This window comes from Haemaphysalis longicornis, unplaced genomic scaffold (genome assembly GCF_048455015.1).
Source record: "Haemaphysalis longicornis isolate Haplotype H1 unplaced genomic scaffold, Haemaphysalis longicornis Haplotype H1 scaffold_9, whole genome shotgun sequence".
In the NCBI taxonomy this organism is placed as follows: domain Eukaryota; kingdom Metazoa; phylum Arthropoda; class Arachnida; order Ixodida; family Ixodidae; genus Haemaphysalis; species Haemaphysalis longicornis.
In genome coordinates, this window is record NW_027526460.1 from 108,425,383 (window position 1) to 108,497,471 (window position 72,089).

Below are 72,089 nucleotides of genomic sequence, written 5' to 3' on the forward strand. Positions count from 1 at the left end.
CCGTTTTACCTCCGTTGGGGTCCAGGAGGCTTCTTAACGTATTCCACGTGCTGATTTTCCCCATTTGGCAATCCATGCGGTCGCATACAGTATGCCATTGCTGATTCGTGAGATAGTTAGCGTGTGCTTCAATTTCCCGATTCAGTCTTGCTAATCTCCTGCGAAGGGGGCGATTCAGTTTCTGCTTGTGGAGCCGCGCCTGGATGCTGGCTTTAGCCTCCCACATGTGTAGAAGTCTGGAGTCAGCCTGCCATAAGTCTGCCTCTTCGGGTATAATGTGTGTGGCCAGGTCAACATGGCTTTGTAGCTCCGAAATCCACTCATCCAAGTCTTCGATCGCTGCCCCATCTGGTTCTACATTTGCTTCTCGTAATTTCCGGAATGTGTCCCACTTGGTAATCATATGTCGTCTGCCCATTGATTTAGCTGGTCCGGTCTGGATAATTGTTTCGACTATGTAATGATCACTTCCGAGGTTTCTACGCGTGTTGTTCCAGATGGCCTCCTTGATATTTTTTGTGAAAGTGAGGTCCGGGGTGGTGTCCCTTGTGACGCTGTTACCCACCCTTGTGGGGTATGTAGGGTCAGTGAGCAGGGTCAATCTTAATGACTGCGCATCTTCCCATAATATTCTTCCTTTCTTGACCTCTCTGGGGTATCCCCACGCCGGGTGTGGGGAATTAAAGTCACCAAGGACAACCACAGGTTGACGTCTGGCTATGTCCATAGTTTTTCTGAGAAGCTTGGAGAAGGAGTGCGTCTTACTAGGGCTACTATACACATTTAAAACAAAGAGACTACCTCCGCCTTGTTTCCGCCCAGAAATAATTTCAGTTAACACATTTTCTGGTTCCTCGATCTCCGTTGAATGCTGGATGACTGGGATGTTTCTTCGAATGAGGGTTGTAACTCCCAAACGTTTTTTCCTGTGTGCCAACGAGGGGGAGGAACTGAATGGGCTAAAGCCCGTAAGCTTCGCCTGGCCATTAGTTTCTTGAAGGGCTATAACATCAGGATTGTCAGGTGTGAGCATATTGATGTATTGTTGCAAATTTCCTCGTTTGTTTTTGAAACCTCGGCAGTTCCATTGCCAAATTCGATATGTTTTATTGCGGTTCTGCTCCATGACGGTCGCCAGTAGACTCAGATTTCTTGGGTCCTTCCGCTACAACATTAAGGGGACGCATGTACATTTTTGTTGTCCTTTGTGGGCCGGCGTTGGATGTAGTCTGTTGCATACGTGTGATGGTGTCTTCTATGGCGACAAATTTGGCGCTCCAGGCTTCTTGCTGCTTAGTGAAGGTGTCGGCTAAGGCCGTAACCATGCTGCCAATTTTGTTGATTTGGCCTACAAGATTATTTTCCAGATTCAAGAGGTCTTGCTGTTGGGCGGTGCCCTGAGGAATATCCGCGGCTTTCCTTTTAATCGGAGGAGAGGTGTTTTCGGAGGCGCACACGATGTTGGCAGTTGGTGGAGAGGGAGTGAGGGAAGTTACGTTAGCTGCAGTTGTCTGGTTACGCTTCAGCATAGCAATTTCAGCTTTGAGCTGCCTGTTTTCCTTTAGAACCAATTCGAGGGTTTGTCGAATGCGAGTGATTTCCTCGCCTGCAAGGGGTGGGGTATCATTTTTCTTCGTACTTGTTACTTTGTGTGCGGTGTTACCCTGAGAGGCCGCCGTTGCCCAACTCACCTTAGCGTCGAGGCTTCCTTCCATCTTGTTCTTCTGAGATGCCGAGCGTGAGGCGCTGCGTTGTTGTCGTCCCCTTCTTCTGGACTGGGAGCGTGAGTGTCGTCCAGCTCCCTCCATGTTGTGCGGGGTTGCCAACGGCGGGAAGGCTTCTGAGTGCTCTTTCTCTTTTTGTCCTCTGGTTTCTTCGACTCCACTGCCGCGTCGTTGATGCTGGAGGCCTTGTTGCTGTCGGAGCCATTCGCGCTGCCTCAACACGTAAGGTGTCTTGTAGCGCTGTTTGCACTTTTTGTCCCCTGTAGGATGTCCTTTCCCACACAAGGCACACTTCACCACACACTCGTGTTCCTCCATGGGATTTGCAAGACCACATGCGCCGCAGTAGGATTTGTCTGGGTACGGGCAGACGTCCATGCGATGTCCGACTTTGCCGCACGCTGCGCACACTTCGTGTTTCTTTTTGTGCAGGAAACACCGGTATTCTGCTCCGCGGTAATAGACAAAGTAGGGCACTTTTGTACCCGCAAATGCTATAATCACTGAGTTCGTCTTCCCCATTCTTCTGGCGTGCAACGCTGTGGGGTTCCTCGAGTAGATTAGGCTTCTCGCTATGTCTTCTGCCGAGTCGTAGCTTGGTACGTTATGGATGACTCCTTTCACTGAATCCTCGGGTGACGTGGTATAAGCCACAGCAGCGTACTGTGCTTCTCCTATTTTCAACTCGGAGATCTTTGCATATTTTTCCGCTCGAGCGAGCGCCGGCGTACTCACGATTAGGATGTTTTGTTCAGGATTGGATCGTAAGATGTCTTCAGAGGCTTGGGCCAATGTGAAGCCCGCAGACTGCAGAATGCTGTCTCGCAGCTGAGCGTCGCTCACCTGTGTGACATTCAGGCCCTCTCGAGGACGAATGACGACTTTGATGTCGTCCTTGGGTAGGCGAGGGTACTTGGGGCGGTGCTGCGGAGGTTGTTTCCTCATGCGTTCACGTGACTGGTGTGATGATGAGCCTGGCTCCCGGACCGAGACATCTGCCAGGCGCTTGGCGTCCTGCTTGAGTTGCGCCAGGGCGCGACCGAACTTTCGCCGATGGCTGGGCAGCCATCCGCTGTCGTCTTCGTATTCTTGTGCCGAGATAGTCTCGCCTTCAACCGTGGTAATCATTCGCACTGCTGTTCCCGCAGCGTATGCGGTGCTCCCCTGGACAGGCGCTGGGCTTTTCGCCTCGCCCGAGAGCACACTCCCGCTGGGTGACGTCATCACCGCGAGATGATGCCTCCCCGCAGCCACCACTAGGCTTACCGCCGTGGGCAGCGCGGCCGGGGCTGCGTTCGGCGATTAAACGGCAGCAGATGGATGGATCTTCATGCGGGTGGTCCCCTCAGGTGGATCTCGACCTTAGGAAGCTTGACCGATGATCAGGAACAGGTGAAACAAAGGATTGTCGGCGCTAGCGCAGGAAACGAGCCACAAACTGAGGAGCAGCGTCTGGCTAAAGTGTGAGGGGAAGGATGCTCCTGGGTGGCGACGCGTGGCAAAAGTTTGATGGGGAGGTGGCGAGACTTACTTTAGGTACAGGGCTTTTGCGGCGGCGAAGGCGCCCGCACCGTGCCGCCACGAAACCCCTGTATCAGGCGCCAAAGCGCTGCTCGTTGTAACGGTGTCGTCTGCGTATACCATTTGCGGAATAGGCTGGTTTACCACTTCGTCCAAAGCAATACAAGTTGGCTCTGCCGCACGACATGCAAGCTTTTAAGTGCGAATGCACTTCTTAAGCGACCCTGAACCTGCGTCCACCGGCGATGTCCGCATAGCATACCCACGTGGGGGATTGGCCAGGAATCTCCTCGTCTTCCTTGGCAACGGGGGGAGATGGGCGCGCGCTGCCTGGCCGCTGACATGGCACATACCCACGTGGGGGATTGGCCAGGAATCGGGCGTGAGAAGGGCTAATGCACCCGCTTAAAGGAGTACCGACACGAAATTTCAAAGCTGAGATCCGCTCTAGCAATCAAGTACAACGACAACACAAATAGGTGTCTGTGAATAAATGCATCTTTCTTTCTTTGTAGTTGTGTGTGTGTGTGTGATCTCTCTTTCGCGAACATTACCGAACCGCGCAAATTCAACTCGTGCATTCGCACTTTCACATTCTTCCCCTCGGGGAAATGCGGGGAATTTTTTATGCTTCACCGCACATGCCTCATTTGGGTTGGCTTTGTCGCACGACACGAAAGCTGTGCAGAAAAGCCCGATACGAGTAAGCCATGCGCAAAACAAGTCTTTGCTAACTCTGGTGTATGTAATTGAAAGTGGAACGCTTTCATACGCCGAAAAGAAGGTTCCTCTTAATCAACTGGCATAACATAGAAATGAAGAGTTATTAATTGTTGACAATGCTCGCAGTACGGTACTCCAATTTTTCAATTACTGGAGGGACTGATGTTGGTGACCCTCTCCATGTCACTTTTTTTATAACTAAAAAGGTACAAAATGGTGTGCGAAATATTATTATAAGAGATATAACAAATAGAAGTGCATAAATTTAATCAGGCTCATCTTTCTGCGAGAGGCAGTCAGAGGCCCCTTGAATCGCTAGGTGTATAATTATGGAGCACTGAAAGTCATTATCGCGCCTTCTTTCAACTTTCTTTTTAGATTCGTTACTCGTTTTTTCCTTTGTTTTTCTGCTTTTTATCGACTGCTTTCTCCATTTTTTTATTGACAATAAATTAAAATAAACAAGCTCTAACTCTAGCACAGTCAATGCCCTGGCCAATCCGCCCGTGTGGGTAAATGTCATCTCATCAAGGGGCATCATCACTGTTGAATGCCGTGAATCACATCCCCAACATGCACCCTGGAAATTTCTGGGACGCCGGAGCGTAATCCCATAGTGCATCACGGCAGTTATTGAGCTATAAGCTGAAAGGTTCTAAATGTCCAATCAAAACAGCATGCAGTAAAATGCCTTTTGAAGTCTGTCCAACGGATGTCTTCACCTATGAACAATTAACAACTCCCTCGTGCTACAGTTCTTCATTCAATTAAAAGCAGCCTGGCATAGTGCAGCTACGGTTGTTACCTCTCTATCAATGAATGTGTTACTATTGCCTATTGCTTGTTTTACGGTGAGAGCCTATGTGCCCCATAAGGAAAGAAAGTCCATTGTTGTGAGCAGCGAATGTGCTCAAAATTCTTCAAGCACGCGTAAAACACGGCTCTCAAACAAAAAGGTGCTGGGAAGAGCCATAAATCATATAGAAACACAAAACAAGCTGTGCCCCTTGCGGCTACATGGTGCGCCGCAGTAAGCCACCTGTCTGCCTGGTGTTTGTTGGAGCAGCCACTAACTTGCACCGTGTTTCGGGGTAGAAAGTGTTTTGACGTCGGGTGTACCACCAGTTCTGGTGCCAGCCAAGCGCAGTCGATCACGCCATGATCACTCAAGTACGCCAGCAAGGCCTAACAACAGGGGGTGTACAATGCCAGGGGAAGCCATCATGCATTTGCATTCCAGACACGCAAGCACACCAAGCAAAACTAAACACAACTTTGTACCCTCCTTGCCAAGCAGTGTCACAGATGAGCATTTTGACATCCTTGACACCCACTCTATAGGCGCAGCCATGCAGTAGCATTGTACAACCACATGAACGTCATGATCGTCCAACCCTATTACGTAGAAGTCGAAACCCAACAGACCACAACAGCTCGTGAATACTGATGGCATCTGCGATAGCCAGACCTCCCACTGGCTCTGCTGCATGCGGCAACTGTCGTAGTAGTACTAGTCGTAGTAGTAGCACTAGTAGTTGTAGTTGTAGTAGTCGTCGTAGTAGTAGTTAAGTAGTAGTAGTTGTCGTTGTACTATAAGTAGTAGTAGTACTATTAGTTGTAGTATTAGTAGTTGTCGTTAGTAGCAGTAGTACTAGTACTAGTAGTTGTAGTAGTATTAGTAGTTGTCATTGTAGTAGAAGTAGTAGTAGTAGTAGTACTAGTAGTCGTGGTAGTACTAGTAGTCGTCATAGTAGTTGTAGTAGTAGTAGTAGTAGTCGTAGTAGTAGTAGTTGTTGTAGTAGTAGTACTAGTAGAGAACTTTACCTCACAGAGAAATGGGTGTGATACCTAACTCCTGGAGCAGCAGTGAGAACTTGGTCTCTGCCCTGGACACCAATAGATTGTTGCCGGGCTTCAAGGTCAGTGCTGGTTACCAGGTTCACCCACAGCGCCGTGTTTGTGCCCTCTTCTTTCTGTCTGTGTCGGTAGCGCTGTTAATACAGTCGAACACCGATATATCGAACTCCAAGGGGATCGCGAAATAGTTCGATATATGAAAAATTCGATATAAAAAATATGGGCTCTGAGACTTCACCTATGGCGAACGATCACTTACCGATGGGCGCATTCAAGAATGACAACTAATTCCGCACTCACGACGCAACAGGACGCTTTATTTCCGTGAGAAAAAAAATCGCTGAAAAAAATCGTGAGAAAAAAGTTCTTTCCATGTCGCCGCAACAACGGCGAATCAAGCTGAACGCAGCGGCCACTTCTCCCGCGGAGTACGATCGTGTAGCCGCCTCCTCGTCCGGACGATCTTCACCACTCGAGCTATCGGCCTGGGTTCCTGCGACCGCAGCTACAATATCCTCGTCACCCATGCTCGAAACAGCCTGAACATTGGTGTCAGCGTTCACGAAGTCGTCGGGAGACACTCCGGCTGGAACAGCAGCCGGGAAAAGGGACGACAACTGACGAAACGTGTCGCCCTTGCACTCGTCGTCGTCGTCGTCGCCGTCTTCGCAAGCTTCGGGAAGTTCGGCCGTCACAAAGCCTGCCTTCCGGAAGCAGTTGGCCACGGACTCCTTCTTCACGCCGTTCCAAGCGCTTGTCATCATATGTATGCCTCCCAGCAGGTCGACCTCAAGCTCGGTGCCCACGCGGAGGTTCATCAAAAGCCTATCGAGGAGTCGCCTGCTGTACCCGACCTTCGCCATGCCCGCGCATTCCTCCACATCCTCCTCAACCTCAATCGGGGGTGTAGCGACCGCCGAAGAGCACCTACCAGCTCCCGCGGCGTTCGATATACCCGATGTCGGGAAAAATACAGTTCGATATAAACGTACGAATTCCTATACTTTTACACAGAATTTTCAAGGGGATAATTTATGAGTTCGATATAGACAATAATTCGATATACCCGTGTTCGATATATCCGTGTTCGACTGTATGAACAAGTACCAACTCGCCCAGTCTTCCGTTTTAGCTTCACCCACAGCTTGAAGAAAGGTGAGAGGTCTGGTTTGTAAGCACACCCAATGATGATGTGGGGGAGGGTGCCTGGTTGCAAACAAAATTTACACTCTGCAGGTTACTGGGTTGGGTAGAGGCAGTATAGCCAGGTCAACGCCGCCTGTATAAACATTGCCTAACGCGTGAGCGAAAAATGGCCAAACAGCCACTCTCCTGTTTCTCTCTCCTACCCTTCCCCGCTCCGTAGCCTTCCAGCGTGCTTTCGTGTCCGCCAGCCAGCGCCGCTTCTCGGAAACTATGCAAAATAGTGGAAAGTTTGTTTAGCGTTCCCGAGGCGGCGCTCCTACGCCTTCTTGTTTTTCACCATGCCTGTCTGTCTTGGTCTGTCACTGATAAAACTTCCTTTGTCACGAAGCAAAATCCCTTGCGCTGCCGCAGGCTGATGCCGGCTTTGCGCGCTTATCTACTCGGATCACAGGCCCTGAAATTTTCTGAGTGGGGCATCCCCCCTCTATCCCCTCCGCATTTAGGTATTGTTTTGACCCCCCTGTTCACACTCCGCATCGGTACGCACTTCTAAAATTGAGGACTGTACTGTAGAAGCGCCCGGACAGCGTGGCGGGATCCCAGCTGCTTATCATTTCCTATTAAGTGCGAATGCACTTTATAAGCGACCCCAAACCTTCCACCGCCGGCGGCGGCGGCGGCGTCCGCAGTCCTCCTCTCTATATAAAAAATTCCCCCGCATTTCCCCGAGGGGGAGAATGTGAAAGTGCGAATGCACGGTTGTCGGCCCGCTTGCGGCGCTTGCGCTAGGCCCCCGCAGCCCACCGCCTCGCCGCCTTCTCTTCCATCTCTTCCATCGGGTTTGTAGTATCACGTGTACACCATGGTTATCAAGCCGCTATAACGCCGCTGAGTCGCCAACGCACGCCGCTGACGACGTAGTTTGAATGCGTTAAAGATATAAGGCGCGTTACTGACAATATCAGCGTCGCGTCCGTAGCTTATTCGGTAGAGCGTCGGGCTGCGGCCCGCAAAGTCCTCGGATCGAAACCTGGCGCCGGGCGCTGTTTCTTCTTTAAAGAGCGCTGCGGACGCCGCCGCCGCCGACGCCGGCGGTGGATGGTTTGGGGTCGCTTATAAAGTGCATTTTTTTTACTTTGTTATTGTATTCCTTGCCGATATGAATTTCGCCATGCTGCATTGGCACTTTGTCAGTGCTAGTGTCATTAAATACTGCCCAATATCTGTTGCTTCCAGCAGTTTTTTTTTAAGTGTATTCACACTTAAAAAAAAACAGCATCCGGCGGCAGGTTTCGATCCGAGGACTTTGCGGCCGCAGCGCGACGCTCTACCGACCAAGCCACGGACGCGACGCTGATATCAGTGTTAGTAACGCGCCGTATATCTTTAACGCATTCAAACTACGTCGTCAGCGGCGTGCGTTTGCGACTCAGCGGCGTTATAGCGGCTTGATAACTGCGTGGTGTACACGTGATACTACAAACCCGATGGAAGAGATGGAAGAGAAGGCGGCGAGGCGGTGGGCTGCGGGGGCCGAGCGCAAGCGCCGCAAGCGGGCCGACAACCGTGCATTCGCACTTTCACATTCTCCCCCTCGGGGAAATGCGGGGGAATTTTTTATTTTCTGAAGTTTACAAGCACGTGATATAATTGGAAAGTAATCGTAGAAGTGAGCGCCTGAACAAAAAACGTGCACGCAATTTTTTCTTCTCTAAATACTCGAGAAAAAAAAATATCAGTAAAATAATGGCTGCCCCATCCAAAAATATCGTTTTTCTGTTAGCTATATGTCTACCCGACAATCAGTATGTTCTTACACTATTTAAGTCCGCATCCGTCTTTATCTTTGGAAAAATGCAGCAAGTATGAAGCGAGTGACACGTTGAACGAGATCCCCACTGCGCCACAGAACTAGCGCCCCGTCGCGGCTATGATGTAAGCGAAACGGCCATTGAAGCCCAACAGGCAAGCTGACAGACACACGTCGTAGAAGTGGGTGCAGCGTTCGTGACTCGCGAGCAGTGACGTAAGGCGAGATGTCCGCCGGCACGCGCCACATAGCGGATCAGTGCCTGAACTAAGCGTACCTACCCGTCCCATTGAAAAGCGCGCGACGCGTCAGGCAATGTTAATACAGGGGGCGTTGGCCAGGTGGAGTGAGGGAAAGTGTTTGTGTGAATTTGACGAAGCGTAGTTTCTTCGTGTTTGAGTAGCTGTTGGGTGATCCAGATCAGGACCACAACTCCAACGCTCTGCAACTCCCCTCCAACATCACAATATGCTGCTAGACATCCAGCTCATGGGGCTGGCTGACAACATAGTGGATCACCACAGTTGCCAGCATGACCCCAACCTGTCATAACCTCAGGTTTTGTCAAACTTGAGATCTTCACTGACTCATCAGTTGGCGAACACTTTGCTCGCGTTAGCGCGGGCTGCACCTCCGAATTCAGGTCACTCCCAAAACAGGTCTTCTTTCACGCTCAGTGAGCTGGGCAGGTGTCTGTCGGTATCATCGTACTTCTGGCAATACCGCCCCCCAGGGTCCTGCTTGAACACACGAAACCCGGAGACCTGACCCTTTAGGTGGTACGGGGACCAAGTCAGGCAGCTGGCTACCTTTTCTATGTTGCCATCATTTGGTTCGTACGGAAGCCATCCTACTGGCCTCTCCACTAGAACGATTCCTTTTATAAGGGCTCCTTCCCATTCATTTATCATGAGTGGCCATGCGCACTGAATTTTGGCCAACATCGCAGCTTTCAGAGGTTTTCATTGTGGCCGATGTCAAGTACCCTATTCTTGGTGATGATCTTTCATATTCTACAAAGTGGACGTGCAGCACTCCCAATATCTTGCCCATATGACGGAATGGCTCTCTGTGCATGGTGTCATTTCAAGTACCATGGCTATAAAAGTTAGGAACGACAATAGCTCACTGTTGTATCACTCCGCCGAAGCGACGAACCCGGTTGTCAACGCACGAACACGTTTTGAAAAGAGACTGCACTTACTGCGCTACATTGTCTGCTTCATTTTAAGTGCAGAGTACCTTAGGACTGCACAAAGTCTGCCTGTGTCCATGCGCATAGCATTTACAATCACAAAAAATCACAGGCACTGGCAGGATTCGAGCCTGTGTCTGGTAGACCAGACAGAGTTAGTGTCAGTCATCTTACCCATTGGACTACGATCGTGAGTTAGTAGCCGAGAATCAAACGGCTTACGCCCTCGCCTGTAATGGTGCGAAGTACCTTAGGACCTCCCAATGTCCATCTGCATCCATCCGTGCACACACCACCATCAAGCGATAATCAAGCAAAATTTGATTTGAGCCGCGAGTTGCAGTTTCATTTACTAGGGAATAATCAAGGTGCAACTCACGGCGCAAATCGGATGTCACTCGGGGCGCAACTTGGATGTCATTTCGAGTCCCCGTACTTCGCACCCTCGCCATCATCCACAGAGTAGAGATACTGCCATTTCATTTGTGCAGTTTCTTTGTCAGCGCTGCAGTAGTTTATTAACAGATTAAGTCCTAATAATCCCAAAAACGACTTGAATAACGTTCAAAATACCAGCAGTAACGCACTCTTTAATATCGCGACTCAAAGAAAACCTAGTGCATAATGTTTGCAGTACTGTGGAGAAGCGGGCAGAATTTTTTTCGTTAATGAGACTTAACGAATTAATTGTAATTATCTAACTCGAGAAGTATTGTCTTAATCAATAAAGTGTCAATGAGGCACTTGTAGGTACCCACGAGGGGCATCTAACTGCAGTATTTTGAGCGACGAATTAATTGTGTGCTCATTTATTATGACTGATGAAGAAAACCCGCGAAATATAACAAATACCACGTGACGGTGCCTGTGCTTACTTTAGTAGTTGCTTACTGTGCTGTGCTTACTGTGCCGCATGCATTAGCGTGCATTGTAAAGCAATGCCATCAAACTGGCTGCCTCTGAGTTAGCCAAAATAAAATAAACAAACGAAAGAAAGAAGAAATCGCGACCAAGTTTGTGCCTTATCTGCACACACACACCCCGCAAATCTTGCTGTTGCTGCTCCTTCATTATCAAGGTGATGCGCTGTCTCTTCGGGCAGGTGACAGGCAAAGCAGTTGCTTTCAATCAGCTTATTTGGGGACGCTGCTTTACAATGCGCGCGGAAGCACGGTCACGTGGTATTTTTCATATTTCGTGGCTTTTCTTTATCAGCCACAATAAACGAGTACGCAATTAGTTCGTCGCTGAAAATACTGCAGTTAGATGCCCCTCATAAGTACCTACAAGTGCCTCATTGACACTTCAGTGATTAGGACAACAATGCGCGAGTTGGATTATTAATTAGAATTAATTATGAAAGTATCATTAACGAAAAAATTGCTGTCCATTTCCCCACAGTACTGCAAACATTACGCACTAGGTTTTCTTCGAGTAACGCCATTGCTCTTTTTTTAACTCTTGGGGCATGATAGCTGGGACACCCTAACAATGCGGCGACTGATGTGTTGTTACTACCCCTTCCATTTTCATAACTGACAAGGAATACTCTTCTCTGTGCCACTTGTTGCGGATTTAGCAAGGTTCAATATTTCGTGGTTTTGCTTCTTCAATGCACTTCCCCAGTCCCTATACCACGTGTGCCTCCGATTCCAAATAATCCCTGTAAAAGTTGCTTTTGTGGTTTTTTTCTTGGGTGGGATGAACACATTATGCAAGATGTAGTCAGTATACACTTGTCTGTCTTTTCATTAAACAAATAGTTGCGAGTTAGTGCAGTCTCGTCTGTTCCTTCTATTTTCGTTTCTGTGTTGAGAGCGCGCTTTGAACACCAAGGTGAACAAGTTGGGAACACGAAGAAAGATGGGGCCAACCAAGAGTAGTGCGAGACGGTGTGAGCTTTTGCACGTTTAAGTTTTGCATCAAGCAAGCAGTCTTGGCTCGGTTGTGGTCAGTCACTGATCACGTGCAGCATACCACAGGGTCAACAGGCGAGCTCAGTTTTCTCCATTTTTGTGACAGCACGTACAAGGCTGTCAACTGTGTTTCCTGTAATGGACCTTTGAGCAGTACTGACGATGTTCACACAGGCACAACTAACGCTCTGTTAAGTGCTGTAGAGATTTAGCATCCTCATTTACTTTGGATAACAGCAGCTGTCTTCAATACTTCAACTTGCACGTACTAGAGTTCATTCGCATGTGCACATTACTTTCTTGGTAAGTAACTTACAAGTATTGGCAGCCTCTTCTCCTCTGCGCTGCCATTTCTGGCACATTTTTAGGAACCTGCACTTCAGGGAAAGAAAGCACTAACTGGGCAAGAAAAACATCAGGTTTGTCCATTCAATTTTTTGTTTTGCAGGACGCTATTCGATGCTAGGCCTTTTCAGTATTTTCCCCATTACCAGCACAGCACCAATGCCTTCACACTCGCAGGTATACTCTTGTGGTGCTTTGCCAACGAGCGGAGCTTTGACTAAATCGCATCCCTAAGTGCCACAAGTTTCCCGGTGAAGGTAACCATATTTCACCCTGAAGAACTACTAAAGTAAGCACAGTTCTGAAGTTCTCCACACTCTAGTGGATATGATAGGTCTAGTGGCTTTCTGGTGGAGACAACTTCTCTAAGCACGGGCTAAGCTTGAGCCACACTGCAATGAAATTTCCGTTTGTACCAGGTGAAAGAAACTACACTGCAACTTCCCCGATGATTATTGGATTTATATGCCTTTGCAGAAAAGGACGGGATGCGACTAGTACATAAATACGCACACTTGTACTGCTTGCATGTCCTGCCTGCACGTACAGTCTGTAAAACTTATCTATAATGACAATTTCAACTTCGACTAGTTACATCTGAAAACTGCAGAAGCATACTCTAAAAAACATGTTGGAGACCAAAGGGGTAGGCTTAGAATCCAAAATGCCGCAGTAGTTTTCTTAAAATCCAACTCTGGCAAGGCAGGATTAGGCTGAAAGCTGTGTTATAGACAAGTGTTCTACCGACTATACTGCTGTTCTGTGCTGCCCAGCGGAGCTCGTTCTTTGAAACCCCAAATCTCCTTAATTCATCCCTCCATTGACTGAACACCCTTCCCCTACTTTTAGTCCCAGTTATCCGCAGAATTGCTACAAATAAATGGGCACAAGAGTTTAAGCCACTCAGGTGCGAGTGAATGCCAACTACACAAGAGCATTCTGAAAGTGCGATAGGTGGACAATTACGATACGATTTTCAAAGCCCGTCACTGCTTCTGCAGAAGTGTCGCAGCAGTTGTGCGATTATCTCATCTTGTTTGCAAGAGTTCTGGCTTCACATTTCAGAGCAACAGATAGCATTCTGAAAGTGCGATAGGTGGACAATTACGATACGATTTTCAAAGCCCGTCACCGCTTCTGCAGAAGTGTCGCAGCAGTTGTGCGATTATCTCATCTTGTTTGCAGGAGTTCTGGCTTCACATTTCAGAGCAACAGATGGCAAATAGGAGCAATTGCAGTTTAGGTTGAACTGCCTAATTTCCCAACTTGTCACAACAGCATCGCAAGAGGTTCAATGTAGTTCGGTGGCGGGTTTTTTTTTTTTTCTTTTTTTTTTAACGACAAAATTGCTAAACTTTAGCTGTTAAGTTACCTTGCCGTGTTCCTTCAACGAAGTCCTACCATTCTTAATAGCTGTGAACAGACACCACCTCAACTTTTTTGGGTAGCTCGTCGGCCAACTGCTACGACAAGGCAATTTCGTATCAGCAGCAAAGCTGTTACTAAAAGCACTATACTCCAAAACTTGTTCCAGCTTGTTTGCGTGACAGTGATAATGCATGAACAGCAGCATTGCTAATCTTGCGTAGACAAAAAGCTAAAACAGTATAACCAATTCTCAAATGCCTTGCACTAAACAAACAGGGCTGAGGAGTCCAAAACCGTGGGACTTACTTCCAAACTCCCATTCACCCAGGCTTAAAATTGTGCTGTAGCAGAACTGCCTCGGCGACTATAGTGCTGCATTGGTACTCGTGAAGAGGCTATATTTTCCCGAATTGCTTGAAATCAATACATTGAGAAACCAGCACGCAAGACTGTATGGCAATGTACCACACCAAAAGAACACCAACACTGTTGAAGCTGGGCAACACTTTACTTATATAATATACAATTCAAAAAGTGCAAATGCTGAACAAGTAAAAAATATATATTTCAACCATGTAATGAGAGAACACTACTGAACGCATTTGGTGTAAAATAATTTTGCAGGACAAATTTCATTAGCGCGTGTGCATCAACGGTGGATGTGGCTTCAAACCTTCAGGACCTCTTGGACAGCCTTGACGATGTGCTCTGCGTCGATTCCAAACATGTTCAGCAGTGCAGCACTGGGGCCGCTCCGAGGCACTCCGCGCACCGCCAGGTGCTTCATCACAATGTTGCGCTCCAGGGCTATGGCCGAACTCACTGCATCTCCAATGCCACCTGTACAAGAGAAAAAAAAAATTAGAGCCGTTCCACTCAATGCGACAGCTGCCGGAAGTGCAGAGAAGCGATTTGCCATTATCTGCTCACCGCTAACACCCAATTTGGTTCAAATTTCCCACCTCTGCAGTGCTCACGCGCCCCCTTCCTGAAACTGTGCCCGCAGGAGTTTTTTGTGCTTGCTTTTCCTCCCGCACGTGCCGGCGTTGCACTGACACTTTCGCCTACTATCGTAAAAACCAACCCAACAAGCGTTCCCAACTACATAAACGTGAGTGCTGCCGGTTAATTGCGTAAATTTTGCCTAAAATGTATCTACAGTTTCCTTTGCGCTAAACAACGGGGAGGTGTATGACAAGCGCCAGCGGTTGACGAGTTTTAACACTTATGACTATATAAACTGCTTGGCTTTCAAAGCCTCTGGGTTACGCCTCTACGACGAAACGCCACGTGCTCAACTGGGGTCCAGCAAGCAAGCTACGACGACAAGGCGAGCCCCTGAAGTGCTGTGCACTGAAATTTATCCTCGCTTTCTAAAGAAAGTTGAGCGTGAAAGCTTGCCAACCTGTCAAAACCTTCCCTAAAAGTGCGCACCCATCGATCGTCAAAGACCAAAATCACGAGCAAAGAGCCAACACATGCAACGATTTTTCGCGCACAAAGTAAACGCAGCTCAGATATGAATGATCTAAATGTATACAGATACATGGTTTTATGAAAGAAGTACCACATTTACTCGCGTAATGAACGCACCCGCTTAATGAATGCACCCCGAATTTTAGTCGTCAACATTAAGTTTATTCTAAGTTTATTCTTAGTCCCACTAAGAAAGCTTTTGCTGTAAAAACATTTGAAGTCAACAGTTGAATGAAGACAATAGTGTGCAACACTGCATAATTAATTCCACAAGTGGAATAGAACCGCCTCAGATTTTTAAACAGCAAGACTACGCTACGAAGTGGTGCAGGGAAAAAAAATGGGAAGAGACAATCAGCAGAAGCCAGAAATGCCATTTATTTGAGGCCCTCAGCACTCCTGTGTGCTCGAGGAACTCGGAGTTGCTAGAACTGTCCTACAAGAGGAACAACCTTGAGCTTCACACAATGACGCACCCAAGACCCAGAACCTCTGGATTCTCTTCAAAGGCCTTGGCACTCAAGCTCAACTACTTTGCAAAGCAAATGGACCCCAAAATTAAAGGTAGCCACCCTCCAACCCAAGAACAACCTTGTCGTGTCACCCCAGGGAGTTTCGTGGACTCCACACAACTCAAATGTCTCATTCTGCCAGAATCTAATGCCTTTTCTCAGATGCCTCAAACTTTGGCTGGGCCACTGTACGGACCTCCAGTGCAGCAAACTGCACTCACATTGAATAAACTGCGGTCAAAGAGCGCAAATTAAAGAATTACAGTGAAAAAGGGCAAGACCTCTTCCAGGCTGTCATGCAGGCATGGGCAAATGAAGACAGTGGGAAGTTTGCACTCTTATGGTCACCCAATGAGAATGTGATGAAACAAGCAGGAAGCCACTAAAACAATGGCCATAACTAAGGTACCACTCACCGCATTTGCACGATTCTGTGCAAATGCGGTGAGTGGCGCTGTAATTGTAACACCCAGGAAAGTTCAGTGGTGAAAATAAAAAACAGCGATTTCACTACGCAGATGTAAACGAGATGACATCACGTCCTCCCTTGTGCTTCATGAACTTGCTTATCCATCTCCTGCTGGCATTAAAACTAAAAGCAGTGAACACTGAGAGTCGATTGAGATTGAGCCCCATTGAAATAAATGCGCATGCAAATTTTGAGGCTACTTTTGGCTAAAAAAAAAGTGCGTTGGAGTCGTGCAAATACGGTACTTTGTTGGCCAATACGAGAGAGACTAAAGGGGAGAGCGCTCACCCTCAGGGTAGTGGTCTTCAACGACCACGATGCGGCCCTGGCACTCCTTAGCATTGGCCACGATGGCCGCCTGGTCAATGGGCTTGAGGCAGAAGATGTCCAAGACCCGCACGTCCACACCCTGCTTTTTGAGGGTGTCCGCAGCGCTCAGCGCCTCGTGCAGAGTGATGCCCGCACCAATCACCAGGGCCTTGTCGGCACCGCTCTTGCGGACAACCTGCGAGATGCGCAAAGACGAGTAACATGCAAGGTCACCTGAGAAGCAAGCTCCAACACCAAATGCTGAAGAAGCGTATGTAGTGGAACATCAGCTGTAAACAAAATGCGCCTGAACAATGCTATATCGAAAGGGAAAATTGCAATGGCAAGCTGTAACAGACTGCTCACTTGGAATTAAAATGTACAGTTATGGAGAAATAAAAAGAAAATATGAACCAGCACACACAAAATTGAAAAATAACTGTTCGACTGTATACCGATAGCACACCATTATTGGGCCTCCACGAACCTCTCAATAACGAACCTGCCGGGAAAAGCCAAAAATTCGCTTTTGCGGGAATTTCGTTGCCGCAAGAGCGAAACAAACAGAAAAATCTCCTGCAAACCGAAAATGTATTTCCGAAAGTTGATATTTTACTTTGAGAACTGAGCTGTGATGTTACTGCAAGGCAATGCGCTCTCACACTAAATGAAGTGCTTCAATCCCAAGCGTGCGCGCCTAAGAACCACTGAATCGTGTCAAACACATCCAGAACATTCCGCGGGTTCGCCTTCTCTGCAAGTTTCTCGCTAGACCTCTGCACAGAGTATGTCCGGGCATACCCCTATGCCCACTAGCTTTAACAAACACTCCAACACCTGCCTTGCAGAAAACTGGCCTGAAAAAAAAAAATTCTTTCAAGGCCAGCATGTCGCTCCTCACAAGCACGCAAAGACAACCTCCAACCTCCTCAATGTTTGAAAACAAGTCATTTGCCATTAGCCAAAGTTGAACAAATGGGCACCAATGCATGACACCAAGTTCAAATGGTCACCCTAGTACCTAAACGTAAGCTTGCCAAAGGAGACCAGGTATGTGCGTGTGTGTGGGGGCGATAGGGAAGAGAAAGCCTTGCCTTGGACTTGCCGATCTCGAACTTCTCATCGTTGGCGTAGAGCACGGGGGTGTTGGGTCGCGACGTGCGGAGGAACACGATGCCCTTGTAGTTGGCCGCCAGCTCGGTGGCCCGCTCGCAGGACACGGCATCGCTCGGGTAGAAGACCACGCAGCCGGGGATGGTGCGGAACATCGCCAAGTCTTCCAGAGCCATCTGGGAGGGTCCATCCTCACCTGCAAGGCAGCACAAAGGTGACAAATGCATTACGCACAAGAAGTTCTCCTGCAGACAGGGAAAGATAAACCAAACTTGAAAGAAACTATGAAAGTCCTGCTTGATCAACAGTGTTGCCTACCAGTAAAAAAAGAACAGTGGAGAAATTTAGACACCACTATTCTTGTTGCATTGAACCGCAGCAGTATTTACAGGCAGTCTGAACACCAGTGTCCAAAAACTGAACGGTTCAAGAGTGCAAGGGACAACCTCGACTTCATCAACCAGACCTTTTCGTGAACCCCAAGGTCTCACCTTGTTGCATGTATTTTTAATGTACTTACCTCTAATTGTTTTAAAGGCACACCGACACCTTTTCCCAACATTTATCAACAGGCGATATTTGAACAGATATGCGGGAGTTCAATATGGAACAGCAAGCTTTTACGAGTGGTGAACAGTCGACAAGAGGTTGCTCTTAAAAAGCAATTGAGACAATACCTAAAGAAAGCAAACTGAAATGAATTCAGAAAAGGCAGGCTTTGCCTCTCGGAGTCTAACGCTTGAACAGTCCTTGCCTAGTACCCACACAGCGTTATTCCTTGCATGCACAAACAAAATTGGCAAGGATGAGACCTTTATTCATACAGTCTAGCCTACTTCCCAGTGACAAGGAAACACTATTGTTATAAACGATAATTGTAATAAGCAGGTTGCGAAGAAAAAAAAAAAAAAAAAAAAAGACTGAACAGAGCTCGAAACATTTTATTCGCATGCAAGCAAGGTCGTACTATTTATTTGCGGAAAAGAAGCCATAGCTGTTTGCCGCATGTGAAGCTGTTGCACATCTTTTTCAAGAGCTTCTATAAGAACTTCGCCTGGCTGAGCTAATTGTCCTTGGCAAAAAAGAAGCCCCCAGAGGGACTAAGTCATGCTTTGGGCCTCCTGCGAAAACACTACGCGAGAAGGATGCACAATCTAGCCGTCACTGTCACCGCTGTCTGCAGCACAAATCTGCGCAATGATCGCCTCTTCAGCGAGGCACTCTGGAGTTTTCAAAACAGTGGCCCTCACATCCCTTTCGCGGAAAAATGGAGGCAGCTGAAGAGACAGTCAAATTCAAAGGGGCGTGAACGTGACACAACAAGCGAACACGTGAACGAGCGAGCGAGTGGGCGGGTGTGGGGACGATGCCAAAGCGGCGGCACCGGGAGGGGAGTTTGGAAGGAGAACTGCTCTCCCCTCACTTCCTAGTAAGCAACGCAATTGACTCTTTCTGCGGGGTGGAAGGGATGCAAGACGCACCGTGGCTTGCATCCCTTCAAGGGAAGGATCCCTTGCATCCCTGCCTGCGAGAGCTGGTGGCACCTCACATTTCGGGCACACGCTGGAACTGGATTCAATTGTTATCAGATATTGCAGCACAGGAGCATTGTAATAAGTGGCCTATGTTACCATAGAAAGCATGCAAAAGTGGACGGGACCATAGCTGTTCATTGTTATATCAGATTTATTGTTATAACAGGACCATAAGTGGACTTGACTAATGCAATTATAGACAGAAGAAAAAAACTGGAAAGATGGATGCCTAATTTTCATATTGGTAGATAAATTTGAGACTAGTGGCAGTTCGAAAAAACAAGAAAAGAACATGCAAGGGCCTGAAAAGGAATTTACAATATCGAAGGTTTATGTAATCCGGTGAGCTCATGCGATAGGTGCCTAAAAAGGGAATGAAACAAAGAAGACTACTTTCCCTGGTGGCATTGAGGGAACCTGTCAACCAAAGTCAATTTGTGGAATCTTTTGCCCACAGAGATGACTTACTAGAGCTCCATGCCAGTGACTGGGTGCTTTACTACGTAGAGTTACAAAAAAATGGCAACACCACCCCTAAGTCTGTGACATTCAGAGACCAGTTACAGTTAGAAAATGTTCCCAGCCCAAACACAAAGGTTTGGTAACAAGCGAACAAAGGATGGACTGGCATGACAGCAGACAATAGCGGGGTTACGACGCAAGTGGACCACAGCATAGCCACGATGACGTACCGATGGAGATGCCAGCGTGGGAGCCCGCACACTTGATGTTGGCCTGCGAGATGGCACCCATGCGCAGCTGGTCAAAGGCCCGGGTAAAGAAGGCTGCAAAGGTGCTGGCAAAGGGCACCGTGCGGCCACGGCAGCCACAGCCAATGGCCACGCCAACCTGCGTTGAGAGAAAGAAGATAAACACCGCAGTGGATCACAGAAGTAAGTTGTCGTGGGAGGTACTGCTCAATAGTGTGTATGAAAAATTTAAAATGGACAAATTCGTAACTACTGGCCAGGTTACCCTAATTAACCACTGCGGAAACTGCAAACCGAAGGAATTGAGTTGATGAATTGATGAAACCGGCATGTTCACAATGCGAGGTTGGAATCCTCCAGAAAGGAGAACTACGGAAGAATGCTACAGTTTTATGCAACGAGAAGTTGGGAACCTGCAGAGAAGACAATTATGGAAGAGTATCGCAGTTTTATGGCCGCTTTTCAGAGTAATATTGAGAAATTGTGGCTGTTGAGCACCTATTAATACAGCAAGGGAAAAGGCCCGAGTTGAATTCTATTCATAACTGCACTCTTACCCTACTCTGGTCTACAGGTGTAAATTTTAACAACACATTCAAGAACTGCAATGACTGGTCAACTTTCATGAACGTTAATTATGCCGCATTTAGTCCAAGTGTGGTGTGGTAGGACTTGCTGCTTCGAAGGTCTTTGTTGGAGTACGCATGTTCTCTTATGCTGTGTGAATGACACCGAAAAGACTACCTCCATCGCTTGATTTGCAAAGGAATGCCATTTTGACAACATAAGGAGAGTGATATTCATTGGCCATTGTACGAGAGTTTTTCTAAGGGGGACTCACCTGATTACATTCCTACGGGACGCTATAATTTATGACCCACGGACGTAAAAACCATAGTGCACCGATACAAAAGGTTACAAATTCATAGAAGTGTTCCTAATAGCCTACTTTGTTTTATTTAGAACTACACGACTTGCTTACTCAGATAAAATCTGGCTTGCTAGACAGCTAGTGCCATCCAGTGAAAACTGGATAAACCAAGATGTTTTGTTTATTTGAGGTGCCACTCCTGTATTAAAATAAAGAAACTAGGCCATTGTGAACACTAGTATGTATTTGTAGAACTTTTTTTATTGGTGCTTAATGGTTTTTGTGTCCGTTGGCTATGAAGCAGCAAATCCCATATACATGTCAAGAGGTAAATCGCCCTTAACCCCAACCCCAGGCATATTCAGGCACAATACGACCGAGCAAATGTGATTAGATAACTGCAAATTTAAGCCAGTGACTGTAGAACATGAAAGCAGGACAATCTGCCACTCGCAGTGTAGTGCTCAAGGCGACATCAATGCTAGTGCGAGCGGCTTAGGCCTTGCAATGTAGCACTTGCGGGCATCTGAAGCCACGAAGACAGACAAATCTGCAAGCTACCAGAACGCCCGCCGCCTCTGCATGCAGATGGCGGTTTCAACCAGAGAGCTGCTTATCTGCATTTGTCACCACTACTTCCCCCGAGTCACTATGATCACCTTCATCAGGCTATCTCCAAGTGGAAACCACCCCCGTGTGCGTACCATGAAGTATGAACACCCAATGATGCTCCTCCCACGTAAAGTGCGTGCACTGACCAGGTTCTGCTCGGCAATGAAGCACTCGATGAAGCGATCGGGGTGGGCCTTCTTGAACTTGTCCGAGTAGGTGGAGTTCTTGGTGTCTCCGTCCATGGCCACCACGCGGCTGTTGTTGGTGCCCAGCTTGGCCAGCGCCGTGCCGTACGCAAGGCGGGTGGCCACCTGCGTCGCCAACAGAGCCACTCTTAGCCAACACCAGCCAATGAAAGCCAACACTAAGGAACACTGCTGGGATGGCCACATGATAAGGTCTAAAGTTCCGGTGAGAAACTTTTGGGGAATGTGAAAGTGGGCGCAAAGCATCACAGAGGCTGAAACCGCGTATCCGTGAGAAGTCAGGACAGCAGAGAAGGATTGACACGCGTTTAACAGAACTTTTATGCAGCGTAGATTCGGGAAAATTCTGCGAAGAATTGTAGCCTGCCTACAAGCGTCGAAGGCAAAAGCATAGAGATACTTATAAAAGAATTTAGTACTGTTGTATTGTGCTTTAAATCTCTTCACTATCATTTCTCCCATGTTTCTGAGCAAATTACTGCAACAGGCAGACTGGGCATGTTTCACACCACAGAATTCCCCAGAAGCGGGGGTTCTCTGTGACGCAGTGAATCAATCCACAATCCGCTCCTCTCTGGGGACGAGGGTGCAATCTCCACACGAACTCAAATGAGTCACTCTAACGAGGTGGCAAATTTTCTGTATTGAACAGCTGTGGTTTTAAAAAGGGGCAAGGAAAAAAGGCAGATAAGAAAAAAGACTGTGCTAATGAATATTTATCCCCATTCTGAGTATAGCAAGAAAACAGCCATCTTGGCCAAGATTGACCCAAGGCTGAAATTATTGAATTGGTTGGTTGTCGGGTTTAACATGCCGACGCAACGCAGGGGATGAGGCGCGCTGTAGTGGAGGGCTCCGGATTAATTTTGACCACCTTGGGATCTATAACGTGTGCCGAAATCTCGAAGTTTCTGCTTTTCACCTCCATCAGAAAAGCGGCCGCCGTGGCCGGGAATCGAACCCGTGACCTCGTGCTTAGCAGCGCAACGCCATAGCCACTGAGCCACCGCGGCGGGTCAAATTATTGAATTACGCGAAGTCTCTAGTGGGCAGACAGAGACAGACTGACAATAGCAATACACCCAGTTTTACTAAGCCAATAAACACATTTTGGAGGGCTGGTGTAATGCTAAGATGTAAAGGTTCAGCGGCTATCGTGCAAACATTTGCTCAGGTCCGAGTTTCACACTTTTCAAAAAATGCTCCACCTCAAACCTCAAACGCAGGTTTCCTCTGCAGTTGAAGCATCCAAGTTTCCCTGCCCTGCCCTGCAAGTTTCCCTGCCCTGCCCTGCACTAGGCTAGTGTGAAAGCCGTTAGTGACAAGCGGATTCTCATGCTGTGCATATAGCTAGACACTAATACTACCAACACATCTCGCCCGCACACCGAGAAAGCAGGGAAGTGAAAGCGAAAAAAAAGGGCGTGCACCTTCTCCCCGAGCTTGTAGTTGGGCGGCTCGGAGAGGCGGATGTTGGAGAGGTCGACGGCGGGTGCGTCCTCCACCTCTGGCTTGTGGGGCCTCAGTTTCCAGGGTCCCCGGCTGACCATCTGCTTCTCCAGGGCCTCGATGGCGGCCGCCGCCTTGTCTCCCAGGGGCTTGCCGTGCCAGTTCTCAGCGTCCTCAATGCCTGCACAACAGGCACGCCGAGAAGAGGAAAGAGGAGAGATGAACACTGCCAGCCGAAATGAACTTGCCAAGCACGATGACCCTTTTCATGTGGGTTCAACAGTTTTAAACCACAACTGAAGTGGCCCCAAACAACCTGCAATTGTCCCTGTGAAATTGAAGTAAAAAAAAAAAGGAATCCAATGCAGTCATGTCTTTTTCTGCCTTTGGACAGCGCAAAGGATGGTTTGCAATGGCATCGTTGCAATGGCATCGTTGCAATGAAGGGTCAACAGTGCAACAGTGAAGGGTTAAAGTTGAAGCTGGTGCATTCAAAAGATCAAACTGCGCGAGGGTCAAAGTCCAAACTTAACAACCCCAGAATCTGCCCTCAAGAAAGCTCCTTGTTCAACCGTATCATCGCTCAATGGAGGGTTGCACGATTTTTTTTTTTTAAGTCTACAACTGTCCCAACATTTTCATAATGAGCAAGGCAACCCCCTTGACAATTTCACCTTTGACCTCGCACAAACTAGTGAAAATAACTTAAGGGGGCAGTTGGGTCTTTGGGGCCAAAAAACAGTCAAAGAAAGCGTTTTCTGAAAAATGACACTTTCAGCCTCCACGGCTATTTTTTTTATCAGTCTAAAAACAAAATATGGTGCCTTTTGAAGAGGAAGTTTAAAGTGCACTCTACAGCTCAGCACAGAATTCAATGGTGAAACGGCACTTTTCTTGCAATGCAAAGCTAGCATTTCGTCCTCTATCTTGGCGCCCAGAGCAGGTACAACTAATTCTTTTTGCTTCCGATACTGAAGTGTGGAGAATACAATGTTGGAAACAAAGTTTTCAAATGGAGGCTTTGGAAAATGATTGTGTTCAATTGGCACCACCTGCGAGCCATTTCTGGCAGAGCACAGGAGGAGCGAAGTTCACTGTGTTGTAAAACGACCAAAAATAGCTGAATCAAAAGAGTTCTTCCTACGTTGTATTCTTTAGTCATTTGTCTGCCTAGCCACATGGTAACTGCCATTCTGTATGGAGTGGTTATTTTGTAACTGTGTCGCAAAATAATGGCAATTAATCATTAATTAAAAATATAATCAACTTACAAAAATCTGACGGCAGGTTTTAAATCAGCACAAAAAACTTATTGCAATGCAGTTTCATTAAAATTGGTTGGTAAATAAAAAATAGCTCTAAGACCAGTCTGCCCCCTTAACCCCCAAAAAAATCACCAGAATTACGGCCCTGTTGCCCCATGCTGAGCTTACCGGCAATGCCCTTGCCCTTGTAGGTCTTGCAGATGATGGCCGTGGGCTTGTTGTGCACGTTGGCAGCATCCGAGAAGGCCTTGCACAGGGACTCCACATCGTGGCCGTCAATCACGTACGTGTTGAACCTGCACGTGATGGGGGACGCGGAGGAAGTTGGGTGCTTTTGGAGTTTAAGCTCTGCACTGCAAGTCACACTCATTTCATATACGAAGTTAAACTAACGCCCTAATAGCAGCAGTCATCTATTCCATGTCTCAGACAACACGAAATGAGAGCTCAACCTGCATGTTTGAGAGTATCCGACCAATCCAACATGTCGCTAGCGCTGGCTTCTACAGTAAAACGTCATTACAAGAGACTGTTGAAAGCGGTTTGGCTGGTTCTCATTGTTAGCAACATTGCATGCAAGAGACCTTGGTTACAGGAGACATGTTTCCTGGGCCCCTTGAGTGTCTTGTGAAGAGGTTTTGCTGTACACACAAGGCTACTCACAACCCCAACGATGGGTATAAAGAAAAAAAAACCACGTCTTCCGTATTTCTTAGATGAAGCCAAGGTAAGTGTTACGCATTTGTCGAAAACCCTTCGCACACTGCATTCCCAATAACAAGGCACACGCCGAAGTGACAACAAAAGTGGCAATTGGGCTGTTAAAACAGCCCAATGGTGAACTCCGGGCAGCTGTGCCCGTGCAATCCGATGCAATCTGATCATCACTTCCCCGTCCTGAAAAAAATGAACCAACTCCCTGGCCTTTCGTTACTTCCTGTAATAAGGGGCACGTCTGGATTAACAGCAGCAAGAGCGGGGAGTCCGATTTTTACGGCCACTACCATGCAACCATAGCTTTTTCTGCAGTTTTTTTTTCCCCCCCATTTGCAGCAGGACGCTGGATGCAGCGGAGTTATGTAGGACGACTTTCTGCCCTTACAATGCCTTTTCTCAGAAACCCCGATGCGAAAGTCGGAGACTACCAGAATTTACTGCTTCACCGTGTTTGAGCCTCTTCCCTTAGCAGATGCTGTGGCGACTGGCTCAAGCTCCTGGCAATTCACAACAGCGGCCATATTGGTACCTTTAGTGTTGACTCCGACGCCGACTATGGTCACTCGCGTTTGACGATACAGCTGAGGATTTCCTTGTACAATTAGGAAAAAAAAAGTTATCCTTCACCCAAGCGCAGAGCAGGGAATAGAAAACGTGCAAGTTTATTGCAGGCAAATCAGCTGGACTGGCTCTCCCCACAAGAAGGCAAGGTGGCATTTCTTACCGCTTCTAAGCCACTGGCAATCTAAGCCACAAACCTCTTCTAAGCCGCTTCTAGCCCACCCTTGCAGGCACTAATAAGCTATTTAGATGGTTGAAAAGCCACTGACGGACGTTGGGCAAAAAATGTTGCACAGACACAGGGGAACAAAGCTACAAGTACATATGTAACCATAGCCACAGGAACTGCCTCACAGCTACAGGTAAATTGCTAAAGTGCATGTGCAGGGTTTGCCAAATCCTTCACAGCCCCAACTTCTGCTTCAGTGCATAGTAGTACAGTGGGTTAGTAGCTAGAAGACTGGTTTTGGTTAGCCAATGGGCAGCCAGTGGCGCCTTGCATTAGAGGTAACCAAGTACAGCCGTGGCTTTAGCCACGGCTACTTTAGTCAGCTATTTAGTCCCTACCCACAAGCAAGGTCTTTTCCCTGTACTAGCCTCAACGTATTTCTGGGCCCAGTAATTCTAAGACTGGTCCACCCCTTTCGTACTCCTATTAACCAGCACCTGTACCAGCAGCCTACTGCCGGCAAGCCAAACTGCTGATTTACTACTCTTTAGAAGAGCCTACATGCACAGCCATCATGAATGTGCAATCAGCCTTTTTTGATGGAGTCTAAGCATAGTCATAGAAACACTGCTAGGAAGCAGCCAGGGCAACTACATACCGATGTTTGCCTGCACTGCCTAACATCTCATGCAATGCCCTCATAACCAGTATTGAGAACACAGCACGCTGCAGAAGTGCAGTATTCTTTGGCTCAGAGAACAACATGCCCTGGCTTTGCGCACCCAAGAGGCCAAAACCTCCGCCAGGGAAAAGCCATAGTGAAGCCACAGCACTGAGAGGTGGAAACGCAGGCTGTTGACACTAATACGACACTGGTGATAATGGGAGCCACGCTTCAACGAGTAGGACTATTATGTATACCACAGCGAAAAGCTCCGTCATAAGTTGGCATGGATCGCCAACAAGCTCAAAAGTTCTCTAGCTACATAAACCGTAAATATTCTTCATGAAAGACGAAGTTATTGTAATGCAATAAAAGTATATTAAACACATCTATTGACAACCTTTTGAGAAGCTTTCAACTTGAACAAGAAAATAAAAATGCCGCCTGTGCTGCTTTTGTCCACAGGAGCTGCAAGACAAGCCAGGTACACTATAGCGCACTTATAGTAAACCCAGTTTTAATAAAATTCCGGCTGTAAAGAACAAACCTTCGTTTCCTATTACCATTTGTGTACATACATTTCATGCTCAGATAGTGAAAAATGGATATAACAAAGACCGAATTTCCCCTGATGTGTTTGTCATAAGTGGGCTGGACTGTACAACAGGAACGTTTAGAGCTGCTATGGTCACGCCCGTGACAGCACACGTCTGCAGTGACAGATTTCACTCTAGTATGAAGTTGTGGAGGACAAAACATTCCCCACTTAAATTGCAACCAAGCTATCACACTGATCGGCGCACAACACGCTTTAGCTGCCTACACAAGTAGTAGTAAGTGCTCACCCGAAGGAGCCCAGCCGGGTCTGGTAGATGTCCATCTGGTGCTGGAAGGCGGTGGGCTCGCTCTGTCCCAGCCGGTTGATGTCGAAGATGGCCACCAGATTGTCCAGCTTGTAGTGGCCCGCAAAGGACAGGGCCTCCCAGATGCTGCCCTCGGCCGACTCGCCGTCACCAATGATGCAGTACACCCGGTAGCTGAGGCGGACGAAGGGAAAGTACACCACAAGTAGCTGCCACCTTCGATCGCTTCACGGAAAAGAAGATTGCACTCCACGACAATACAGGTGTACATTGATTACGAGGTTTAATGCGGCGACGCTACACAGGCGATGAGGCGCGACGTAGTGGAGGCCTCCGGATTAATTCTGACCACCTGGGTGTCTTAAACGTGCACCGAAATCTCGAACATACTTGTGTTTTTGCCATTCGCCACCATCAGAGAAGGATACAGGTTTACAGTCGGCCAAATCTTTAGCGTTTGGGAGCGGCAACTTTTCATGCGTCAGTGGAGTACGACAGAAGCCAAGTTGCAGACAGGTCGAGATTAAGTGAATGCTCAGAAACCACGCTCAGCTGGGCCCACTATCTGCTAGGCTGTTCCTTCCCAAGAGCATCACAGGAAAAAAAAAAATTTCCACTTACACAGGCTAGTTAAAGATTTGGAAGACTGTACATGAACTGCACTTTCATACCAAGGCACACACGGACTGGCATGAAGGGCATATGAATGGGCATATGCTCGGTGGGATATTGCCAAGCGCTACCAGAAAGGATGGATAGTGTGGGTACCAGAAAGGATGGATAGATGCAATCCAGCCCTGTACAACTAAAAGCGATAAGGACCAAGGTGAGGAAAGCAGCCAGACTAGACTAAAACGAGGTTCCCAATTGTACTGATGCAGAAAGTTAATTTGCATTGACGTTAACATCATAGCAATCCACAAACCCCAGCTCGACAAGTTGCAGGTATTTCAGACATTTTTCCACTGCAAAAATTGGAAGAAAAAAAAAAAGGCGAAAGGCCACATTACACCAACACCAGTCAAACCTCCGGGGGTGTTCAGTTCTTGACTATGGGTATCTTCGTCAATTTTCTGTATCGTGACCAAAACATTCCCCTCCTCTCCCCTACTGTCTACAAAGTCTGTCCCATGGTTCTTAAGCAAGCATGAAGGCAAGGAACGTACTAAAAGCACACTACAAAACGTAACCAGCCAATCAAAGAATGCTTCCTGTCAAGATGGCAAACTCCAGAACTGCCAGTCAAGAGTAGCAACCCGATTTGCAGACTGGACAAGGCAAACCAGCTTACGGTCCTCTTTTTTTTACCCAAGTCGACAGCATCGGTCGAATGATTGCTGCACAACCACAGTTACTCAATATACACTAGCTGTGACACTCCCCATAGGCCCCATGCATCAAAAACCGGCCCCCGGTTAGCCCCCTGAGCTAAGCGCGCACAGGGCAAGGTGACAATCCTGCCATCTGTCTGTAGAAAGTGAGTACTCAAGTGCTGGCAGCTGTGGCCATAAGAAAAGAAAAACTAAACGGTGCTTAGCGTTTTCCAATATAAAAAGCAATATTTTATTATTAAGCTGTGTTAAGTAAATTTGGTTCGGAGTTCAGTTTGTCCCCTATGTGCCCTCAGCTTCAACAAAGCAGGGTTGCTCGCACAGCCCAGATTCCAAAGTTGAGCTTTCAAACTGGTGGATATTGAAGAACTCCGCTGCACACCAACCCCTACCAGTTCCCCTGTCTCGTGCCCATTGAGGAACCTACAAACAAACAAATGGATTCGGCCCGAGAGAGAGCGAGCAAGCACGTGGCACCCACCTGGCCTTGTCGAAGTACTTGCCGGTGTAGGCCATGCCGGCGGCACAGCTGAGCCCCTGTCCGAGGGAGCCCGTGGCCACGTCCACAAAGTTGAGGCGCGGAGTCGGGTGGCCCTCGAGGTCATTGTCGATCTTGCGCAGGTTCAGCAGGTCTTTCTCGGGAAAGAGGCCCGCCTCGGCCCAGGCGGCGTACAGGATGGGTGCCGCGTGACCCTACCGACAGAGCGGCGACCCACGGTTACGCACATACCAAGAAAAAAATGGCCACATATCTGCAACTTTTGTTACAAAGGTCGACGCAAGACGATAGTCGACTGGTGCCTCTGCCAAGTAAATGCATCCCTTCTCTTTCCCGCTCACCTCTCATGCTGTTCCTCTCCCGCCTCGTTCCTCCCAAGATAACATGCTAGAGGTTTGCTCAAGTCCATTCAAATTTACCGCATTCCACTGCTCCAGGTCTGGTGCCTCGATGCCAGCGCTGCCGTACGGCAGAGATGCGCGGGAATCGAGGCACCCTACTACGTTTACAGAACCACGTTGCACTACTACACGAATGGTCCAAGCGGAACGTGGAACCTGTCTCGTAGAACCTTTCGTTGCTGTTGCCGGTCGATTTTTTAAATACCGCCAGGAGTTATAGTAGCACAGGCAACAGCAGACGACGGTGTGCAGCAGTTGATGTGGCACTTCATTAGCTGTCGCAAAAACCAACCGTCCAAAAATTTTTTTAAGGAACACTGCAAACATCCCTTATGCATTGTTTTTCTGCGTAATGTCCGGTGTATTTGCGTAATGTCCGGTTTTTGTTCAGCAATGTTGACAAGTATGAACATCGCCACCGGACTTTAGATTTGGCTGTGGGTATACAAGACTATTGCGCAGCTCCCGTTTCACTTTGGCCGAGTGGCTGAATCGAGTCAGACAGACAGACAAAAATTTCTGCCCAAGAAAGACTATCATCTTTAAAGCAGCAGTAGCACATGGCCAGATTGTGCCGACTAGCAAGAAGGTGCAACAGACTACGCTTGCATACAAGTTAAGAATGCTAATAGCTCATACAGCAAAGTGCTGCAATTAAAGAAGAGGCAAACTGAAAGATTGCGCTGAATGCAAGACATTCGCTTTTTCGCGCATAGTTTGCCGTCACTGCAGTTAGTTTTTAGGCAGATAAAGACAAAAATTCCCGGAAACAACCCGAAACACATTCAAGACACTCTCGGCAATGCACTCTGTCCTGCATGGAGGAACAGCACAGGATCAACTCCTGGTGTTATTTTTTTACCATTTATAGCACAAAACTGGCACAACCTCTTACAATAGTTCCGGCCATGATGCTTGCATTGCATTACACCCTGCTGTACATGCGGTTTCAGTCCTTTCACATATCCCATAACGTAAACGGTGCCCATCAATCACTTCGTGACCATGGCTGTGTCCAAATGAACCCCCCTCCTTGAAAACAAATGATTGTTGGTCGTTAAGACTGCCAGTTCAAACATTGTTTCTCGTGTGTAAAATTACATGGTTTAATAAAACCCCCGAAGATACATCTGGACTAAGAGGCGTGCTGTAGGAGAAGGCTCGGGATTAATTTTGACCACCTGGAGATTTTTAACATTTGCCAAAATCTCAACACACTGGCACTTTCGCTTTTCACATCCATCAGAAAATAGCCACCGCGGCCGGGAATCGAACCCACGTCCTTAGGCTCAGCAGACCAAGGCCTAAGACACTGAGCTACCGCAGCAGGTGTTGCAATTGTGTCATTAAATACCCTCTGCGATTGCGTCATTAACTACCCTCTAGCACCCTGCAGTCATTGAAAGAGCTGCAATAAAGTCGAGAAACCATACTCCAGGTACTACGGTGAAGTTGACAACTGTTACCAGAAGTATTGATAATGAGGATAATAAAACTCTGCACGCGAAACCTTGGAAGGAGTCTGCAATATAAAATATCCTTTCTGTTCCTATTGCCTACATGATACTGCTGTCGGACGTGCCTGCAGATTGTGCTCAGCTCTTGGCTTAGTTTGAACTATGAAAAAACAAACCCGCACAAATATACTCTAAATTAGTTCACAGGGTCTTTTGTTTTACAAATGAACAAGCAAGGAAGGGCGTTGCTGCAACAGGCTGTTAAACACGTACCAGGGCCATTTTTATACATCCTGGGCCCTATGTAATTGCATTGTTTAGAAATGTGAAGACGAAAATGTACAGGACCCACAGATCCCCAGCAAGAACTACGAACTCGTGCACAATGATGCTAGTGAACCTATAACAAGAGCGGCAGAAACTCTACAATAGGGCTTTCTTGAAACCCAGCTTGAAGATGCACCAGTAAAAAATGTTGCGCAACAATACTGCTTGAAAAGCAACCAGCACTGTTAGAAGCATACGAGGAGTGCACTGCAAAGGCAACAATCCTGCCCAAGAGATTTGTTAACAGCAGTTGCACACACACCATTTGTCTCAGGTTGCAAGGCCGCAAAGCCTAAATGGTAGTTGTGCACTGCCTATAAGCCCCTTACCATGGCGAATGAACAAACTTCGTTCCCTAACATGTGAAGAAAAACACTGGAAAGGGTGTAAAAAGTCAATGAACTGTGTAGTCTAGCAGCTCATGGCCACGTATTTCAACCAACCCTTCTTGCAAGATGCCATAGAAATTTAAACTGGCGAAACCAGCTAAGCCCCATGTAGTGAAGTCTACTGCACGCCTCTTAAGGCAACTGCTCCTGTTGTAGATATGTATGCAATGCACCACACCCTTTCATTGAAAGTAAAACTGGTAGCCTCTTTTAGACTGAAAAAAGAAATTGAGCACTGTTCCAACAAGGTCAGGTAAAGTACAGTAAGCCGACCTATGTTTCAGACATGAAGGGGAATGAAAAAAAAGTCTGAATAAAAGCACTCCGAAAAATCCACAAGCCATTACACCAATGGGACAACTGACAGTTCCTCAGGAAAGTCCGGAATATCCAGCAAGTCCGAATTTTCACAGAGTGAAAAAAATGGTACGCTACTGTATAGCGTTTGCTGATGGCAGATGCTTTTGGGTGTGAATTACAACTATACTTCCAACAGTAGAAGCTATGTGCCACTCCCAAGATCAAAACTAATCGAACTACACAAGTCATTTGCAGTCTTTTCAAGAAGCCTTTCAGGTTGTGAATGGAGAACCTTGGTGTAGTGCTCATATGCAATGCAGCAAAGAATCAGCCCAGTTAAGGCAGGGATAATAAAAAAAAAAAAGAAAGACCCCTTTTACAAAGGCCATTTCAAACATTTGTTAATTTCACAAAGCCAATATGCAGCCTCTGCATTCCCAGTAAACACGTTCGGAGGAAAAAAAAAACTGCCTGTGTACACAGAAATTAGCCTAGAAACTTTCAAGTTGTGGCACGCCAAGGCATTACCTGAACCACTGAAGCAATTCTGCATGAACATAACAGCCACCAAGGGAACAAGAATCCTTTCATAATTTATGCGCCGACAAGCTCATAATAAGAACAAGCATGTCGGGGGGGGGGGGGGGGGGGGGGGGGGGGGGAGTGTCAAACACACCTTGGAAAGAATGAGACGGTCACTGGAGGGGTCGCGGGGGGCGTCCAACCGGTACCGCATGGTGTTGAAGAAAAGCACAGACATAATCTCTGCCATGGAGCAGCATGACGTCGGATGCCTGCATTAAAAAAGGAACAGAATACAGCAATTGGGCCAGCGGGTGAACGATTCATCCCTAATCGTTCAATCTTTTACACACAGAAAAAAAAAAAAAAGTACGCAGCGAGTGCTACAGGTCGGTGTAGCTGGAGGCGGGAACAGGAAGATAACCAGTATTTTTTTTTTTATTGCGTATCGTAACGCCGGTGCAGTCATAAGATTCCCCTCGCACAATTACCATTTATCACCCCACAATCCACCACTTTCCTCCCACTGCCTTTCGCGGTTTTCGAAATGCGTGTGAAACTTTCCTTTAATACTCACTTCACGCATTGAAGCCCACCGAAACTAAAACGGCAGGAATATAATGCTACGTCGGCAGCATTCGAAATTCGGATGCACGGGCACCGGAAGGGAAAAAGTGGGCGTGGCTACAACCGAAAAGAAACCAAAACGCTCCCTTCCACCAGCCTTCACAGCACGTGGCTCTATCTGATCCGCGGCCGCACGCGAGATTCTCCGGCGTCCGCCGTATCAAGACGCGAAGCCAAATCTCGCTACTCCGGACTCGTAGGACATCGCGGAAAGGCCGCGTAGATAGCAAGTCGTCGCGACTCGCTTTCTTCGTAGGCGTCGTAGAAGCGCCGCAACTGAGGAAACGTCGCGCCACGACACGCCGGGCGCAAAGCCGCTCGCGTCCGGCGCAGGTGTTCGCAGAAAGTACGCAATCTGCGGACAGGGGATTCACACAGGAAGGGGGCGAAAAAGAAAAAGAACATTTTACGAACCCGCTGTTCGAGGCGTTAGTGGCCTGAATGCAGAGGATACGGAGCTTGTTCGCGATGTCTCGCAGTTCCTGAAGGCTGTTCGCGTCCATGTTTTTCCGCAGGGCTCTCCGAGACGGTGGAGGAGGTAGCGAAATCCGTGCGGCTAGTCGGTGGTCGCTCAAGGGCACAGCGTCCGAGGCGGGCAGCAGTTAACAGCGGCTGACGGGAAAACCGCAACGGAACGGCACAGCTACGGGGGCTAGGTCCGAATAACCGGCCGGCCGAAGGAAAACGGTGTTTTTGACGGGAGCGCCGGCTTTATCGCAAGAAGCAAAGCGCGCCGCCGGCGTCACGTGGTGGTCGCGCGCCGTATCACGGTTCCGCGGGGCCCAATGGCGCTGCCGCCGGCGAAGCTTCTCGCCTCACCGGAACACGCTCGTGTCCGCTCGCAATGACGGCGCGGGAAAAGGTAAAGACGAAAGAAAAAAAAAAAGCGGGACCGCACAAGGAAAAGCCAACAAGCGAAGACGCGCGTTATAGTTTCGCTACCACCGCGGAGGTTAGGCTCGCGCGGCTGCTACGTCAGCGAATATGCCGCGGTAACGGCTACGTTGGAGGCAGGGGGGGATCTGCTTACGTGCGCGCTCAGGCTACACTACGTAAGGTCCCTGTGTTGTGTCACGAAATAAAGTGGCTCTAGTCCCCGCCGTGGTCCCTGCATTTTAACAATTAGGCCGCGGTGACCACGGCTATGATCGAGCCTTGCTTTCTTTTACACCACTCCAATTTCATTTATTTTTTTCCTCCCTCTGATCGCTTCTTAGCTTTATTCGTACCTTTACTTTTTCGCCCTATTTATACACTACCCTCTTAAGTAATGAGCCCCGCCATTAGTGGGGCTAACCTCTTCAGTACTCATTAAACCTCGCTCTCGCTGCTGAGCCCAACGACGCGGGTTCGATTCGCGATCGCGGCAGGCGCTTTTCTGGTCATGCGAAAAGCAAAAACGCCTGAGTGTACGAGATTTCGGCGCACGGTAAAGATCCCCAGGTGGTCAAAATTAATCCGGAGTCCTCCACTACGGCGCGCTTCATCGCCTGTGTAGCGTCAGCACGTGTTAAACACCATAATCAACCAGCACATCAATGAATCAATCTCTCTCTCCCTCTTGCCGTAGTGGAGACCTGCGAATCACTTTAGATCAACTAGGGTAGCGGTTCTCAGAGGGGGTCCGCCAAGGCACTTCAAGGGGTCCTCGGCTCCCTCTTCGACACTCCCTTTTTTTCTGGGCCTTTGTTGCCAAATGAGGCTTTCCCGCACAGCACGTACAGTTCAACTTCTCGGCGTACCATACTTTTTTGCAAACCATGCGATGGTGCGGAAAAGCCACGCACATAAAAGGTGGCCGTATAAATGTGTGCATCAGCGGCTGTAGCTGCTGCAAGAGTGTACTGCCAATACAAAAGTTAACACGTACATCATCATTCGGTGCCCGAACACTTCTGCAAGCCCACAAGGCGTCCTTGACACGCTCATGGATGAGAACCGAAATCTCGCACACGCGGGTTCTTTTGTTGCGGTTGTTGTGGTTGCTGCTGTTCGCCTTCATGGTATTATACTGCACGCCCTGCATTATACTGTACAACCAGGATTCGAACACGCGACGTTCCGGGTGCGTTAAAAAAGAAAAAAAATCAAAGTCCCTTTCCTACCGTGTAGAAACCGTTCTTCGATTCGAAGAAAAAAAATTGTAGAAATGGTCCAAGGATGTAGACGCCGGCTTCTAACGCGAGAAACCCGGGTTCATTCCAACCACGGGAACCTTTTTTTTTTTTTTTTCTTGGGCGCTTGAGATCCCTCCGTTTATCATCATCGTCGTTTTGTGAAACCAATAGCGTAAAGTTGGTTTTCCCGAAGCGCGTTCTTGTGCGACATGAAAAGCCATCAGTGGAGCATAAAAAGCTTCGCTTTAAAAAATGGCGGGGAGCGGTGGAAGCAAATCTTTTCATTCCTTTGAGGCAACGCAAAAGCTAACAATTTACCTTCGGATTTGTAAACACAGGTTAGCAGTTCTTCGCATCGAGGAGAAACAGCGTTTTTTAAGCATTTATAACGGCTATGTTCGGAGTTTCCGCATGTGGCAACGACAATTTTGGTTTAGAATATAACAAAGAACCGTGGGGTGGGTAATTTCGATGTTTCGATTAAGACAAAAACAAAACAGCCTGGAGGTTGATTGTGGCATTTCATTTTTCTTCCTGACTCTACCTTCATATTATACATATTAAAAAATTCTGTTCTTTATTTCCTTTCCTAAATTTTGAGATCTAAAATAATAGAGGTCACATCCTGATTATCTACAAAGCTTCTTGGCCAATCCCCCGCGTGGGTATGTGCCATAATCTGGGGCAACCAACCAACCATACCGCGGTATTTCAGCCAGTGAGGGCGTACGTACGTATCTCTAATTTCTTGTAATTATTCATTCCACCTGAATTACTCATGCTTGTAGCAACGATATTGAAACGAAGGAAATTAAAGCGCAACAAAGCAAATATATTGGACTAACATCAATAAAACGAACCCGCAGAACTAAACGTTTCGCATTGTTGTTTGACTTTCAGTACACGACAGACACGCCCGTCTACTGCCCCAACCCTTGTTCGCAGGATCACTGAGCAATCTACAGATGATTCTGGAAAAAAAATAAAATGACGTACGCCGGCCCAGATCGTGAGTCAGCTTTCGTCCCTTGCTTTCGGTCACTCGTTATATCCGCCAACCTTCGCGTACCCAAGGGCACAACGCCCAATTTTTCTTGCCACGCAAACGCGGGCAAACGGCCAGTTAAAATGGTAAATAACAGAGCACGCGCGACCCATAGACTATTATATGCAACACACTTCCAGCTGCTCGAGGCCGTCATGCAGATATCGATTTAAAATTGGACGACGGAGCTGTACAACACGTCGCCTGCGCCAGTTCGACGCTCAATCGCAAGGGACGCGAAAGCAGAACCTCGTGAGTATGAACACCTTTCATTAAAATGAAAACAAGAAAATTAGAGTCGAACGTATAGTTTCGAGATAAGCGGACTACCGAGGCTACCACGGCTGGGATGGAAATGCCGTCGCAGCTGTGACAGCCCGTGACAGTGTAATAGTCTACGACAGTCTTGGTTGACGTTTCGCGCAATGACAGACAGGCCGCCGTACAATAAAGTGATTTAAAATTTCCCCGTTTCCGGCGTCGTGCGCATTTTAGCGCCTGCAGCTGCGAGTTCAAGTGGGCAAGAAACACAGTCAGCCGAAAGCAGACACGATAAAGCGCACCCACGAAACGAGACCTGATGAAAAAAGAGCGATAAGCAAAATATGAAATGTCTCCGATGCGCACACCTCTGAGCGCATGCTCCTAGTTGCTTGATTAATCAAGAGAAATTTGTTGGTTTTTTTTTTTGTGTTGTTTACTTCTTCTCTAAGTTTGCCGATTCCGCTCCGGGCAAAGAAGGTGAAAATTCGTCGCATCTCGAAACTTTCGATCTAAATGCTTAAATGGAACGATTTCCTTTCATGCAGAGTTGGTCCCCAACGCATTTCAAGATAAGCAAACGAGATAAATGCATGGCGACGATGAGACATACTTCACTTGGAGATACGAAACAGAGTTGCCTTCTAATCTCGAGTGCGATTCCGAGATACTCCAGTTGGGGTTCCACAGCGTGTCTGCATGAATGACCATGGGTTAAACTTGAACAGAAATGTTTCTGACAAATGTTGACCATTTCAGCTACATGTTTTAGCAATGTTTTAGCCAAGGTGACCCAGTTTGTACAGGAAACCGCCCCTATGGAGGGGTGCATGTGGCTAAAAAAATGCGACTCCCCCCCTCCCCCCCATATAAACTGGTGATAAACAGAGGCAGTGCGCCCGCGCCCAGGGTCGCGCGCGCTAAAACGCAGAGGCACGAACGTTTTTTTTTTTTTCTTTCTTTCCCTCAGAATTCTGACCTGGTATAATTTTGGTACTCGAACTGCGAGAAAAAAAATTTTGTTGCTTTCGCCCTGCTTTGAAACCACAGCCGCGCGTTTCTTAATTTTTGCTGTTCCACACCAAGCCACATTTGGTAAATTTCTACTTGAATATTGCTGTCACTGCTCGATTCGACGACCTCGCCCCCGCTAGTTTTCTTTTTCCCGGAACATGAATATTCCGGGGCACAGGGGACTATATATGCCAAACACTTTTCAATCGAATGATCGAGAATTTGGGGCGGTTGTTTAGCGTTGCTTTACCGCTTTTTTTTTTTTCTTGTCGGGGATCATTGATGGACAGGATTTTGATTTAGTCTGCTTTCTAGCTTTCATCTATTGTTCGCGCGTGCGCCGAAACGCACTTTAATGGATTTAAAAGTTAAAATAAATCTGACACTTCGAATATTACCCCGCGAAGAATGGTCACCCACAGCACGCAGGTGTTTCGACACGTGAACCGCTGTTCGTGAGCCTAGCGCCTATCATTTCCTTGACACGATCCGGTCGGTGTGCTTCGGTTTACGGTGTTTAACCCCGAAAATTGTCCCGTCCAGGTGCGGTCAGGCACACGCGCGTCACCGACGCTAGCGCCCGAAAGCCCTGGTCCGCTGGTCATTTGGGTTGAAGGCCCACTTGGCCCGGATAGCCAACGCCGCCTCCGCCGCTCACTGCCCACCAAGTTAACGGATCCCATGGCAAGTGGAGAAACCTTTAACGAGCGAAGGCGCACAGCTCAGCCCCGCCGACCGCAAACACGCGAGCAGTCCGATTTCCGCCACCCTGGACAATCTGAATGCCTATAATTCATGTCTTCCTTCTAATATTAAATGCATCCGCAGTTTCATGTCGGCAAGAGTCCCTAAACGGGTGGCAACAAGCAAAAAAAAATCCCTCTAGCAGTTAAAACGGCAACGTTGATGATGATGATTGATGGTTGCTATTGGTTTCCCCTTTGTAGCGGGGTGATGACGTGTCATCTTACCAAAAAGGACTAATATACCTATGTTTTATACTCTTGGTTTAATACTAGCGCTGCTTAGGGCAGGCACAAAAAAACTTATTAGGCACAAAATACTTTTTCTTTCCGGTTGCAGGTGGTAACTGTCCTGGGCAATATTCCCCTGTCTGCTTTTCGTCCACCAGCATTCTAATCTTTTCGTCGCCTCGACAGCCTTGAAGTTCCTCTGTGCTACGCTTACATCCTAGGGCTTCTGGAAGCCGGATATTTCCGGATACCCTCGCATTCTAACACGATGTGCCGCATAGTTTGTTTCTTTTCCGCAGACCACGCATACCCCATCATTTTGTGAATACTTCCCCGCAAAGCTCTCAGTTCGCAAGCAACCTGCTCTAGCCTGAAAAAGCAAAGCACTGCCCTGGGAATAACCGTAGAAATGTTTCTTTCTGATGTCCAATTTCTCAGCCCTGTACAGTCGCGCTCACTATGACCTACACCGCTCATTAGTATTCAGACGATTATATCGTCAAAACAATGACTATGGGCATATACGTCAGGATAAGGCTTGATTCATTAGGACGTTGTTCTCCTAATGCGCACTTGGTCTTTAACCCCGGGTGCCAGACAAAGGTCATATAAAGCTGTGAATACTAATGAGCGGTGTAGGTCATAGTGAGCGCGACTGTACATCTCTAACGAGGTTTTAGCTTACATTTTTTTTCTCTCCATTTATTCGTTTTTATCTGCCTTGCCTCTTTTTTGGTTACCTTGGCTGTTTTGGGTTCTCCACTGTTCGTTCCGTATTTCATCGTTAGCCTTCTAGTCTTCCTTAGCCACTGCGTGTCCACGCTTTTTAAATAGGTACCTAAAAACCTTAGCTGCCCACCTTCGTCGATCCATTGCTCTCAGCCTCCTCTCAAAAATATACTTTACTCTGCGCTTCTCGAACTTAAACGTCGCCCAGCCCATATCTCCCTGCACTGCTTCGTTAGTTGTTTTTTCCATGCGCGCCTAAGGCCAAACGGCCTACCGTTCTCTGGTTCACTTCAAGTCCTGATAGAACGTCTGACTTTAAGCAGAGTACAGCATTCGCAAATGTGGGACCCGGAACCATTAAAGTTGCCGCTGTGCATCATCACCGCAGCCGGACGCTACTCCGCTCGGCGCAAGTAGGGCGTTACTGAGGACATTTTGAACATGCCACGAGCTGTTTCCGTTATTTTTTGGACTTAGTATGCTTATAAACTACTGCAGCGACGACAAAAAAAAAAAACTACGCGAGAAAAGGGAGTCGATATCACACATTCATAGCAATGTCCTTTGAAAACGCGCGCGCCCGTTGAAATCCGGGTCCGTCGCTTAGGCGGAGTGATACATACATTAACTTGTTTCCCAGAAAGAAAGCCGAAGGAGCACGAGCGCTATTTTCAAGGGAAGCAAGACAGGTGAGGTTTCATGAAACGGTGAGATGGGCCCAAGCAGACAACAATTCCATTGAAGACGCCTCTATAAGAGTGGGAGAAGACGGGCAATAGCCACGAGGTCAGCATTGTAAATGCGAGCAGAAGAAGAGCTACGAGCTATATACACATACTTGTACGTTGTCTCGGCCCCGGCGATATCTGCACTTGAAACCGAGACGGCGAAGATAAGGAGCACACACGCTATTTGCTTTCAGGGGATACGCAGGGACAAGATATATCGTTCGAGACAAGATACTGCAAACACATCTGGAGCACCCTCCGTGAGCGCTCCATTGCTCCCGCGGAAGATATTTTTTCAGCGCGACGGCGCAGGTCGTACACCCTTTGAATTTCGACAGCGCGGCGAGTGCTGTTTTGGTCTTACACTCCATAAAAAAAAAAAAAAAAAAAAAGTGTGAAGCAGCCTCAATTTCACAGGGAAGGGAATCGAACGTGCCTACCGCAGCAGAACCTTTTCAAAGTATACAGCACAACGGAACTAAATATGTAGCACCCGTTTTAAATGTGAGGATTAATTCTAGAACAAATCAAGAGCTATCCCTGTATGCGTTCAATGTTTACTCGACCAATTACAAAACAGAAAGGCGTAAGGAAGCGCCGGGTATCTTAATGAAGTCCGTTATAAGAGTTTTTCATCCAGACAAATGTGAATATTTTTAGTGGATTGCTCTTTCGAGTTTCGCTTCCATCAACCTCCTTCTTCACAGAAAAGACACAAGCACAATCTAGTCCTCTCTGTTTTTAATCCGCGCGTTTGACATCCTTCTTTGTCAGCTTTACAGAACTGTCGCAACTCCATATTTAGCTCCCCTGCTAAGGCAGCAGCTTTGCTGCACCGTTTGCGCTAGCTCACAGTCAGATAACTGGAAGATTAATTTAAAAAAAAACCTCGTGGCGCTTACTCCCGTCCTTCTAGAGCGAGATTCTCATGGTTTCCCAACGATATGCAGGCAGACTGGCGACACTTCCCGACACAGCTCCTCCAGAATCAGAGCTCTCCGTGGCTGGGACGCACTTGTTTTACTCACGCGCCGTCACGTTAATCTTTGAACCGATATGACGCCATCACTCTGGTTCCGCCCCTGGCAGCTTGCTTATGCAGCATTGTAACAATCAGTGGAGCAAGTCATGGGAGGGTCAGGGGGGTCCTGACCCACCCATTGCACGGAATATTTCTTAGGACCTACATTTATCGAAACAATATGGCCGCCATGGCCAGATCTGTGTCCCCCCTTGTCATTTTGTGGAATTACGCCACTGGCAACGACGCATTCGGCTCCTGCTCCGGGGATCCTGGTTCGAATCCCATGCGGACTACAATGTGCAAAATTTTCTTTTCAAGCTAATTTATTCACGTGATTGAATCACACAAATTCACACGTTAGCACAAATTCTGGCATTTGTTTTTATTATTATTATTATTATTATTATTATTATTATTATTATTATTATTATTATTATTATTATTCTGAACCGGGAAATGCCGCTTTTTCGAACAATCGGGGACAATCGTTGCATACACGCAAGCAGCCGACGCGAGTCTTACACGCGTCCAGGGCTGACCGTTGCCAGCAATCAGTCACTGTTGGCCAAGCGTGTCTGCGTCTCGACTCGGCGTCCTTGGTCGGTACGCGGATGCGAACGCGCTCGCCCCTTGACGAGGGGCCAGCACAGACAATAGGCGTATATTTGCAAGAAGCTGCCATTTCGGAAACAAGATACCACCAAGAAAAAAAGAAAGCACTTCCGCACCAGAGGGTTTACAGGTCCCGATGCAAACCTTAGCGCTTTCGTTTTCCGCACACAGACATGTACGCAGTTACTAGAATTGATCGTCTACAACCGACACGTCTAGTGAGGGGTGGAAATAAAAAGTCGTTAGAACAAAAAGAAAAAAAGAGGACTTCACTTCCGTGATGTAGAGCCAGTTGCTCCGTAAAAAAAAAAAAAAAAAAAAAAAAAAAAAGTATATCATGGGCTGAGTACTTTTTAAATATTTTGCAGAGGGTGCCAATTTTCAGACCTGTCACGACCTTCCCGCACGGACTGGCATACTGTCAGCTGCGCCAAAACGCTTAACGTTGCCTTTTACTGGAACCATACATAAAAATACTCATCCTAGCTTTCTCTACCTTCAGCCTTCACTATCTTTATTTAATTTTCAATCCCGTTTTACGCCTCCTGCACCGAGGCACCTGCTCCCTCACTTTTTAAGACAGTAAACGCAACTGTGGCCGAAACTCAAGACGGAGGTACAAAAATTTTTGCAGGCCTCAAAAAGTTTCGTTTTTCATGGACAATGATTATCTTCATCTTTCCAAAGGCCAAAAGTACTTCCGCAAGCTTACTTTCCGTGACAAACGATATCTTTCTGTCATAAATAAGACGCTTCGTGGGCTGAGCGCAATTAGGGAGTGATTATTTTTTAGATTTCAAGCTCACTACGCGCTCATAATTATAAGCTATGGGACGGTAAGCCTTTCTCAAGAGGTGTGCTTGTGCAAATAACTCTGCTGGTAAGAAGTGCGGTTTCGTACATTCGAAAAGACCGCCGAATTAGTCAGCCACAGCGCTCCACAATCATTTCCGATAACTCCCCCAGGTGGCGACACCCGTCCATCCAAATACCGCGTGTGCTCAAACCGCCGTTAAAAACATAAAAAAGCCATCCTAAACTGGTGCCCAAGAACTAACAGGGCCAGACCATGCCGCAACTGCACTATAAATAGGGTACTATTAATGGAGGCTCTCCGAAACGATTGGGAAATGCGAAAACGTAGCCCGTTGGTGGGACACCGGCAAACGCTTATTGATCTCAAGCAAGCACATGTATCCGCCTGTTTGCAGAAACGATAGAAGGCGAGGTCATGGCCATGAACGGAAAATTAACGATAAACACTCAAACGACAACCGCTAAGGCTTCAACAGGCTAAAAAAAATTACGACAATCCAAACGCATCGTAACGAGAGCGATCGTGTTTACCGCCATAAAAAACGTGCGCCGGTCGGCCAGACGCAACCGACTTACCCCGAGTTACTGGCATTCGTAGCCTTAATGCTGAGAATTCTAAGCTTGTTGGCTATGTCTTTCAGCTCCTGCGATGTTCTCACATCAGGTCGATGATAGGAGGCCATGACGTTCCAAGTTTTAGGGCTTCCGGGCACACTCCAACTTTGTTGCAGCCGCTTCCGCGTTTTAACTTTTGTTTCTTCATTCACCGACCTCTCTAGAACAGTACAACCGACAGAGCCGTCTCCTCGGTTATGTGTGGCATGTAGCGCCACAAATCAAATCATGTTGTGCATTTCTTTCTTGAAGTTACAAAGTATTAGTATTTTTCGTGCAGTTTTGGTGGGTTAGTTTTGTTATAACTTGTGAGACACACTTTTTTTGTTGTTTTCTCGGTTCAAGAAATGTTTGATAGATGGCGCCTGCAGTCCACAAAAAACGCGAACAGCGGCGCAGCGCTTTTCTTGACTTCTCGGTTGACTTCTCGGAATTTGCCGGAGATGCCCTCATTGTAGCTAGTAAGAAACTTTATGTCCCTCACCACATAAACGGAGGCCCTTTTTCAAAACGCCGTATCCCCCACCAAATGCCGAGGTAATTAATCCCCAGGCGACAGAAGCCTTTGTGTTGGCTCACGTTGCTGTGTGTCCGTCTACAACGTAACGCTTAGTGTGTCATGCTTTCGCCGCATACGAAAATGCTCGATATGTAGGGCCTTAGTACTTTGAAAGCAGACTCCTTTGTCTTTCCAGCAATGCATTTTTGTACAGTAGAGAAGCGAGCTTTGAGGGGGCTCGGTTTTTTAGGTTTTTGGGCCATCGGGCTTCGTCATCAAACATGTCATATTGGGCTCAAAAGACGCTTTCCAAGAAATTCTCTAGTGCATTCTATGGAAGCCAACTGTGCAGTCACGATCAATTTCAAGACGACTACGAGAGCGTCGACCGGCGGCACAGCGGTCGATCTTCGAACTTTTGAAATAAAGATAGCGCTGCCTTCTTCCCCTCGTAATCTCTTGCACAATACAACCGATACAACATGTAATATGGCGCAGCTGCTTGATTTTTCACAACTCGAGCGATCACCTTCAAATTGATGGCGACTGTACATAGCGGCTGGCTGAGTGCATGCCGTACGTAGGGGTACATAAAATTGTTTTCCCTCCGAGGCATTTGGGTTTTGCAGTGAAGCCGACTTCAAAGGGGCTCGGTGTTTAGCGTACCATAAGTATCCGTGGGGCCTAAAGGGGGTGTTCATCAAGATGCCCCCGGGCCTTCCAACTTTGGTCAGGTCAGGTGAACATTATTGCCAACTTTTTGGCGCCTGGAAAATGCCCTCGTAGCATTGCATGGGTGTGTAATAATGAAGAGAGAGAGAGTAAACGTGTTTATTGCGAAAAGCAATGGGGAGTAGCCTACTTTAAGGGAGCTCAGTGTACAGGGGTGGTTGTGCTGGGGAGCTTTAAAGGGGCCATGAAACGGGATTTCCCGATATATAGCTGTTCACATTATCGGGTAAATCAAATGTTCTAGTAATCACCTCCTTCAAAAATTTTGTTGAAGCGATGAGGATATTCGTGGAGTCATAGAAAATTTAAACATCGCATTTTCGCCCGCACCGCGATTCTCCCTCGTTTCGTCCACCTCCTCGCACCACGCGAGCGTCACTGCCCAAGATGCCTCGCTTCTCGGTGACGTCTGCAAGAACGTCCGGTTGCAGGCGTTGTCTGCTACTGCGATATTCTGCGCCGCCCCATCACTCTCTCATGGAGTCGTCTGACTTTCTGCGTTCCGTTTGGGCCGTATTTTTATCACCTTGTTTATGTTTATGAATTTATGGCTGGAAAAGCTGATGGAAGCAATGGGGCTGGAAGTTTACGCTTCCACAGTACACCGAAAAATCACTCGAAAAGAGAACGACCCTGTCACCGCGCGTTCGCGGTGACAAGTCTTGGTACATATGGGAGTCTAAAATATATAATCGAATGACTAAAGAATCGCCTGAAATTTGTTATAGTGAGCACGTACATGCATTCCCACTAAGCTTTCTTACACACTTTCTGGCTGGAAAGGGTGTAAGAATCTTGTCCCGTGGCGAACACATTCAAAAGGTGTTTTGGCTAAAAAAGGGTGTAAGGATGAAAAAAGGGTGTTCTTGTGAACACCCTAAAAAGAGGTGTAATGTTGTTTAACACCCTCAAATAAATGTGTGGGTGGCCGTGGAGCAACGCGTGACGGTGTGGATGGGCCAAGAGCGCAGCATAACATACAGACACATTCAACATGCCCAAGTCACACTTGACCCTCAAATGAATTGAGCAAGAATACTAACGGGATGCATGAGGACAGCGAGCACATACATACTCAGAAATACATCTCCTCTTCTCGCTTTTATAGCCACCATAGGAAAGCCTTCCTATAAAGTCGGTGGGCTTGTCGCAATTTCGGAATTATGCATTTTAATGTGAGCATATACAAATCAGCATGCGGATCTGCAAAAACTTTTTAATCGCTATGGAGTTGTGTGTAATAAGTCATAGAATTTAATTTTAATACCAAACACCTATTCTACATCATTTGAACACCCATTAAGAAGGATATTCATTATTTCAACACTCTTTTTCCAGAAAGGGTGTACAGCTACAAATTAGGGTGTTGGAAACTAAGAGAAAGGGCGTAAAGAAAAAGGGTGTAAGAAAAAGGGTGTAAGAAAAAAACGGCGACTGAGAAAAAGGGTGCAGAGAACTTTGGGGGTATTTTATACCCATTTAAACGGGTGGACAGAAGATGTCCTACAAGGGAGTATGTTTTGTACCTCGCGAGTTTTAACACAACATAAATTGGCATAATTTAAAGGCAGAAAAAACAAAAGAACTGCGCCCCCTGTGAAGGGTGCACCACCGCAGATAACGTATTATAACAGTGAAGCCGGCTTAGGAGCCTGTTCGATTACGACGAAATGATTGCGTTCATAAAGGGTAAGGTGAATGAAGCAAAGGAACGAAACCGATGGAAAGGGAAGAGAAAGCCGAGAAGCTGGTGGAATAAGGAAATAAAAGAGGCTATTGACCAGCGAAGAAAGGCGTCGAGAGAACATAGAGAAGCAAAAAGAACTGGTATGGAACCGAAGGTAGTGAAGGAGAAGTGGGATGTCTACCGTGGGAAAAAACTAGAAGTGCAGAAAATGGTGCAAACAAAGATCAAGCAGAAAAGCGAACAATGGATGGCAGAAATACGGAAGAAGGACAAAAGCGCATCCAAGAAGTTTTGGAACCATGTAAAATCACTAAGCTCAAAAAACGATAACCATCAAAAATTCCTGATTGATGAGGAGGGAGAACATTTAGAAGGAGAGCACGCGTTGGCGCATATTCATCGAGTGATTAGTGAGAAGTTTAGGACAATAGTGGTAGGGAAACCAGCACCGATAACATCAGCGCCACAGAAGACTGCGGTAAGGGAAATAAGTTTGAGCAACCTTGATTGGAAAAAAGCAGAGCAAAAGGTTTCCCCCCAGACAGCAGTGGGCCCGGACGGAATACCAATGCAACTGATAAACCTACTTGGACCTAAAAGTAAGGAATCGTTTATGAGGGCAATAGATAAGGTGATAGAAACCAAACAAATACCAGATGACTGGTTAGAAAGTAGGATTAATTTAATATATAAAGGCAGAGGAGACAAAGCCAGTATTGATTCATACAGACCACTCACAGTAACGTCAGTGGTGTATAGATTCGTAATGCACGCGATAAAATCAGAAATTCATGCATGGATGGAAGAAAATGAAATACTTGGGGAACTGCAGAATGGATTCAGACAAGACAGGCGACTGGATGACAATCTGTTCGTGATAACGCAATGCATTGAAATTGCGAAAGCACAGAATAGACCACTATGGATTACGTTCTTGGACATTAAAGGGGCATATGACAACGTAAACAGAGAACGGCTGTGGAGAATGCTGAAACTCCAGGGATTAGATGACGAGTTAGTACAGTTCCTTATAGCAATCTATAAAGACAATAGAGTGCACCTTACTTGGGAAGGACAGAAATGCGCCCAGCAGGTCAACATCCATCGAGGACTGAAACAGGGATGCCCTTTGAGCCCAATACTGTTCATGCTTTACATGGAAGGGTTAGAAAAGAAACTGGAAGAAAGTCAAGTAGGGTTTAGCCTAACCCATATGCTGCAAGGCGAAGTGGTACAACAGCATATTCCGGGAATGTTATACGCAGACGACATTGTTCTTATAGCTGATAACCAAACCGATATGCAGCGGCTAATAAATATCTGCGGCCAGGAAGCCACTGACCTCGGATTAAATTTCAGTGCAGAAAAATCAGGAATAATGGTTTTCAATGACGCTGCCACCGACGTAGTGTCTATCCAGCAAGGCGAATTACCTAGAGTGAAGGAATATAAATATTTGGGAGTGTGGATAAACGAAGGGGATAACTACTTAAGTACTCACGAGGAACAACTTAAGGTTAAGGGAAAGCGAAACGCAGCTATAATGAAGCATAGAGCTCTGTGGGGGTATAACAAATATGAAGTAGTAAGAGGAATGTGGAAAGGAGTAATGGTTCCGGGTCTCACGTTTGCGAATGCTGTACTCTGCTTAAAATCAGACGTTCTATCAGGCCTTGAAGTAAACCAGAGAACGGTAGGACGTTTGGCCTTAGGCGCGCATGGAAAAACAACTAACGAAGCAGTTCAGGGAGAGATGGGCTGGGCGTCGTTTGAAGTTAGAGAAGCTCAGAGTAAAATATGCTTTGAGATGAGGTTGAGGGCAATGGATCAACGAAGGTGGGCAGCTAAGGTTTTTAGGTACCTATACTTGAAAAGCGTGGACACGCAGTGGTTAAGAAAGACTAGAAGGCTAACCATGAAATACGGAAAGAACAGTGGGGAATCCAAAACAGCCAAAATAACCAAAAAAGAGGCAAGGAAGATTGAAACGAATAAATGGAGGGAAAAAATGGAAGCGAAACCGTCGTTAGAGATGTACAGGGCTGAGAAGATGAACATCAGAAAGGAAAATTTCTACGATAATTCCCAGGGCAGTGCTTTGCTTTTTGAGGCTAGAGCAGGTTGCCTGCGAACTAAGAGTTTTGTGGGGAAGTATTCACAAAATGATGGGGTATGCGTGGTCTGCGGAAAAGAAACAGAAACTATGCGGCACATCGTGTGAGGGTATCCATCCAAATCTACATGAAGGGAATATTGGGCTTTCAGAAGCCCTAGGATTTAAAGGTATCACAGAGGAAGTTAACTTCAAGGCTGTCGAGGGGACGAAAAGAAGATTAGAATGCTGGTGGACGAAAAGCAGAGAGGGGAATATTGCCTAGGACAGTTACCACCTGTAACAGAAAAAAAAAGTATTTTGTGCCTAATAAGCTTTTTGTGCCTGCCCTAAGCAGCGCTAGTATTGAACCAAAAGTGTAAAACATAGGTATATTAGTCCTTTTTGGTAAGATGACATGTCATCACCCCGATACAAAGGGGAAACCAATAGAAATCATCATCATCATCATCGAGTGTGATCACAGAAGACGAAGCGCATTTCCACCTCTTACTATACCACTTGAAAGGTACTAGTCTTTTCGAGATTCTGAAACGCAAAAAAAAAAATGGCGCAGCTTGCAATAATGGTTCAAGGCTGGAGAAACAGCATAGCTGGGGGTCGATCTTGCTTGTTTCCCATTGGATCCACTGTCAGTGCGGGGGACACATTGGAACAGCCTTGTTAAAATCCGGTTAAACTTGGCCTCACCCCTCAGCGGTCATCCTAGCTTAGCAAGAACATCACAAATCCTATAGCAAACGTAGCAAAACTTGGCAACACCGGAAGAAACTAGGTCGACCTCCAGCTCCACTGTTCTTTTTGTGCAACTGAACAACGATTTCACACCGTTTCAACACCCTTCAGAAAGCCAAGCGTATTGCAGTCGGTCAACACCCTTTTCGGCACACAACTATAGACTTTATAACTTTAAAGGTTCAAATTGATGTTTAACGTGCCGAAGCTAAACTTGGGTCATGAGGCGCACCGTATATGGAAACGAGCGATCATTGCAGACGAACAATTTTTTTTTTTTGCTTTTGAAGATTTCTTACGAACAGAGAAGGGTATAAGGGGGTGTCTTGTTCTTTACAGTGCTATTATGAATCCAATCATGACCTTATTCAATAAACAGCTGAACACTTTTCCCACACCCTTTCAACACCCTAAGAAAAACCAAGGGTATTGAAGTTGATCAGCACCCTTTTTTCCCACAAAAAGGGTGTAGAGCTACAGAGGAAGGGTGTTGAGATTCACGAAAAAAGTTGTAATGGCCTCCCAAAACCCTTTTTCCACTTATGATGCACCCTTTTTGGGCAAAAAGGGGCGTAAAAAATTTACTGTCAGTTCTCGAAATGACTTCGGTTTATATATTGCTCAATTGTCCGCTCGTGCGCGCCAATGTTGAGCTTGGTCGTGTTGTAGTGACGCCATACTCGCGCGTACACAGGCAGTTGTAGTATTCCATTAACGTGTAGCGGCAATGTGCGCGCCTTGCGCATGCGCTAGGAGTTCTGAAAATTAAAGCAAGCTCACACCAACGCATGGCCTCTCACTTCTCCGTCTCCGCTGCTGCCGATCTCGTCGCCTCCGTCGGCAGCGGCAGAGAGGGAGAAGTGAGATCGTCCTAACGGCGGGTTTGAGCTTTATTTAATTGCATAAAAAAGTGTTTCCACTCATGTGCTTCACCAATACAGATCAACCAACCACCGTTCATAAATCATGCATTGATTTAACCTTAGCAAAGAATATCTCTCTGCAGTAATAAAGGGTATGGTTAAGTGCATTTCACTTGTCTCTGGTTTTACTCTTTGTACAGCCACGTGTGTGAATTCTTACGTCGCATGGGTAGTCGTTGTGTGTGCCGTTTATAGCGTTGCTTTCGAACCACCTTCACAGGGTGGATTGGCGCGTATTTTTTGTCGCATCTATTTGTTTCTTCCAATCGCTTTTAATAATCTAGTTGAGCTGTCTGCTTCAGCGACCTTCCCGACCGTCACCGACCTTACGCTATCGTCTGCTACTATGTTGCATGCTTATGGTGTGACCACGGAAGAAGACGGCCGTGACCATCGATTGTATGAAGCGGTAAGGACAGCGAAACGCTACGCCTGATAACGGCAAGGTGTACTGATTCTGCCGATTGACTCATTCGTCCAGGTAGCAATCAATCACCGCAGTAATGAATAAAACAGTCAGTTTTCTTTGTTATGTTTTTCTCGAATTCGACCATGCGACCCACCAGCTTACTACTGACTAGGAGGAGTGGGGACAAATGCCATGCGCTGGGTTTTTTATCATGAAGGGGCTTGTACTGCCCTCTTGTGTTGTTGTGTCGCCAAGCGAGTAATAGCTATTGCTCGCAGAACGTTAGAACAACATACGAGACACTATTTTTGTGCTCCGTTATGCGTTAAACCGCAGTTAAACAGTTAAACCACGCGTCGTGCGAAACTGCGCCTGTTGCAACTTCACGGCGATTTCACGGCGCCATAGGTGGATGAAATGTTTGCCCTATTTCATAGTCATGGCAGCCGCCATTCGCAAGCTGTTACATAAAATCACGCCGCCATTTGCAAGCTGTTACATAAAATCATGTGATGTTAACGCAGGCTCAACTTTCCAATGAGTGGCGTATACGTTCCCGTCAACTGTTTATATCACATAACGTCTTTTCACCCAATCACAATGAGTGCGTGGCCTGCAAGCCATATTGTTTGTTGAATAAAAAAAGACAAGCCTACGTTGTCATGTCGGCAGCATTTCGTCTAGTTTTTAAATGCCCACCAAGAAGTGTGAATTTTCAGTAAATATAAAAAAGGCATGGTGCCAGTGAATGTCATAAACCAACAGAATGACGAGACCAGACGCAGACGCTTTGTCCATAGAGTTTCTTAGTAGGTATACTATAGGAAACCGCACCTGGGAATCCATGTCGCCATGAGGGGTTATGGGAAGACGCCCTGCTTTTGGCTTAGGCTTGGCATTGCAATTGGATTCTTAAATGGTTTTTTTTTTATTTGCTTTCTTCACTACGATCTACCCCGTCTACGAGCTACGAAGTAGCCGAAATCCTTTTTGTTCTGTGGTAGACGTGAGCCGTGGCAACTGGGTGTTCGGTGAAACAGCAGGCAGTGCGTGATCTTACCTAACGCTGGTCATGCCGGAGCCGAAGGAATGCATGACTGAGCGGGTAATATGCCGCCGCGAAAGTTGTAGCTGACGAAAAAAAGAAACCAAACGTACTTCGACGAAGACAAGATACAACAGATAGGGGCGAATGTACCCGTGCTATCTTGTCTTCGTCCACGACTGTTTAACGACAAGTTTTATTTTTACTTCACGTATGAAGTAACTCGCTCAGCAACAAGTTTTGTTAAACTGTAGCTGACCGTCGGTGCACCCGTTCATTATGAAGGCGACGTTTTTGTAGGCACGCTCAAAAACATCTACAAGATCTTCATACAACTTATTATTCGAAATAATGGTAAAATAATAAAATAACAGTCTGTAATGAGTTTCCCCCAAAATATTCACATTGTTGTTAACCACCACACCTTGGTCTGCAAAATAGTAGGCACAACCGTTCGCAAAAATACGCTTTACGTCCTTTTTTCTTAGTTTTAAAACAGCCTGTTTATTCTCCACTTTATAATAACACACTATTCTTTGCATTTTTGTATCACTGCGTTCAAAATACAGCCACTAAAACATTTCTATCCAAGCCAATGACGAAACTAAATGCATAGAGTTTCATAGCAATATATACTATACTCGGTTACAACTCCAGAACGGCACCACCTCATGTAGTGTATCACTCCGCCAAAGCGCCGGACCCGTGACGTCAGTGCGCGCGCGTTTTGAAAGGGGTTTGCTATGAATGCGTGATATCGCCTGCCTTGTCTCACGCAGTTTGTTTGTCGTCACTGGAGTCGTTTATAAGCATATTAAGTCCAAAAAATCATGGGAATGGCTCACGCCATGTTCAAAATATTCCCAGTAACGCCCCACTTGCGCCGCGCGGAGAAACATCCAGCTACGGTGATAAGGCACAGCGGCAACTTCCGGTGCCGTTCTTAAGTTGTCACCGAGTATAGAGGGAAATCTGTCGCTGCAGTCGCGGGCCGCCGTGGGCGGCGCCATTGACACTAGCGACGTTCCTCGCCTACTTGACTTAGCTTGTCATGTGGTTCCTTTTTTGTCTCAAAGGCAAAATCAATAAAAAAGGGTAACATTTTCCATTTGTTCATCGTGTATGAAGCTTCTACATAATCGCTGATAAATTAATCTTTTGGGAGGTTAAATTTTATAATAAAAAAACAAATTTTATGCACCTTCTAGAGTAATACAGTTGCTTTTTTGCAGCAAGAGCCAACCTTTCAGCCTGTTCATGAGCCATGCCAAGGACAAGTGGAACGTGCCTGCCCGGTACACGACGGAACGCCATGCGGAACGCTCGCCGAAAAGCTTTTCCCCTAGACAGTGGCGCCAGATTTCCCCCTAGTATATATTAGTATGAAACTCTATGGTATAATGGAGGCCCATGACGACACATGCGGCCTTGATATGAGCCGCATAGACGCTAGCGCCAGATTCCTCTCTACCCATACAAAAATGCCTTATGGGCGTCTATAGAAAAATGTATGGTGAGCTATGGCCGCCTATGGGTCCCTATGGTCACCCATAAAAGTGCATAAATTAGGCTATAGCCAGCTATTGAAGTTTTTATGCATCCTGCACTAAAGAATGTAAACCATACAATTCTCTTTAGACGACTATAGAACATCCTAGTGTGTTTAGTCTATAGAGTCACAGCTATTCAGGCTACTGTAGCCAGCTAAAGAGAAATCTATGGCTTTAGTTCTATAGGCCAGCCGCGACAAAGCTCTTTTGGCTGGCTATAGACCATTGTTAAGCTCTAAGTCTACAGACTTGAAACCATTCAGCTGTCTTTTACCAGCTATTGAAAAGAGTTCGTCCTAAAGCTAAAGAGAGAAAGCCATAAAAGCTCATTTGGCTGGCTATAGGCCGTTTTTTAGCTCTAACTCTACAGACTCAAAACCATTGAACTGTCTTTCGCCAGCTATTGAAAAGAATTCGTCCTAAAGCTAAAGAGAAAAAGCCATAAAAGCTCATTTGGCTGGATATAGGCCGTTGTCTAGCTCTAAGTCTACATCATTGGAACCATTCAGCTGTCTTCTGCTAGCTATTAGAGAGAATCTGCCTTAAAGCTAAAGAGAGGCACCCATAAAAGTTTCTGCGGCTGGCTACAGCGCAATATATAACTGTAACCCTTTAGACGTGTGACAATTAACCAACATTTAGCCGGAATTAGTAAAGTGTTTGGCACAGAATTTAGAGGCTTGCATCCATAAAAGCTTCCTTAGCTAACTACATAGTGACAGAAGCCTCTAAGTCTCCAGCCGCTAATAAAAAAGTGTTAGCCTATAAAGGCATAATTCGAGCGCACCATTAAATTCTATTCCGCTGGTTCCAATATGACTTATGACGCGTAATTTATACTCATGATTTACCTAGCTACATCTACAACACAGACTGAATGACGATGATGAGGTTCATCAGCCAGTTATATGAAAGTTTTTGTTCAATAACGTTAGGTACCTAATATACCAACAATACGGGAAAAGTACGATTAAAGGCAGCTACAGACAGATTAACACTCAAATTCAGGTTGCAACTTTGGATGCTGTGCGTCGGCAAAGCTTGCGAATGAACGTCGACCGAAAGACGTATAAGTTCGGAGAATTCTTCCTCTGCGGCCCTTAGCTGCCGCGGTCAAGTTGAAAAAGTGGGCTCCTCTGAAAACGGCCTTCTCAGCGTCGAAGCAAATTGGAAAGAACTTTCGCGGCCCCCGTTCCTGCGGGCGCAGTCAGAAATATGGTGGCATCTGCGAACAACCGCATTGCTTCTCCCGCGGAGCTCACTTTTAAATTAGTCATTGAGAAAGGGGGAGAGCGACCCAAGCTGGACCAACACCACCTAGACTTTCGTCTAGGTGGTGTTGGCTGGACCCAAGGAGGCAGGGAAAGGAAGTTCTGGGAAGCGTTGAAAAGGTCGAGGAGACCACAACTATAGTGCCTGGAATATTCTAGGCACTATACCACAACAGGCCGGGGAGGTGCGGCGTGAGTGCCGCGCGCGCCGACGCTGTAGCCCGGTCGTGCGAAGGGAAGTTTTCGTGGAAAAGAGGGTCAGGCGTTCCGTGCTGTGTTAGTATTCGTGCGCGCAGCAATAATAGTGGCAGAAAATTTTCCCTGAGTACTGATAACAGATATAGTTTTTTCGGATGAAGAAAACAAAACGTTAAGCGATGTTGTATTTGCCAAATAAAATCATTACCAGAAAACAAGTTAGAAAAAGGTCGAAAGATGGGCACGTATCTCCGCACTATTTGCTAGCGCGATGGACCTGCTTTTACCAGGATGTACTCAGTCAGCCACATCTCGTCTCCTTGTTCATGTGCGCGGGCATGGCACGTGTTGCCTAATGTTGGAAATTTACGACTCGACTGCAATGTGTTCGTGTTGATGGTGTGACGCCAAGCAAAAGTGCCGCTTTTCGCTGTCGGAAATTTCGGTGTTTACGGTGACAGTGTTACGATTAATTCAACATCAGCCCGAAGTCATGCGAAAATGGATACCTGCGATACCGCGACAGGAATTTCATCGTACGCAAAACACCATGGTGAGTGATCTTACGAACTGAAGAGGCTGTATTGTGCGAGAAATGCAGGACTTTTTTTGGTGTTCAAGAATACGTTTCCAAGCTACCCTGCACCACATGGGCATTGCAATGTACACAGAAGTGAAGATTTCACCGCGGTGATGAGACAAATATAATTATTTTTTCGCGAACTGAGAAAACGTACAAGGAGCTAATTGAACGGACTTGGAAAACGTTTTTTATTATTGCATTATGTGCGACCGTCTTCATTGTTTAATTAAGAATGCATTTCCATTTTAGCCACCATACTTGCAACTTCGTGCATTGAGTACTTAGTGAAATGAACGACTTCTGAGTGTTGTATTTTCTGTGGACTACCCAGCACCTGTAGGTACATGTGTCTCGGTGGGCGTTCGTGGAAAATGTGCCGCGTAGTGTGGCTGTCGAGCGAATGACGTAAGCGTGAGCCAGAAAGTTGGAATGCGTGTGCTGTGTGTTTCGATTGGCGTATGTGAACAACAGTTTACTGGCGGCGAAGTAGCGTAGATAGTAGCCCTTTATGTAATGAATGGGATGAATAAACCCCTTGGTTTTGCTTTTTTTGTTTGCCTTTGTTTAAGCCTTTTGTGAATGAAAACTGGCGACGTGTTTGCAGTCGCAACCTTGCACTCCCCCTATATCGCTGAAGTGTTCATGGAGCATATATTACAGAATGCAGATAGCCACACAACCTAAGTGCCACAGGAGAAGTTCTAGAGATCCGCAAGGCTATATGCCGTCATGGCAGCGTGTTAATAATTTCCCAGAGGCTGCTACTGTCGCTGTGTTTCAAGTAGTGGCGATTCTCTTCTGGCTGCAGCCCATGCAAAAATATCGTATGGTCGGCTATTGAAAATCCTTCTTATGGTTGTCTTTAGCTATTTGGCCCAATTATCTTTAGACATTTTTATGGCTGTCTTTAGCCATTTCTATGGATATTCCTATGGGTGTCTTTAGCTTCTTCTATACCCATAGCGATATCGAAAGAAGACCTAAAGAAAGCCATAGAACCGGCTATAGAAGAAGCTAAAGACAACCATAGAACCGGCTATAGAAGAAGCTAAAAACACCCATAGGAATGTCGATACGAATATCTAAAGACAACCACAGAACCGGCTATAGAAGAACCTAAAGACACCCATAGGAATGGCGATACGAATCGCTAAAGACAACCATAGAACCGGCTATAGAAGAACCTAAAGACACCCATAGGAATGTCGATACGAATATCTAAAGACAACCACAGAACTGGCTATAGAAGAAGCTAAAGACACCCATAGGAATGGCGATACGATTCGCTAAAGACACCCATAGAAACGTCTAAAGAATATTGGGCCAAATAGCTAAAGCCGACCATAAAAAGGATTTTCTATAGCCGACCATACAATATTTTTGTATGGGTAGTAGGGCTGGGCATCGGTTAAAATATTTCATCCGGGGCCCTATTCTCGACTGCACAAATTGCCGGCATTTCGCCCATGTTTTTTTGCGTAAGCACGACGTAAGCAATCAGTGACGTGATGCACCTATAGCTATGACGACATGCAGTGTAATTTGACGAGTCACTCATAAAGATCGCTACCAAGGTATCAAATATTGTGCAAGAAGGATATAAAAACACTTGGTATGTACTATAAAAATTAAGACGGTAGCTGAGGCTGACAAGAAAAACACATTTCTGGAGGTCAAATTTGGCGCCAACACCACAAGGCGATCGAGTAACGTTGATCCAAAAGTGAGCGAAAGGCGGATGTCGAGCTAAAGAATATCACACAATTTTTTACCGTATCTATTTATTTCTTTCAATCGCTTTTATTAACATAGCTGGGCTCTCTGCTTCAATGCAAGCTTTGTTGCGTTATCACCTTCCCTGCCGCCACCGCCGCCACGCCATCGCCTGCTGCTATGTTACAAGTTTATGGCGTGATCACAAAAAAAGACGGCCGCGACCATCGCTTGTATGACACATGAGAGCAGCGAAGCGCTACGCCTGATAACCGCGGAGCGCACCGATGTTGCCGATTCACTAATTCGTCAAGCTCGACTGCAATCAGCGCTGTAATGAACTAAATAGTCACTTTTCATTGTTATTTTTCTCTTGAGTTCGATCATGTGGCCCAACAGCTTACCAAGTATGGACAAATGCCATGCATTGGGTTCTCTTTGTCATGGAGAGGCTTGTACTGCCCTCTTATGTTGCGGTTACGCCAAACAAATAATTTTTATTTCATTGCCAAACATAAAAGCAAAATACTGCATGTTATTTGTATGTTCCATGATCGCTGACTTGGAAGCAGTTGAAACCATAATTTTTTTCGGTAGGAAACATGCTTTTAACAGCGCGCATGCGAAACTGCACCTGCTGCAAATTGCCGCACATTTCGCGGCGCCGTAAGCCAGGGCAATATTGTGCCCTATTTTGCTTGTATTTTGCGACAAAAACAGCCGCCATTTTCAAGCTTTTACGTAGAATTACGTCACTTTTACGCAGGCTGAAGTTGGCAATGCATGACGTAATCGTTCCCGCCAACTGTTTAAATTACGTCACGCCTTCTCAGCCAATCACAGAGGGGGTGTGTATTACAAGCAGTATTGTTGTTGAATAGCAAAGACAGGCTTACGTTGTCATGTCCGCTGCATTTAGTCTGGTTTTTCATTGCCGGCCAAGAATTATGCGCCTTTAGTAACGAGAAATAAGGCAAACTTTAGAACTGATGTCCGTAGACGACATGAAACGTCAAAATGACGACAGCACACACAATAGCTTTGTCAACCGGAAGCATGTGACCAAAATTGAAAGCCAATCAAAAAAGACTTCCGGAAAATTGCCTGAATTGCCGGCAATTTGTGCAGTCGAGAATAGGGCCCCCGATTAGTCGGCTCGCTTTAATTGGTCAATTAATCTATTAATCGGTTGCATTTGTTCAGAAAGAAAAGCGACTAAAATAAAATTTAATATTGTTCATAATAATATAATAATATTAATAAGATCACTATGCTCATCGACCTGTTCACAGAAATTCCAAACGAGGTAAGCACGTCATCACCATGGCGCTGATGAATAGGCGAGATGCTTTTCACCACGTTTTTTCATTGACACTTAATCAGGAACATCGGCACTCGAAATAATTGCAGGGAGCGCCAGATTATAATTGGGTTTACATACGTGAGAGTTCTTTCATACTACAGCCAAACAGTGTGAGTGCCCGCTCGACAATTTTTGTAATCTGTAAATTTGGACTAAGAGTAGCCACTTTCTTGTCTGCCTGGGCTATAAGCTTTCTGTTTTAATGACTATACTGTCTAAGCATTCCTGCATCGTTTTCTGTTAAGAAGTCAGGAGGATCACTTGAACGCGAATATGATTCTCGACACGCTCGAGCATAATTTCGCCATGACACTCTCGATAAATATTGCTCACTTGACTTCCAACCGATTAACTGGTTAAAGAAATTAATCGCGACTAAAGCATTAATCGTTTAATCCGACGGTTAAGCAATCAATCGCCCCCGCTACTCTCTAGTGTATGTTGTAAGAGACTTGATGGCTTTTTCAACCGGAAGTATGTGACCAACAGTGAAAACCGCTCAGACAAAGATTCGATCGAATATCGAATATTCATGCAGAATTCACGAAGTAGACAATAGGGTCCCATGGTTGATATGGTTGATAGCAAATCACCACTCCTTTATCGAATACCTTGCTTGCACTGCAGGCAGATATAACCATAGAGTTTCTTAGTAAGGATATAACAGGAAAAGTGGTGCGGTAACAGCGGCCTGTGTACAAAGCAGGGTGCCCATTCGCGCCGCGCGAGGAGTGTGGATGGCCGCTCCGCGTCCGCCAAGCATGGCTTTGCCATATTGTCGTGATTCAGTAGCTCGAGCGGGCAAGCGGACGAGCCATACTGATATGGCACCTTCGGAAGGCAAGAGATAAGTAACGCACGCGCCCGTTTGGCGGTGTCCATCCGTGCACTGTATTCTTCGTGATTGCGCAAAAGAAAAAAAAAACGGCTGTTCCGTCGGCAGCGTTTACAAAAATATTTCTCCGTAACTTTATTCTGGGGCTGCCGTCGCTGCAGCGATGTGGGCCGTTCCTGGTGCAAGATACGTCGACACACATTGACATTGCCTCTTGACTGAAATTTGTTTCCTGACGCCGCAAGCATTTTCCCGCTGATAAAGTACAGAGGGTATTAAAAGAAATACAAATAACGAAGCCCACTGCCTCCAATACATGCCACACCGTCTGGCTGCATTGTCAATAAACTGTGCGCATGCGTAGTTCTTTCAGAGCGCTTGAGAGTGTGGCCTACTGTTAGGGGAAATGCTTGATAAAGAAGCCACGTCGGTCATTTATGTTGAGGCTGTTTTTGTATTCTCTCTCGCCTCTGAGCATCCTGTTATCTGCAACATTATGGAGCCAAGCGCGCAGCAGGCTGATTGCAGCTAGCATGATGCCCTCCAACGATCATCCTGCTCAGTGGCGACGCATTGTGAAAACGCCCCTCAAAATAAACGACCGGTATCGCTCCTTGATCAAGCATTTCCCACAAATGTAAGCCACAGTTTCAAACGCTCCCGAAGAAGTGCGCATGCGCGCACTTTACTGTCTGTGCAGCCATATGGTGCAGCATGCGTCGATTGTTCGCATTTCTTTAAATCGCCCCTGTACTTTGGCGTGCGATGCAAGCGGAACCATCCAGGAACGTAGTGGCGTGCACTTCTACGCCGGAGCGCATCTCAACAGAGGTGAGCGTTTCTTGCCAGCCGCAACTAAATACCACCAAGACTTCATGCACCTGGACTGTTCGTGGCTTCAGCAAGCTTCCCGAAGTGCCGGGCACATCTATCGGAAGCTCCGCATGTTTTGCGTCGCCTGACGACCCGGTTCGATGGTACCTCGAGCTGTTTCCCAGAGGTCATACCGAGAAGTGGAAAGAACACGTGTCCCTCTTTCTGGTGCTCCTCTCCTCCGACAAAGGACAAAAGGCCGAGGTGGACGCTGAGTTCACGTTTTTCCTTCTTGATGGCAGCGGGAAGCGACGTGTTGGTAAGGGCCCAGATATACATAAGTTTACTCCGGAAGACTCTTGGGGATACGAATATTTCGTCGGTAGGAAGCTCTTGTTCGACTCTACGAGAGAACTCCTTCCTGACGACAAGCTGACAGTCTATTGTGAAGTACGTATCTTTCAGAAGAGCGATGCCAAAACTATCCTGTCGGCAGCCCCGAGATGTCGATTACAACAAAACCTTCATGACCTCTTCGAAAACCAGCAGTTCAGCGATGTCACACTGAATGTCGGTGGGAAAGCGATAAAGGCCCACAGAAACATCCTTGCAGCGCGCTCGCCTGTGTTCGCGGCCATGTTCGAGCATGACATGAGGGAGAATTTGCAGAGTCGGGTGGACGTTACGGACGTGGACTACGACACTATGCTCGAAGTGGTTCGCTTCATCTAAACTGGCCGCACGCCCAGTACCTACGGAATGGCTGACAAGCTTCTGATTGCAGCTGACAAGTACGCTCTAGAAGGACTGAAAGAAATTTGCGAAGGAGCTCTTTACTCGGAGTTGTCCGCCGAAACAGCTGCAGAGACCTTCGCCATCGCCGACGTGTACAACTGTGATCAGCTGAAGCCACACGCCATTGACTTCATCAACACGCACTCTGAGGCAGTGATGGAAACGGCTGGTTGGAAAGTGATTGCTGAACAGCAACCACATCTGATCGAACAGACGTTCGGTGCACTCGCACCCCAGCAATGTGGCCACAGTGACTCGCCCATGGAAGAAACATAAACGCATTGCGTCTGCGTAATTTTGGATGGATTCTGGTTTCGGAAGCGCCTATGACAATTTCGCGAGATTGTATCATGAACAAAGCTCAAAGCTGTATTTTCCGCAAAGTTGTCGGGGGTTGCCTGTAAACAGGCATTGAAACAGGTTACTTTATTAAAAGTATTCCGAGCATTTGTTGACTTTATTAAAAGTATTCTGTGAATTTGTTAATTTGTTCCAGGTTGCTCTTTGGAAGCGTATTATAACACCCGTCTTAACGTAATTAAGAAAGACCGGCAAATCTTGTTACTATGAGTGCAAAGTACTGTTTCAAAAATATATGCCTTCGATTCACTCAGTTCAAAACAGGCTGTTTGCTGACTCATGCGGCTTTTCACGACCAAGACGGTTTTGCATGCAGCTATAACTATTCAGACACGTAACTACTATTTAGCCACACCTTCACTGATTATCCTGAAAATAAAAACCAATGCGCATCACTCGTTCTGAATCTCCTTACATTTGGCGTGTGTGCCACGCAGCCACAACGCCGGGTCGCTTGCTCCAAATTCTGCCGTTCTGTACCGAGTCACAGTTGTACGCATTATCGAGAGAAAGCGTTGCGTCTTCGCGCAGTTGTCGATTACACTATCTACGCATTCCATGAACGATAAACGCGACCGGTAAACGTCGCTTTGCCTTTGGTTTATTGTATTCACAATTCAAATGCGAATGAAATAAGGGGCTCTTTAAGCGAGAAAGCGGCCACCGGCGAAATTCGGCACCACCACGCCCTGGATGCGATAATAAATTCTCATTAAAGGGGCCCTGCAAGAGGTTTTATCGGAACATGGGTGTTCACATTTTGGGGTATATCAATTTTCTACTAATCGCCACCTTCGAGAACTTTGTTGAAGCGATGAGTAGTAGTGGAATTAAAGCAAATTAAAACAGCGCATTTTTGCTTCGCCCCACGATTTTCCCTCGTTTCGTCCACCTCCTCGCACCGCGCGACCGTGACTGCCAGGGATGCCTCGTTTGGTGACCAGCGTTGCCAGATGATGAAATAATGTACCAGATTTAGGAAATCTGGTAAAATTTTGGGGCGCCTGGTGTTGTTGTCCCAGAATGGCTACACCAGATGATATCTGGTGAAAACTGGTGAAACATTGCGTGACATGGCTTATCCCCTAAACTATCCAAATTTACGCTATTTTGTTAGCCTTTGATTTGCATCCCATAGTTGCTGCTACATGTTTGCCCACATCCACACTTGGTCGCATTAGGAAGCGACCGTCGGGGGGATGATTTCCAGCGCGAATTTTAGAGAGGTAGACTCTATCTCTCGTTCTGTTCCTCTCTCGCACGCTATGTGCGCATACGTGAGTTGAAGGACTGTAAGAGAAAAACTACATAACGTGACCTGTATATGGGTGGGATGCATGATGTCAATTTGTTTTTGCATAAGGAGTGAGGGAAAGAGAAACAGAACCACGTGTCTAAAGGGGATACTTTTGTGCGACTTGAGGTTTGTTGTTGTTTTGTTCCTCTGCGCTGTTTCGCGGTTTCGGGCATTCGATTGGCGCACGGCGGTCGATAAGAAGCTGGCGCTCTATCACTGGCGCTCTAGCTTTCTATTGCCGCTTCTAGCTCCTAGCTGTCCGCGCAGGTTTTGCTCGCATACGGTGTTGGTTATATTGCTCCCATTTACCTATGCGTTCGGGTCGGTGTTTTACTAGTGCGCACGCGGATGGACCCTCTCACATGTGGCGTGTGTACATTCTAGAAATCAAATACTCACGATAAAAAAATGATAAAAGTGTTTTGCTCTTGTGTGGTCCTTTTAAGTCCTTCTGTACCGAAGCACAGAACGCGCACGCTCTTGGGCATTGAGCAACCGAGTTACAGTTTCCCGTTCCAAACATCCACTTTCGGCTTCGTTTTATTCTTTGCATGCTTTTGTGCGTGTCAGGAAGTGAAGTGGAAGAAGACGACGGTAAAAAAAGACGTGCTCTGCGGAGTACGTTCTAGACACCCCGAAGGCACCGTAATCACCGTCGTCGTTGGGGTCATTGCTGCGGTGACGGACAGCCCCCAGGCGCGCGGACTCGAGCGCCTGGCAGCGTTCACCTACGCAAAACACCCTCACCTACCGTGAGCAGGGGACCAAGTCAAGCATCGCGAGGGGACGACCGTGCGTCCAGGAGGGTCGCGTATGCTGCAACTCTGAGAGCCCGAGACACGGCGTACCACAGTGGACCTCCATGCGTAACCTGACCACAACCACCGACGCCATGCCGTGACTGACCCATACCTACGCCGCTATGCTTCATCCGTACTGATGGTGGAACAGGACTGGAGAAAGTGTAAGCCGTGTATACTGTGTTTCCACGTGCCCTTGAACTTTTGTTTAAGACTTCGCCATATCATGAACGGTATGGCCTTTTGTCATGCATACCTGGCTCTGTTCCGCGTGTCTGGCTTGGACTGCTCGGGAAATATAAATGCAGGGTCCTGTCCCGTGATGTTCTTCTTGCCAATCATTTTCCCCCAGAACCTGACACTACACTTTCCGTCGTGCTGTCATTGGCGCGACCCACTCCCAAACACGAGCACCGCCCCGATACATGGTAAGTATATGAATTATATTCCTTGCATAGCACGGACAGCACATCACAAGCACCGTATACTTTGTTGCGGTGACGGTTTGTCTTTTGCACGTATTGTTTGTATATTTAAACATGCTATTCTGGTTGCAAATAATGTTGGTATATATTTTCTCTTGGCTAGACTTCACAATGAATTGTCAAAGAATGTTAAGAAAAGAAAACAAGGGGGATTCCGACAGTGACGGTGATACATATCAATGCGGCAAAAGTGCAAGGAAGTCGTACGAAACGGCAAGAGATATTTGGAGTCGCGGGAGAGAAAGAATTTTAGTGGCTGACAAGCGTGGGGTCAGCCAACGGAAGGCTACCGTTCTGCAAGCTCTGCCGTAAATTACTAAATCCCGATCGTGGAAGGCTGCCAGGACACGCCTAAGGGGCGCACCACAAGGAATCATTGTGATAGTGAAGTCGAGTGATTGTTCTATTTGTTTATGTTTCTCAATGTTCTTATAAATTAGCACTGGTCAACGTGCTTGGTGTAAACGGATATTTTTATCAGGGTGACTCTGGCTTACCTGTTACGTAACTGGATTTATAGCTTAGACACATTTTCGCAAAGCTTGCCTTCAAAAACGTTTTTGAACCGAACTTGGCCATCGTTTGTTTAGACTTCGTTCTTATGTGTTTGTTTTGCTCACTTCTGAACAAACAATGTGTGTACAATTTATGGTATGTCTGTCTCTTAAAGTGTCGAAGCATTCTATGTTAACAGCTGTATTGTAGTACATGTGTTCGGACTCCTTTCTTACGCGTTTATTATTTTATCGAGAAAATGTGGTTTAATTTAGGCGACAGGTGCCTTTAAGGGCAATACTTTGTGATCTTTCGTAGGTGGCGCGGTGGCCGTCAATAGTTCAAATATGCTTTCAAAGAGTATTCAGCGCCAGATGGCCGCTTTATATCTTTAATATTGGGCCCTGACGAGCTTTAATTTACTAAACCTGCAAGTGCCGTTTATAGGTTGAATTGTAGTACTAATACTGCGACTCTAAGTATGTTATAGGACCCTAATGAGTAACTACTTAGGCCACCTACACAATAAATATTGTTAGTATTTTTATTGGCACGTTGCATCCAAAATCAAATTCTGGTATCTCAATACACGTGTAGAAGGATCATTTTTGTGTAGTTTTAGTCTATTGGCTGTTCATTTTGCTGTGATACCTTTTTAAAATGCCTTCCATTATCCATGTCTTCAGATCCCTTAAAGTGGTGTTGTGATAGGTGATGTGAAGATACTTCAGGTACTTCACTCTACTGATCTGCATTGACCCATACAAAAGATATCGCATTCCGAAAATTCCCCAGTTCTTCAAAATGTGTTCATGATGTGCTAATTTTATGCTAATTTAGTCAAATATATTAATAAAAATTCAATACATTTTATTCCGAGATTTATTTTGTGCGCAGCAATAAGAAATGAGCTGCTGCTTCGAACCATGTTTTCGTTGCTAGGTTTGGAAGACTTTCTATCCCCTCAACACCAGAGTCAAGTACACACAGCAGCTACGGTGTCATGTGCTAGATAAGTATTTTGGTTTTGAAAGTGACAAAAACAAGAGTGTGACGTTTGGTATTTCAAATAAACCACCATAAAACGACACGTGTTTTGAAATTCTTTATCCATGATGTACTCCTCATATTCCTTCCATAACGAATTACGCCCTAGTAACCTGTGATAACTGCCAAGTACAATAGCTTTATCTGGAATGTTGATTGCCCAATGAACACACTAAAATATTGAACGCTCACATATAGGTTGAAGGAAATATACATCACACAAAGGGTGGGTGTTTGAACTGCGCCCTAACTGTGTGTGTGCATGCCCGCAGTATTTTTCTAGCTGACTGTACCCCAAGAAGACATGTTGTTTTCGTGTCTGCCGTACCGCTTTACAACAGAAGCGCATAAATAAAAAGAGGTCGTGTCAAGCGTTCCGTCCAGACGGAACGACATACAAGTGCTAAAGTTCCGTCCAGACAGAACGGAGCTCTGTGGGTTATCCTTCCGTCCTGACGGAATGCAACTGAGAGTTTAGCGTTCCGTTCAGACGGAGCCGGCTTGAAATTTGCGCAGTTCCGTCCAGACGAAAGGAAAACCGGCTGATTAGACGCCATGCTCACTGTTAAGATTTGGTCCAGAGGTTGCGCCTCGGATTATGGCGCTATTGTACCCGGCTCGATTCTCCCCAGTCATGCTTTTTTTTGCGTGGTTGTGCCAGCGTTTAGTAACAGCTAACTTCGTGCCCACTTCACAGTTGACGCGGTGAGAGCAGTCGGCCTTGATTTTGCACTCAACCGGCCGCTTCGCTGCTGCTCACTAGAGCCAAGGCCGAGGTATCCATCGACAGAGTTCCGACCATCTGTAGTTCGTAATGGCCTGATTACTAATTAACGGTTATTCTGGATTAAAGTGAATGAGCGGCAGCGGTTCATTCGGCTGGGTAAATATCAAGAAAGACTGGTCGCGCTGCTCGTAGTGAAGCGGGCGAGGTCGACCTTGGCGGTTCGTTTGACGGCCGATCAGCTCAGTGAGAGTGATTATAAATCAAATGTGACTCTGGCTAGTCAATGACCGGAAGCGGTTTGACCGGTTGGGTAAAAAATAACGAAGGCGATTGGACTAATACCCTAGTTACACGGGCACAGTTAACCACGTTTAAGCGAACCGCGGTTAGACAAAACCGCAGTTTGCTGCGTTACACGACAGACGAAAGTGCGGTTATCCCGCTAACCGTGGCCACCTCAGTTCGGTCACGCTAACCACAGTTCCTGCAGCCGCAGTGCTCAAAATCCCACAAGTCAGTTCGGACATAAGTTGCGGCGCATCAGCGGAGGCGAAAAAAAAAATCACCTTGCGTTTGGAGGAGACGAAGGTTCTCAAATAGCGGGCGCCCCAAAGCTACCCCCAAGAGGCACATGCGTTCTTTGCGTCGCTCTCGCAGTCTCGCAGTCAGCGCGACTGCCAGGCAGCAACAGCTCGTTTCCCCATCCACCCGATCAACTACGATAAAAGCCGTGCTAAATTTGCCAGTTCCGCGCGCCGTTCGCGAAAGCAGGCAATCATGGTGCGTTTTCAGCAATCGGAAACGATCGGCGTGCCCGTCGGCCGTGCCTGCAAACATGCCGGCGCGCCTGCCCGCACGGCACTGAAAGCTGCTCGAACCGGCCCAGACCACGGCAGCAACAGCTTGTCGCCGCTCTTCGAAATCAATCTGATCGCGGAAAAGAACTTCCACATGCGAAAAAGTGGATGTTAGTGTGGTGAAAAATTGTGCTATGGATTGTAATTCGCAGTTGTAGTGATAGCGGCGGTCAATATCCACCGCGATGCTAAGCCTAAAGTTCCCAACACCGAGCAAACGCGAGATAACCAAGCCGTTGGCGAGCTGTTGTGGAAGCCCCTCTCCTTAACCTCGCCGCGCGCGAGTGCGTCCCGTTTGGGTCTGAAGCGACTGTTTTAACGATGTTTCCTTTTGTCTACACTGCTTCCATTTTGTTTTGTTTTTTGTGAAGTTAAAAGTGTGTTTGTTAGGCTCACAGTTTTGTTACGCTCACAACCAAGTGACCGCGGTCACCACACTTAAAATTTCGCGTGTAACAGCCAAAACAGCAGTTTGCGATAACCGCGGTTAAGGTTTAGTAACCACGGTTAAACTTACCTCCCGTTACTTCCGCCGAGTCTCCATACAAGCTCTCACTCCGCCAAACGGAACTCCAAGCCGCTACCTCGACCACGCCCGCCTCACAACAAGCAGCGAGAGCAGTTTTTTCTTGACATTTACCAAGCCAAACGATCCGCTTCCGCTCATTGACTAGGCAGAATAACCGTTAATTAGTGATCACCATTACGAACTACAGATGATCGGAACTCTGGCAATGGATACGCCGGCATTGGATCTAGTGAGCGGTAGCGGAGCGGCCGGTTGAGTGCAACATTAAGACCGACTTCGCTCTTGTAAAGTGAGCGCGAAGTTAGCTGTTATAAAACGCTGGCACAACCACGCAACAAAAGAAAAGCGAATGTCCGAGGAAGAATGGAACCAGGTAATGCCATTATCTGAGGCGCAACCACTACACCAAATCCGAAGCGTGACCAGAGCGTCTAATCAGCCGGTTTTGCTTTCGAGTGGACGGAACTGTCAAATTTCACGCCGGCTCCGTCTGGACGGAACGCTAAGTTCTTAGTTGTATTCCGTCTGGACAGAAGGATAACCCGCAGGGCTCCGTTCCCTCTGAACGGAACGCTAGCCACAGCCATAAAAAAACGATATCTTTGACTCCGTGTCTATTAAGTACTTATCGGTACTGTATTCTTTTGCAGCGTGCGGAAGCATACCTTAAAATGAGGATCAGTGAATGTTGGTTTAATTAGACCGCCTGGTATTTCGATTATTCAGCGCTTTAAATACCTGGAACTGGTCGGACATAAACAAATAATTTTATTTCAGTTTCCTGTAACTTATTTAACAAATGTAGTTGAAAATGGGATTAAAATATATCTCCTCCGATATAAGAGGCACCGTAATAGGAAACGAGAGCGTTATATTGACGGCTACTCGTTGCCACGGCTCTACTAAAAAGTCCATCGTTGTTTCACACCTTTATTCACAAGTTTCCATTTTAAGGGGACAGTAAAATTTAAAAAAGAAACGGTAAGACGACGTGTTTTTTTTTTTTTTTGCCGACGATTAAAAACAAGTAAAGTAGCAGGAAAAACGTCATATCTGACATTCTTTATGTCTGTTAAAATTAGTAAAATTTTGCAGGAAGCTGGTGTCGAAGCCCCTTTTGTATCTGGGAACGCTGCTGTAAACGCATATTACAAGTCGTCCAGTCTATTAATTGTGCATCAAAAAATTACTATATAAGAAACGAATCTAAAGGATAAAAAGCCGACAAAAGTCAGTGGCGCACGACGTCAGCTATTTTAACCTGAGCTGGTGTCTTCACACTGAGTCGGGAGACCTGCTGCTGCCGATACTTCTCCAGCCGATATATTACGAACAAGTCCAATATTATCCAAAATGACCAGAGAATGATGGCGACACAGTGATCGGTCTTCACGTTCCTTCGAGGAGGCAAGAGGGTTCGCTCGGCCAGGTTGTAGGCAACATTGTAGCCCAGGTCCATGATGTTTCCTCCTGCAGCATAGGTCCCGCTGGGGAACAAGTCCCTCGGCAGGTCGTAATGGCCGGTCAGAACCCGGTATACCAGCACCACAAGGAGGATGAGGTTGTAAACAATCCTTGCCCAGCTGAGACCTAGGGTGGCGTTGAGGACGTCCATTCGTTTCATAACACTGGCGCAGGCGAGCAGCGCAGAAATGCAGGTGCCCAGGGTGGCATCCGCCAGCAAGATGCCGTGCACCGCTCGACCGGGGAGAGGAGGCTTTTCACGATTTATGGCCGCGTTATCCAGTGAATCGTCGAACTCCATCACGTCTGAGTAGAGGAAGGCGTGCAGCATGCCGTTCAGGTTCAAGGCTCCGCATACCACGGACAGCAGGACGATTTCAAAGCGCGTCCGTAGGCACATGCCTAAAGCAGCTGTTAGAATCTCCAGAGTACTTCTTCCGCTTCTTCCTTGAACCCTGGCTCGTAGGTAAATGAAGGCGTAGATAGTGGATACGTTTTGTCTATTGGCTTCAAATTGTTAGCTATAAATGTTTGCTTACGCTTGAGATAACCTACAGAGGAATTATACCAAGCTCACCACAAATTGGAGAAAGCATGCTCACGCTAAGTACGTACACGATAAGGCTAAGTAAAGTGATTGGCCGAGCTATAAAGGGGTGTTTACAGGAAGTATACAAAAAACGGCAAACAATTTTAATTTCGCGCATGTTTTTCTCAGAGTGTATGATTCATTTTGGGCTCCAGTCTGAACTGCGACGTTCTATTCTGTTGTGGTTACAAGCCAGACATTTTCTGTGCTCTCTCAGTGCCATCTATTGATTCTCTTGTGGCGCTTCTATTCTTTGATGTGAGTGTAAAACAGCTACTCTGCTCTCCCTTTCGTTTCGAGCGAATGATATGGGTTCGAGCCTGCCAACGTTGTTGTTCATTACCCACATTTTTTATTGTGAAATAAATTTATCTCTAATCTGTGCAACACTTTTGTAAACAAATGTGGATTAGCGTCATTTAGAAGGAATTTGAATTGAGGCGCACCAGATAAATTTGCGTAAACAGCGTTTATCTTCTCACAGGGAGTGCCCCGTTTGTACCTATCTCGGAACGGAATATCGCAGCGAACCGCAGTGAATAATTTATCGCGGGTCAATCCCCGCTTAAAAGCGAGAACCAGAAACTCTCAGGAATTGATCATCATCATAGTCGACGTCATCAGCACCATTTTTAACATGACGCTACTGAAAGAAAAAAAATTCCCGCGCCTTCCCGCGAGGGGAACACGAGTAAATGCAGAGCATTGGGGCCTCAGTACTGATTGTAGGCAGTGTTGCTTCCATCGCTTCTTCCGTGATGCTGGAGTAGCAGACACGAGTAAACGTGGGCACGAGCGTCAACCAAGGAAGGAAGGAGCAACGCAGTGACTGAAACACGAGCGACCGCTAGCCGCTATATTTGCAGCGAGCGCAGTAGAGGGAGAGCAGTACGGGGGGGAGAGCGCGCATGCGCAAGCAGCGCGCGCCCTTTCACGCCCCACCGCACTGCTATCACGCACCTGTTACGCCGAGACCGCGACGGAGCAAACGGGCTGACTACGACGCATGCGCGCGCCAGCTGCTGTTGAGAGAGAGGAGGGAAGGAGAGGCGCACCTGCTGCGGACGCGGAACCGTTGACACCGTCCGACGCAGGAACAGGCGAGGCTAAGAAATGGTCTGCATTTAAAACTGCCACAGTGAACAACTTCGTGCAACGGCTCCTCCCTCTAAACCACGAAGCACCGACCACAAGAGGAGCTCGTGCGTGGTTCGCCATGAAAGTGCAGCGTCAGTTACTTACAACTCGGTTAAGGCACGGTGGTTTCGCTTTTTTCTGCCACCGCGTAGTTGCTAGATTTGAACACTGCCGCAGCCGTCTTCACCTGTTGATAAAGTGAGCTGCCGTTCGTCTTTTGTGGCCTAATGAATTGGAGCTGGGCTCCTGAATTCAAAAGATGGCCATTCTCGACTTTTTATTTCAGGGAAGTTTATCAAAACACGCTCCTGTGGAATATTTCTACGCAATTGTTTTCCAAAGAAGCTTGCTTTAGGCACTCCATAATCGGCCTGGCGGCGGAATAAATCTTATCATAATGGGTTTATATTATGCATCGTAGCAGAAGTGCCCATGTAGCACTGACTTCGAAAGAAAATGGCGCCGAACTACGCCTGCGAAATGCAAGGGAACAAAAAGTTCTGCATGTACGCAGTACCTGCATCTCAACAGAAGAGGTTTATGGGCTACTCTCACTGTGATGATTCTGTCTAGTCAATGAGTGACCCTGGTTTGGCCGTTCGGGTGGAACCCACAATAGGCAACTCACAGTGAGCTGTGAGAGCCATCTGTCCTACACTTTACCCAAGCAGCCAGATGTCTTGAGTACGTATTGGGTACCTACCACAGACACTCCTACCATCCCACCCGCCCTCCCTGACGAATCAACCACCCTAACAGGCCAGCACTGATGCAGACAGCAAGAGTGCTCTCGCACAGGCCTCAAATAAAGCACGTCTTTCTCTCTCTCTCTCTCTTGACCTCACGAGTCAGCCAGATTTATTGTCCGGAGATAGGACCATGCGCTAAAACCTTTCAATCACTACCTTGCAAAACACCGCAAAGGCGAATTTTGTAGCTTCTCAGCCTTAGTAACAGGAACAAGCAGAGGAAAAAAAAGTAATATTGATGAGACTCAGTCACAACACTGCGGTCATGCCATCCACGGTGTTGTTACGAAGTTAGTACGGCTGTAGAGGCCATCTCAAGACGACCAACTCAGGCTAACGCACACACTACACACGTTTTTGTTTTATTTTATCGATGATCTATATACTAAAATGGACTCTCAACCGTCTTATCCTTGACGATTCACGAAGAAACAAGGCCGTCGCAATTTTACTGCCTACTTCGTCTTACCCAATTCTTCAATCCCTCTCCTCCCAACAGGCTTACAGCCTTCCTTCAACTTAAAAATAGTTGTCTGTCTATCTCAATTATGTACATTCGCCCCACATATAACCCATCGTATGGCGACGGTAATGGAGGTCTGAAGAGGAGCGGGCGTGCAGAAAACAAGTGAACAAACTCTGACTAGCAGCCAACATACCACGAAGGAATTTAGGATCGTAATAAGAAGAAAAACCTTCAATGGAGCCGAAGAGATGGCTCCTAGGACAAATCAGTAAATCAGGCGGCGAAGAACCTGAAGCTATGGGACTTACTTCGAAGCCTTAACAACAGCTATAGAAAAGAAACTGCAAATCACGGCTGTGGTGAAAAGATGGAAAGACGCAAACACGCTACCGAGTCGACCTCAATAAAAACCTGGTGCTGAACCTAATGCCAAGATATTCATTCAAGGATTTCCAAAACGCTATTTCACAGTACCTGCATCTCGAAAAGTACAGCAGCGTACAGGAACTGATTCGACAGTTTTGCCTTGCCCAGATATCCTAACTCGTTTAGTTTTCAAACACATTTTTTTTAAATTGAGGTTATGAGGAATATTTAATATTCTGCATATCTATTGAAGTCGGTAATTTTATCTGACTTCAATAGATCGTAAGAAGAGCTGTGGCAGGAAAAGAACAAAAACGCCTTTTAATTTAGTGCTATTTTAAATGGCAATAAGTGGGATGTCATTGGGCTCGGTGAGGTTAAGAGGACAGGTTAAGCTTTCGAGGTGCTGAAAAATGAACACGTCCTATATTACCGTGGTCTAGTGGAAAAAAAGAAAACCGGGAGCGGGTCCGTAGATCATAGCTGACAACACAGACGAATAATATTGCATTACCGAAAGGGTAGCCGGTCTTGTAATTAGGCCTAAAGAGAGGTACAAACTC

The 72,089-nt window shown here is 46.7% G+C and overlaps 1 protein-coding gene across 2 annotated transcripts; it reads right to left on the minus strand.

Annotated features, from left to right (window-relative positions):
* Positions 1-14,094: 14,094 nt before the first annotated feature.
* Positions 14,095-43,088, minus strand: LOC144152865 (transketolase). Of its 2 annotated transcripts, none has more exons than XM_077684377.1 (11): positions 42,856-43,088; positions 32,487-32,604; positions 28,919-29,130; positions 27,089-27,280; positions 24,301-24,428; positions 22,849-23,048; positions 21,359-21,523; positions 19,712-19,868; positions 17,466-17,680; positions 16,351-16,567; positions 14,095-14,445 (listed from the first exon to the last, which is right to left on the minus strand). In XM_077684377.1, exons 1-11 carry the CDS (start codon positions 42,960-42,962, stop codon positions 14,273-14,275), a joined length of 1,884 nt encoding a protein of 627 aa, XP_077540503.1. In that variant the 5' UTR covers positions 42,963-43,088; the 3' UTR covers positions 14,095-14,272. The 2 variants fall into 2 exon arrangements, with proteins under 2 accessions (XP_077540503.1, XP_077540504.1); XM_077684378.1 differs by lacking the exon at positions 42,856-43,088 and adding an exon at positions 33,374-33,693.
* Between the last annotated feature and the right edge of the window lie 29,001 nt (positions 43,089-72,089).

Bases quoted from the DNA above. Each gene is read 5' to 3' on its own strand.
- LOC144152865 (XM_077684377.1), bottom strand. From the start codon at position 42,962: ATGGCCTCCTATCATCGACCTGATGTGAGAACATCGCAGGAGCTGAAA. The intron at 29,131-32,486 runs GTGTGTTTGACA...CTCTGTCGGTAG, and splicing joins ACCGTCTCATTCTTTCCAAG to GGTCACGCGGCACCCATCCT. The intron at 27,281-28,918 runs GTGGGTGCCACG...CGTCCGCCTCAG, and splicing joins AAGTACTTCGACAAGGCCAG to CTACCGGGTGTACTGCATCA.